Source organism: Polyodon spathula, chromosome 24 (genome assembly GCF_017654505.1).
Source record: "Polyodon spathula isolate WHYD16114869_AA chromosome 24, ASM1765450v1, whole genome shotgun sequence".
Lineage (NCBI taxonomy): Eukaryota > Metazoa > Chordata > Actinopteri > Acipenseriformes > Polyodontidae > Polyodon > Polyodon spathula.
In genome coordinates this window covers 23,900,605-23,972,693 of record NC_054557.1, presented here as the reverse complement: position 1 = coordinate 23,972,693, position 72,089 = coordinate 23,900,605, and the positions used below count along the sequence as shown (strand labels likewise).

At 40.3% G+C, this 72,089-nt stretch overlaps 1 protein-coding gene across 3 annotated transcripts; it reads right to left on the bottom strand.

The window, feature by feature from the left end:
* Window positions 1-15,832: 15,832 nt before the first annotated feature.
* On the bottom strand, window positions 15,833-58,197 carry LOC121298811 (C-type mannose receptor 2-like). 3 transcript variants are annotated; one of them, XM_041226039.1, is made up of 9 exons: window positions 58,152-58,197; window positions 34,125-34,172; window positions 32,087-32,431; window positions 28,157-28,498; window positions 27,026-27,349; window positions 19,285-19,626; window positions 18,909-18,950; window positions 18,778-18,819; window positions 15,833-17,192 (listed from the first exon to the last, which is right to left on the bottom strand). In XM_041226039.1, exons 2-9 carry the CDS (start codon window positions 34,159-34,161, stop codon window positions 16,810-16,812), a joined length of 1,857 nt encoding a protein of 618 aa, XP_041081973.1. In that variant the 5' UTR covers window positions 34,162-34,172; window positions 58,152-58,197; the 3' UTR covers window positions 15,833-16,809. The 3 variants fall into 3 exon arrangements, with proteins under 3 accessions (XP_041081973.1, XP_041081975.1, XP_041081974.1); XM_041226041.1 differs by having other exon boundaries at window positions 19,339-19,626; XM_041226040.1 differs by lacking the exon at window positions 18,909-18,950.
* Between the last annotated feature and the right edge of the window lie 13,892 nt (window positions 58,198-72,089).

The window sequence follows — 72,089 nt, the reverse complement described above, 5'->3', positions numbered from 1 at the left end:
GCTATAATAAATTATGTGTATATATGAGAGATGTTTTCAATATGAAACACCAGCTCTATTTGATTATATTAAGCTGGGTCAAAAAATATATGTCCCTCTAGCTGCATATTAGGTTACCTTTTCAGTGTGTTGTCAATGGGCCAGTTTAACTTCATATGTAAATGTGTGTTAAAGTATGGGACAAAGACTGCCTTTGAATACATAGAAAGTGGTCAGTTCAGTTAGTTTGTGCAGATCTGCAAAAAATATTTTCTAAAACAGATTCTGGTCTTTAACAGTGGAGATCTGCGCTGACTCCCCAGGCGCATTCATAGTGCTGCAGGAAGAGGGCAGCAGCCTTACAAAATTCGCCAGTCGGTCATGGCAGTGACACAGAACAGAGAGGTGGGAGAGAGGGTGTGTGGCTCTCCCTCTTTCTTAGTGGCTGAGAGACGGGCCTTGGGGGATTGCTGGCCCTATAAAGATTACGCTCTGTGTTCTTTGGTCCCCCCCCCCCCCCCCCCCCCTCCCCCAAAGACAAAATGAGCCAGCTAGTGGAAGTTGGGTTGCCAGACCAAGCACGGCTGGAGAAACAAAAACAAACAAACGAGCCTGAGAACCATTAATAGGTTAAAAAGAGAAAGAGTGTGGACACTGGGGAACTCCTGGGCAGACCCCGAACGTTTGTAGGTGGAGCAAACACAATAGTGTAAGACGGAGATAGCGACGGCTGGGGTGACTTTTGTTTGGTAGTTTTATTACTGTGTTTTATTTTCCCTTTTTCTTTCGCCTTTTGTTTTCATTATTATTTCGGCACTTGCATGTGCACTGGACCCTGTACCTGGATTGGTAAACCCGTGGTTCTGTTTATTGTTGGCAGGATCCAGGCCACCGACAACAGACCCCTCTCTGGGCTAAAATAAAGCATTACACCAAGAAAATAAAACCGGACACCTGTGCGGTGCTTCTAAATACAACCTTCTGTCTCCCGTGTCAGTGAATACCCCCATCCTTCCACACAGTCATTACAACATTTGTTGCAGTTTCACATTCTCATTCCATTGTCTGTGGGAGAACATATTTTAACTGAATCTGGGTCCATCATACAACCACACACCCTTGCAACCAAAGGCCTTCCATGCAAAAGGATCTAATGACTTATAGCACAAAAGGGACGTGCCAGAACCATCTGTGACACTGGTATAGGGGTAAAACGGCAGGTTTTCAGTCCCAAACACAAAGGTTTCACAAAATAATAACACAGTACTGTAATCCACAAGTGCTCCAGTTGTAGTAGTGGTGCTAGGTGGTGCTGAGCTGTGCTCTGCAGAGCCAGTCGTGCTGGCTCCATGGCTGCAGCTCCCAACTCGCTAATTCTCTGCTACACAAATAAACCAACAAAAACACAGCATTCCACCTAGGTGGAATATAGGTTAAGGAGGACAAATATTTTAACACTATCAAAACAGACACAAGGATATAGTAAGAATGGTGTGTACTCAAACAGGAACGTCAATATATTTGGCTACTCCCTAAAATCTCAGAGCACACTATATCCTCGCAGCTGTTTCCTAATTATTTATTTTCAACTAAATATTACCGTTTTCAAACATTAATTTAATAGATTAAATGGCACTTTAGTTTATCTACTATAATTGAAACCTATGTTTAGGAGATGTTTAAAGATGGTTCAGTTATTTATTTAAAATAGAGGGTTTTGTAAATATCTGTTGTATTATAATTAAGCAACATATTTTAGCTTAATAAATAGTTTTTTTTGTAGTTCTTTGTAAAATATTGTGCTTTTTGTTTTTTAATTTTGTAGAAACATTTGATTGATTTATTAATTGATTGATTGATTAATTGATTATTTTCCAAATATGTCATTTTTATCGTAACTCCAAAATTAAGTACAATTTTGAATTGCAATAGTTAGTGGTCCGGACCACTAGTTCTGATTTTACAGTTTTAACATTAATTTTCTTTTTGGCTAATTATTGTTGTATTGTCTCATACGCAATTTACAGTTTTACTAAATCACAGTGCTTATGTGTAATAATTATGTGCTTAAAACCATGCAAAAAACCCAGAAACCCGGATTGATGACGTTCTTTAGGAGCTGCGCACACAATCGTACGGTGAGGGTGATACAGTGGTGGAGGTACAGAAAAGGAGATCTCCGTTCTGCAGACATAACCTTCTCGACCTGGGATTCTTGCACTCTGCCACTCGAGCTCACCTACAATTTAAATATAACGGCTGCTTTTCAGACCGAACACATTTTAAAGATATAAAGCTAACAATATATGTATAAAGAAATGTTTTATGTATGCGCAGCTCAGCATTTAAAAAAAAAAAAAAAACCTTGCATATACACACACATTTATATCAATGAGCCTGACTATACACGATAGATTAAATTCCTGCTCTACGCAGATGACCTGGTCCTGCTGTCATCCACAGAGCAGGGGCTGCAACAGAGCCTGGCACTGCTAGAGCAGTACTGTCAGAAACGGCCACTGACGGCCAATCATAAGAACATAAGAAAGTTTACAAACGAGAGGAGGCCATTCGGGCCATCTTGCTCGTTTGGTTGTTAGTAGCTTATTGATCCCAAAATCTCATCAAGCAGCTTCTTGAAGGATCCCAGGGTGTCAGCTTCAACAACATTACTGGGGAGTTGATTCCAGACCCTCACAATTCTCTGTGTAAAAAAGTGTCTCCTATTTTCTGTTCTGAATGCCCCTTTTTCTAAACTCCATTTGTGACCCCTGGTCCTTGTTTCTTTTTTCAGGCTGAAAAAGTCCCTTGGGTCGACACTGTCAATACCTTTTAGAATTTTGAATGCTTGAATTAGGTCGCCACGTAGTCTTCTTTGTTCAAGACTGAACAGATTCAATTCTTTTAGCCTGCCTGCATATGACATGCCTTTTAAGCCCGGAATAATTCTGGTCGCTCTTCTTTGCACTCTTTCTAGAGCAGCAATATCTTTTTTATAGCGAGGTGACCAGAACTGCACACAATATTCAAGATGAGGTCTTACTAGTGCATTGTACAGTTTTAACATTACTTCCCTTGATTTAAATTCAACACTTTTCACAATGTATCCGAGCATCTTGTTAGCCTTTTTTTATAGCTTCCCCACATTGTCTAGATGAAGACATTTCTGAGTCAACAAAAACTCCTAGGTCTTTTTCATAGATTCCTTCTCCAATTTCAGTATCTCCCATATGATATTTATAATGTACATTTTTATTTCCTGCATGCAGTACCTTACACTTTTCTCTATTAAATGTCATTTGCCATGTGTCTGCCCAGTTCTGAATCTTGTCTAGATCATTTTGAATGACCTTTGCTGCTGCAACAGTCCTCCTACTTTTTTTGTGTCGTCTGCAAATTTAACAAGTTTGCTTACTATACCAGAATCTAAATCATTAATGTAGATTAGGAATAGCAGAGGACCTAATACTGATCCCTGTGGTACACCGCTGGTTACCACACTCCATTCTGAGGTTTTTCCTCTAATCAGTACTTTCTGTTTTCTACATGTTAACCACTCCCTAATCCATGTACATGTGTTTCCTTGAATCCCAACTGCATTCAGTTTGAGAATTAATCTTTTGTGCGGGACTTTGTCAAAAGCTTTCTGGAAATCTAAATAAACCATGTCATATGCTTTGCAATTATCCATTATCGATGTTGCATCCTCAAAAAAATCAAGCAAGTTAGTTAGGCACAATCTCCCTTTCCTAAAACCATGTTGACTGTCTCCCAGTACCCTGTTACCATATAGGTAATTTTCCATTTTGGATCTTATTATAGTTTCCATAAGTTTGCATATAATAGAAGTCAGGCTTACTGGTCTGTAGTTACCTGGTTCAGTTTTGTTTCCCTTTTTGTGGATCGGTATTACGTTTGCAATTTTCCAGTCTGTCGGTACCACCCCTGTGTCAAGAGACTGCTGCATGATCTTGGTTAGCGGTTTGTAAATTACTTCTTTCATTTCTTTGAGTACTACTGGGAGGATCTCATCCGGCCCAGGGGATTTGTTTATTTTAAGAGCTCCTAGTCCCTTTAACACTTCTGCCTCAGTTATGCTAAAGTTACTTGGCCAATCTGGACAAGAGCAGAGTTAAGGGATTCCAGAAGAAACCCAGATCTCAGGAAAGCAGGCACCGCTTCACTGAGGGCAACATTGTTTTAGATCACAGCACCAACTACAACTACCTGGGTCTGACCATCAGTGCTTCAGGGAGTTTCAACCTGGCTCGAAATGCATGAAAGAAAAGCACGTTAGGCTTTCTATACCATAAAGACTCGATTTGGCAAAACCAAAATACCAATAAAAATTTGTCTCAAAATGTTCAACTCCGTCATACAACCAATTGTGCTTTACGCCAGTGAAGTATGGGGACCCCTCATAAACCCCAAATACAAAAACTGGGACAAAAACCCAACAGAAATCCCACAATTGGAATTTTGCAAAAATATCCTGCAGGTTCATAGAAACCCACAATAACACCTGCAGGGCTGAGCTGGGAAATTTGAGAGCCACATAACAAACTTTAAACTCCTCTCAGACAGCATTAAAGTCCCCTTCCTACTGGGAGAGGAGGCACAGACTGCAAATCTAGCAGCCAAATATGTATCTGCCTGCCACAGTCTAAGAGACAGTGTGTAGACACCCTGCAGCAACACATGAGCTGTGTTACAGTCAATGGGGAGGGGGCTGTTCTGTCCATAAATGTTCAGTAACGTTGATTTTTTTGTATTATAACAGGGAGGGAGGATGGTTACTATTTAATATACAGGGAGGGAGGGGGGTACTGTTTAGTATTAAAATATATGTAATCTTTATCTTTAGATATTTTAGTTGGTTATGCCATGTATGTGCATCCCAATAAAGCCAATTTGAATTTGAAAGAGAGAGAGAGAACGCCTGTCATTTATCAATGTACACCCTATAGTATATCGGTAGTTTGCCTTCATCTCAAAAAAGAAACTCGGCCTCAAATGTTAGCAATAATATTAACCATTAAAAAAAAATCATTACGTTATTTCTGATTAATTTCCCCAGCACATTTTAATTTAATTCTTACATTTTATATTGAATCGCTCTTTTGCAAACAAAGGCCAGGTCTGCCGCACCCCTGCGTTCCAAACTAAAATTGAATTAATAAATAATAATGTAACTTAACTTTTTTTGTTATCGTCCACGCCTTACAAGCTGGTACGAATATAGCAAATTGATTTTTTTAAAAAAAAAACCTACCTGCCGAGTCAGTTAGAATACGACAAACTCTTTGCTGCGACAAACGAGGCTTTATCTCCGTCGTGTCCGTGTGCAGGCACTTCGCGAAAACTGGACTCAGGAGTCCCAACGGTGCCCAAGGATTTCCTGACATCACCAGGGTTGTCAGATTTCTGCAAAGTTTATAGCCAAAGTCAAAAAATAGCCCGATTATGTGTTTTAACTGAAAGCAAGCTTATTAACACACAGACCTGTGCATAAAAAATAATCAAAAGCTTTCGTAAGAAAAGATACCTAGTATAAATTTGATAAAAACTACAAGCCCCAGTACAGTACAACTCATCCACACGTCACTATCAACAAATTTGTACGGAAGCTCTGAAGGGACAAATCAACATTCATACCAGACCAGCAACCAAATTACAGCGTGATCCCTTTATTGAAATACTAATGCTGGTACTGTATCCCAAACAATATTGCAAACATGAAAACAGTTCAATCTTTTAAAGTTATACCACTAATCTAATTACATTATCAACCCGCGACTCCTTAATATTTCCCGCGGCTGTGTTTTTGAAGTCCGCGGGAAAACCGCGGACCTGGCAACACTGGAGTACGACCGCTCAGTCAGTCTCAGTCAGTTTTAGGATAATAATAATAATAATAATAATAATAATAATAATAATAATAATAAAATAATAACAAACAGCAGTTACACATTTCACTCATATGCACAATTACAGGGAGCTTTACAAAAATATAAAAAGCCTGTGTCCAATATATCACCCAGCTACAAATAAACAGACCCTAACAAATACATTTTCAAACAGGTTATAAAATATTCAATTGTGCTCGTATTCCTGATGTGAATCGGGAGCAAGTTCCATAGACGAGGGGCATTATAATTAAATGCTAGCCCTTTAACAAGAGAGTTGACAGAAAATAAATGTCAAAAACACATACTAATCAGCATTAATACTGAACTGAAATTTAAAATAAAGGCAGGACCCAAAATCTAGTTTCAGTAACTACACAGCAGCATTTATGATAAAGAAAAAAATACTTTTACACCGGCATTTATTTACTTTTCCCACAGTCAGAGCAGCAATATGGTTTCTCTCCTATATGAATTCGCTGGTTTAAAACAAGGTTGTTTGACTGATTGAAACTCTTCCCACAGTCACAGCAGCAATATGGTTTCTCTTCTGTGTGACTTTCTTGGTGTTTTTTCAGGTCTCCTGACTGACTGAAGCTCTTCTCACAGTCAGAGCAGCCATATGGTTTCTGTATGAATTCGCTGGTGTCTTCTTACGGTTGCTGAATCACTGAAACTCTTCCCACAGTCAGAGCAGCGAATCGGATTCTCTCCTGTGTGAAGAACAAAATATAAGGATGTAACCAAATCCTAACTGGAACATTTCTCACAAAATCTCAGGTGAACTAGGAAAAACTTCACGACGACAGACAGACAAACCCCGCCCCGGCCCCGCCCCCGCCTCCCCCCCCCCCTTGAGTCAGTTTTGAACAAAAAGACACTCAGTCTCTTTACAATGTGCTTTAAAGACAGGAGGTGCACTGATGAGGTCTGTTACCATTTGAACAATTAGTGACAGGTACATAGACCTTAAACCAGGTAAAGCCCATTGGTTTGAACTGCGAGTTTGCATCACGTGACGTTTCAAATACACGCAGGTGCCGATTTGAACCACTCATTCATGTGTTTGTTCTGAAGCCATTGGCTCTTGGACATTGCTATGTGATTGGAGAAGAAAGAAGGGAGGGTCTACTTTGAGTTTTGAAAAGGGATGGTTTGTGAAAGGAATCCCTCTCTCCACTCACTCATTGCTTCCTCTACACTCCAGCACACTCCGAGGGGAGCCAACTTTGAAAGCCGCAGCTTGTCCTTTGAGGAATCACAAGCAAAGGAAAACAATCTTTGCAATCTTTGGAAACAAATTCATTCGTAACTTTTCAAAATCTTCTCACCATGAGGAATCAACATATTTGTCTCAAAACTTTGTTTCAATACTTTGTTCCAACTTTCTACTAAAATCAAGTATGGTAACTATACAAGTTTATAGAAGTTCCAAGGTGCACAGAAATTACAGGATTAATTTGTTTAAATGGTGTATAAAGACATGTGAAATTAATCCATTGTTTTAACATGAATTCTTAATCTGATAGAGTATATTAATGCATTTTTTTAATGTTTCAGATATATTTAGAATTGATCAAATGTATGATTAATAATTTTCTGAACACAGAATTAAATTGTAAATCATATGCTAATAATTTTAACCTACCTAATTTTAATTCTACTTTTAAACTGAGTTGTCTGATTTTAATTTTGAATATCAATTAATATTAACATCTTTTTAAGTCAATGGGGAATATTGTTTAAAATATTAAACTAGTTTTATACCAGAACATAAAAAGGATATAATGAATTATTAAATTAATCTTGGTATTTTAATTGAATTTATTTACATTACCATAACTGTTATCTTTTGAGATACTATCATTAATTAAAAACAAAAAAATATATGTTTTTTCTTGATGGTAAGAGCTGACAATTCCGAAAAATTGTCAGGTAAGGCGGCCACTGCACCCATACCTGATTCATGTTCTGACAGGCTTTCCAGCACACACTGCTTCACTGCTACAGCAGGTGGATTCATTTCAGACAACATGTGCAGGTCAGGTCTAAAACCAGAACAACCATTGTTGTTTTCATGTTGTCATAGAATTATATGTGAATTGGAAAAGCGAATTAGAAAAGTTGGACTATTAACACATCTGGAATGAGACAAATTATTTATTGTGTTCAAATATTTACAACTGCCATATTTGAGCTTTTTTCTTTCTTTTTTGTAATTTTGGTTTTGTTTATGAAGGACACAAAAACATGTATTTGATATGCTGGAAAATAAATTTGATGAATGTGTAGCATAGTAATGTTCAGAACCACTAAAGGTACATGGTGTAAATTAAAATGGGAGGCTATTATCTTGTGCGCTCGAGATAGTAAGTCGTGTGCACGAGATAATAGCCTCCCTTTTTAATTCACACCATGTCCCTTGACTATAGATCTTTCATATCCATTTATGGTGACTCTTCTAAAATTCTAAAGGATATGTGTAAGGCAATGGCAGTGGGCTAAGGACTGTGAAAGGTCATTTAAGATGGTTAAGGAACAGTTAGTGTCAACAAAGGTTTTAACTCGCTAAGATGGAAACCTTCCAATTACCCTTGCTTGCGATGCCTCACCATATGGAGTGGGGACGGTTATTTCTCATGTTCTTCTTGGTGGAGAAGAAAGACCAGTAAGGCTGAGCAGAAGTATGCACAAATCGAGAAGGAGGCTCTTAGAATAGTACTCGGAAATTGTATGAATAATTGTATGAATGTATGGAAATTCCACCAATGCTTATGTGGCAGGAAGTTCACATTATTCACAGACCACTGACCCCTCATTTTTGGTCCAAAGAAGGGAATTCCATCATTACCGCAGCCAGACTGCAAAGTTGGGCTTTACTGTTCCCTGCCCATACTTACGACATTGAATACAGGAAAGGCTCTAATATTGGAAACGCTGATGGACTGTCAAGCTTACCATTGAAGATGACACATAAAGACAAAGCTGACACAGTCAAAGTGTTTTATTGCAACCAAATGTAACAGCTAACGGTGAAATGTGCTGAAGCGAGAAAAGAAACTAGAACAGATCCTACACTGTTTTAAATTCTAGATCAAGTCTTAAAAGGCAGGCTAGAAGCCAAACCTGCTGTAAAGACACCATTCTACGCAAGGCGCCCTGAACTGTCTGTGTACCAAGGGTGCTTAAAGTGTGCTATCTGTGTTGTCATACCTGCAAAGTTAAAAGCAGAGTATTGGATATGCTACATGAAGGATATTCTGGACTAGTCAGAAGGAAGGCCATAACAAGGAGTTACATCTGGTGACCTGGAATAGACTGGAGAAGACAAAATCTTGTACATCGTGTCAACGTGTACAAAATATGCCAAGTCGTGCACCTCTCCACCCATGGGTATGGCCAAGTAGACCATGGCAACGTATTCACATTGATTTGCAGGTCCTTTTAACCCTTTGAGTGGTACAAACGTACTGGTATGTCATTGAATTAATGGTCCCCAGGGAGTAAGAACGTACCGGTACGTTCTGCAAAGTTTGAGCTTTGAACTTGAACTTTGAACTTAAATTACTGAGTCTACAAAACTGCTGATAATCTGATATTGTAACACTAGGTGTCTGTAACACCCCTTGTAGTTGTCTCTTGTGCCATTTGCCAGATATTTACAGAATTACACACAATAAACCCAGTCACAAAATGTCAACAATGTCTGGAAAATGACGAGAAATGCTCTGTGGGATTGAAGTACTAGAAATTATAGTACTAGAAATTATTCTTCTACAGAATCAGGTGTTAGTGAAAATATCAGTGAAGAACGTGGGGGTTGTCAGGGTTCATTGTATTTTTTCTGTTTTTAAGGCTCTTGTATTATACTAGTTACGGTAATTTGTTAATTAAAGACAGCTGGTTCCAGGTGATATATAGAGAGTTGCAAGAAACGCGGGAGGGGTCTAAAGGTAGAGCTGAGCGGTGTTGGCAGGAAGCGGGATTACCATACAGAAGTTGTTATAGTTTAAAAAAAAAAAATGCTTATCTAGAAACGGTCAACATTTTCCGAGACAGTGCTGAGCTTCCTGTTACGAATACATCGCTGGAATATTGCTGAACAACGCGCTGATGATCATCAAACACAAGGAAGGAGAGGCGGGATGGTCGGTTAAACTTTCTTTTATGTTCGACATTTGTTGGATTACAATTGTTTTTTTTTTTTTGTTTGTTTGTTTTCATAGTGCTACGAGTATTTGTCTTGAGGCTATTTTTTTTGGAATATATAATTTTGCAAGTTTGTTTTTGTAAGAAGCACGACTCGCTTTGATTTTTGGTTTTTCTTTTTCAATAAGGAGCTTGGTAGTCGCATTTATTTACATGGACTTTTTTTTTCCTATGGTAATACTTTTTGGTTGCGTTTATAATTGGATGTTTTCTGCATCTTTTTATAAGAAATGCCCAGTGTTAAGGGGTATTTTTGGTTGTTCGCTGCTGTGATGTTTTTGCTGTTTCATTTGGTTTTAAAACACTTGTACAAATGTACATAATATATGCATTCTATTGAATTGTGTGTTGAGAATAGTGTATAGATTGATTTCGTAGCACCTTGATGTTGCGTATTGTATTGCTCTACAGTTTTTACCATTGCAGAAGTTGCTGAAGAAAACACTTACCCACGAACTATTGGTCCCATTTTGCTGTAATTAAGTCTTTAATTAACTTTTTTAAATCAGTTTATTTTGCCTTGTGCCTTAAGGGTGTTTGTTACAACGTGTTTACAAGGATATGATGTATACTTTCTTTCTCTCGTTTTTTTTCAGGCTGTTGATCCTGATCGTTGTTTGATTACCTGATATTTTTGTCAAAACCTATTGCTGTGACAATAACGATTAATATGTATTTAGGGTGAAATAGTTGTCAACATATTTTCATTGTTTAATAAATTAGTAGGCCTACTAACAAATGTGTTGATGTGAGTAGTGTAAATGACAAATCATGAAAATTAAAATAAACTTACTGCAGTGGGCCCATCAAAACATTCTAAAACTCACTTCAAAGGGTTAAAGGACAAATGTTTCTCATCGTGGTGGGTGCTTACTTGACATGGCCTGAAGTTTTCATTGCTGGAAACCACTACTGTTGTGAAGACCATTCAGGTTCTGAGAGGACTATGCTGTCACTACAGTATTCCAGAACAGCTTGTAAGTGACAATGGCCCACACTTCGTCTCTAGCAAATTTGAAGTATTCTTGAAAACCAGTGGTGTAAAACATATCAGGTCTGCCCCATACCATCCAGCAACTAATGGTTTGGCTGAATGCTTTGCTTTGTTCAAACCATGAAGCATACACTCAAGTCAAAGTGCTGCCGCTAGTAAAAAACTAGATTCTTTTATTTGTGTATAGAAACAATCCTCATGCAACAACAGGTGATTCGACCCAAGGGACTTTTTCAGCCTGAAAAAAGAAACAAGGACCAGGGGTCACAAATGGAGTTTAGAAAAAGGGGCATTCAGAACAGAAAATAGGAGACACTTTTTTACACAGAGAATTGTGAGGGTCTGGAATCAACTCCCCAGTAATGTTGTTGAAGCTGACACCCTGGGATCCTTCAAGAAGCTGCTTGATGAGATTTTGGGATCAATAAGCTACTAACAACCAAACGAGCAAGATGGGCCGAATGGCCTCCTCTCGTTTGTAAACTTTCTTATGTTCTTATGTTCTTATGTTCTTATGATTCTCCAGCAGTGAGTTTCAAAAACAACAAGCTGCACAAACTGCTAAAACCAGACATGTGTTTACATGTTGAAAAGAATCGGCAGTTGCAACCAGCACGACAATAAGAGTGCGAGGGACAGAAAACTTATTGTTGGACAGACAGTGCTTGTGTGGGAATATCATAAGGGTGACAAATGGATTCCAGGAGTTGTCAAAACTGGACCTGTCTCGTACACTGTGGAACTATGGTAACTGAAGTGTCTTGGAGACGTCCTGCTGACCAGCTACTGGATTGTGTTGATACCCATCAGAACGAAGATCCTGGAGCAGAAATATTACCAACCCTGACAGACACTATGAGGTTTACACGGTATGTTCTCCAACTACAAACACAACTTCCAGCGGGGATACAAAGGCTGAAACCAATGCTAAGGAACCTTTGTTTCCACCTTCAATGAACCAAGAATTACACATGGCAGAACAGTCACCAAATGCTGTTGAGAGACGTTACCCTTTTCGGATTAAGAAAGCTCCCAACTGTGACTTAATAATTAAAACAATGAAGACTTGCATATTTAACTAGTTAAGTAGTGTATAGAGATCAAGCCAGAAGAGGGCAGAATAATCCCCTGGCTAACTTGAGGCATGAGGCAGTCCACCTTCTACCTCTAGTTGTGTAAATGATTTAATTTGTGACAACATTTAACAGGAAGGAAATGTTATGTATTGGATTTAAGCATCATAGACATAAGTATCTACATTTAAATCCCATTCATGATTTTTATATAGTAGCTTGGTTGTGGGTGTCGCAATCTTTCTGTTGAGCAGCATACCAGCTCAGAGTTGGTGAATTCATTGAGTCAACGTTTAGCCAACACTGTGCGTCACTAGCTCACAACGGTGAGTTCAGGAGCTATTTTCAGATTATTGTTTATTAGGAACACAGTCTATATGAAATCTGTCTCCTTGCTTTAAATTTGCTGTAGACTGGAGGGAGCATGCATTCTTTATTAAAGGAGGGAGCAATTGTCTTAGTGCCTCAACTGGACTGGAGGAAGCATCCTTTGTCTTGGGGGGTGAGGCATAGAGGACACAGTTCAGTCCAAATGATACTGAATACGTTTGGTGTCTGCTAGAGTTGCTGCACATACCACAGCTCATTGATTTCCTGTCAGGGGAAATTCCTCTTTGTCCCTTTCATTATATTTCAATGAGGATTTTTTTTCCAGTTATTGACAAACCATACTCCACACTTAAGGGGAACATTTTATTGAAGAAATTATATAATAAAAATACAAAACTAAAAGATCATAACTGTAAGTCTCCACCCCCCTGAGTTAATACTTTGTGGAAGCACCTTTTGCAGCATTACAGCTGTGAATCTGTTGGTATAGGGCTCTACCAACTTTGCACACCTAGATCTGGCAGTATTTGACCATTCTTCATTACAAAACTGTTCAAGCTCTGCAAAGTTCCTTGGGGAGCGTTGATGGACAGCAATCTCCAAGTCATGCCACAGATTTGATTGGATTTAGGTCTGGACTCTGACTGGGCCACTCCAGGACATTTACCTTTTTGTTCCTTAGCCACACCGGTGTAGGTTTGGCTGTGTGCTTTGGGTTGTTATGCTGAAAGGTGAACTTCCATTCCAGTTTCAGCTTTCTTGCAGAGGGCAGCAGGTCTTTCTCAAGAATTTCTCTGTACTTTGCTCTATTAATTTTCCCTTCTGTCCTGACAAGTGCCCCAGTCCCTGCTGATGAGAAACATCCCCATAACATAATGCTGCCACCACCATGCTTCACAGTAGGGATGGTGTTCATTGGGTGATGCACTGTGTTGGGTTTGCGCCAGACATAACTCGTTGCATTTAGGCCAAGAAGTTCCATTTTAGTTTAGTCAGACCCCAAAACTTTTTGCCACATGGCTACAGAATCTCCTGAGTTTGTGTGGTGTGGTTTTTTTTTTGTTGCATACTTCAAACAGGATTCAGGGTGGGTTTTCTTGAGTAATGGCTTCCTTCTTGCCATCCTACCATACGGGCCAGATTTGTAGAGTGCTTGGGATATTGTTGTCGCATACACATTTTGATCAGTTTTGGCCATAAAAGCCTGCAGCTCTTGCAAAGTTGCCATTGGCCTCTTGGTAGCCTTTCTGATCAGTCTCCTTGCTCGGTAATCCAGTTTGGATGGACGGCCTGATCTAGGCAGGGTCTTGGTGGTGCCATACACCTTCCACTTATTATTAATAGTCTTGACCGTGCTCCAAGGGATATTCAGGGCTTTTTTTTTTTTTATACCCATTCCCTGCTCTGTGCCTTTCAACAACTTTGTCTCGGAGTTCTTTTGAAAGCGCTTTGGTACTCGTGGTTTGAGTGTTTGCTTTGAAATGCACTAACCAGCAGAAGGAACCTACAGGAACTGCTGAATTTATCCTGAAATCCCTGCAAATTACTACAATTTTCCACAGGTGGCACAGGTGGAGGCCATTGGTGTGTGATTTTGAAGGCGATATTGTTACACTTGAGCTAATCTAGGATTGCTATTACAGGGGGGTGGTGGACAATTGTCCAACCAAGCTATTTCGGTTTTTATATTTCATTTTCTACAAATTTCTAGAATATTTTTTGCACTTGGAAGTTGTGGGGTAGGATGTGTAGATAAATGAAGAAAAAAAAAAAAAATTAATGTGTGTTCAGGCAAAAAATTGGTCCCTGGGAGCCTTTTAGCCCCTTTATGCTTTGCATTCCAAAAGTCTTAGAGCCTGGCCTCTTCTGGTCCACAGCATTGTTATCTTGTTAGCTTGCAGTCAATGCTGGGCAAGAAGCTTGAGGACACAAGGTCTCTATCAATTGTTAGCAGTACATGCAATTTGAACCAAACAGTCTGCTATCTGCAATATTAGTCTCTTTTTTTCAGAAAAGAACACCAGTATAGCTCTGCTAGTCCACATGCATAGCAAACTGCTAATCAATTCTCAATCCATGTTTTCAACACCCTCATTTAAGACGCAGTCCAAATTTACCACTTGTTTTGAGGAAAAAATAAAACGTCAAATGTGCATTTACAAAGACACAACCTCAATTACATTTTTGTATCGTTCAAAACTGACACGAAACAGCGTTTGTAGATTAACAGAGCTTGTTTATTGTGCTGCGCACTATATAATACTTAAGATGGCATCTCTGTCGTACACACGCCACTCGCTTACGGCATCAGGCAACCTGTAACCCAGCAACCACAACAGCGCTGAACATTGCTTGGCATGTCGAAAAATACTGGGGTCTGATCAGCATTTCCAATCTGGTACTGTTTGAGAAATGCTGAAATTGTAAACGTTTCTCTTGGAATTCCTCAGAAAGCTTGGTTTGTTTTTTCTCAGCAGTGTTAAGTTTGTGCTGCTTGTGCATTCCGGCAGACGTCTTTGTCTTTTCTCAGCAGTCTGTCACGTTGCTGTTTGTTTACTCTGGTAGTCGCGTTTAATTTTTTTTTGGCTTTTTTTTTTTTAATACACACATTACTATACTGTACTCCAAGACGCAGGGTTTTTTTTTTTTTTTTTTTGAGAAGCAAAAATGGTTTAAAAAGCTCATCTTAAATTTGAAGGAATATGGTAGTTGCTATTTAGCTTCACTTCTCCTGCAATACCTCGTTGTGAACAGTAGGTGGCAGAATAACCAACTCTTGAACGACTCTTTATTCATTTTATAATGGCAAATACACTCAATGTAGAATATACACAGTGAGACAGGACTTGCTCACTCAATATATTACATATTCTGTTTGGTTAAAGTTGTAGCATCACATTAAAATAGAATTACAGTGTCTCTCTACTACAGTCCTCAACAGATTAGCATGAGGTGCAATCTGCTATTATCAGAAACCAGGCCCTGTTGGCTGTTTGTTTGCATTCCCAGAGGCAAGTAGCTTCAGCTGCAGGCAGGAATGCACGCAAGCTTCCTCCTCCTTGAAACTTTCTGACAACTCTCTGTGTCACTGTAATGTGGACTAAACAGGCACACTTCTGTGAGTACCTGCAGCAGCAGGGGGGTATGAATGCCCGCTCTGCTGTAGCTCAGGGAAGCAACACAGGAGTGTAAACAATGGAGAGATTTTCTTTTCTTTGCCAAGTGGAGTTTTTGTGGTACTAGTGCTGATGACATCATACAGGCCTGACTACAGACACTTTCTTAATTGCATAACAACTACTTGAATACTTAAAACCATTTTTATTTTTAAAAGTGGGGGGGGGGGGGGGGGGGGGGGGGGGGGGAAAGCAAGTAGGAATAATAAAAAATATCAAGTTACCCCATTTGTACTTCTCCCCTTAAGTGTATCCTGTATTAAAGGACTGCTAGCCAAGGTTTAAAATCAATTTTCTTACTAACCACAGCAATATTATTATAGTACACTTCAATCTATTTAAACCAAGCTGCTGCTGTGTCCTCAGTCAGACCATGTAACCTCCAGAAAAGGTACCAGGATGCAGCAGTTTATCTACACACTATTTTAAATAGCTGTGGATTATGAACTAAAAAACAATTGAAGCAGCTTCTGAAAAGAGTCCTCACGGCTGGCTGTGAGGTGGGGAAGCATATTAGCACTGAAGCCCTTAGGAGAAGCAGTGTGCACTGAAGACTGTGCAACATGATTATGCTTCCCCACCTCACTTCATTACAATCAGCCTTGAGGAGTCTTTTCAGGAGGCATTTTGCTGGAGTAGGTAGTAAGCACAACAGATAATGCTCTTAGTTGAAGCAATAGAGAATCACACAGAACACGCACAATATGATATTAAACAAATACAATGAAATATCAGAATAATGTGTATCATTAAAGATTGCTACAAAGGATTTTCTTCTATAGTATTTTGGTATATTATTCCTGTAGTAAAGCTCTGGGTTCTGTGGAGACAGTGGTTCTCAGACTGGAGGTTGGGGCCCCCTGGGGGTTCACAGGAAGGTTTCAAACGACCACATCACAAGCAGACCTACCATCCGTAAGGCTGCAGTGCATTGCAGCAGCTCTTTATAGAGAGCAGACATGGCATTGCAAACTCTCACATACAACACTTCTGTTTGCTTTATTATTCACACAATATAATTCAAATTAAATAGTTCTATCATTTATGAGGAAATGCTGTTTTTCAGACTAAAGTGACTTTAAAAGGAGTCCCAAATGGAAATAGTTTTACAACCACTGCTGTAAAATCTTTCAGAGATGTTGTTAATCTTTGAAACAGATAAAGGGGAGCTTTTCATAACAGCACAGATCATTCCACTCAGCTCCCCCATCCTCCCCCAGCACCATCTCCCCACAGTGCTCATAGTAAGGATTGTTGGGCTCTCCAGGGGCCCAGTTAGTGTAGTTTAGGGGCCCCTTCTTATCCTTGCCAGCAACCCAGTACCAGTTATCATACACAACGGTTCTGTGCAGGCCGATCCAGAATCGCGATGCAGTGCTGTTCCTGACGAGCTCCGACACTCTGTTCTGTGCAGCCAGGCTTGTGAGGCTCACTAGGTCAGTGTAGTGATCCCTGCAGTACTGCCAAGCCTCTGGCCAGACCATACTGTGAGAGATTGGGTGGAGCTCCTCAGGGACTGGAGTGCCTGGTGGTGGTAATAATAATAAACTTTAATATGCTTTTATACGTGTGCTGTTCATGTGCCGGGGAGGAAACAATAGTAAATTGGAAAAAGTGTTATTAAAGTGACCTTGCTTGTTAACTTGATGTTTAACTCCACCGGGTGCTAAGTACGGAAGGGCATGTTTGAAGTTGTTCCTGCTTTCGTTCTGCTTTTGCCACATTCTGCGGATTGGAGGTGCATCCTATGGTACTGCGTTTCCCCGCTATATATTTTTTTGTAGTAAGTATACACTAGGGCTGTCTGTTAAGGCTCAAAATAGCAATCAATTAATTGGGCACACAATAATTGTTCTAGTAAATATCGATGATTTTACTTTACATTTTCAGCACATTCCTCTCCCCGTGACGTTATTTTAATATCATTGCAGTTCAGTAAAAGCTTGTACACAACAGTTGAATGCGAGGGGTAATTGCGCCCTGGTAGTGTCAAGAGAAAGACGCAACATTTGCAACCAGCCTAGCAAGTTTAACATATTACAGGAGTATTGCTAAAATATTTATTCCAAACAGATTACGCTGTATAAAGTAGATGCTAGTTTCCGGAAAAAAAAAAAGTTTTTTTTAATTGTGACAGCTGAAGCATCATGCATTGCATCTTGTTAATACTGTACCACCTAGCCTTCACTATCTGTGAAACGCACAATGCGGAAATCCCTGCCTAAGACATCATCATAATACATTGCTTTACTTACCACAAATTGCATACCCGCTAGCTGATCCTTACTCCAAAATTGCGTTTAACATCACTGATCATTTACTTTCAACATTATTGAATATTGTTAAATATTCATTATATAAGTTTATATTGAAACTTCAAAGAAGGGCAAACTATATACAGGAAGTCCCCCAATTGATTGAAATTAGATTTATTTAATCATAGCAGCCATAGCACACAGATGATTTTACCCATATTTGGAGAGAAAACCAGCTTTTCTGCTTCCAGACGCGTTTTGTTAGTATGTGACTATCATTTTCTACGATTATCGAATAATTAAATGTTAACAATACGATTCACGACTATTCGTAATCGCGACATATCGTACTATTGAAAAATCATTTCATCCCTATGTGCCAGTCATGAGTGTTGTAGTTATTCTGCACTGAAGTTCTGATGACACTCATGTTGTTGGGAACATATAAAAGGGCTGAACTGCAATTTGTATACCCAGTAAAATACTGGACTTGCATCACACATGCAACAGTGTTACCTGTACATAATCTAGCATAACCTACTGGTGACATCATCTCAGTGCAGTGTGACATTGTCAGGCGGGAGATTTCGCTTAAAAAGACAACCTTGTGCTCTTCTAGTATTGTTGCTGAATAGTTGCACACAGCTCTCCCACAGCTTGTATAGGTTTAGTTGATCACATAGCACAGGAGGTGGGCTGTCAATCACACTGAACACACTGTACTCTACAAACTGCACAGATCTTGAGAGACTGGAGTGGAAGGGGGAGCTTGAGGATTCTGCATCTGTAAAAGTCTGTAAAAATCAGATTCCTGCTGTGAGTTATGAATCGCAATGAACTGATCACGTTCCATACCTTGAGCAACCATAGTAGAAGTTGGGCTTGAGAATTCTGCTTCTGTAAAAAGATAGAGAAAAAATAGTTTTATAACAAAGCCAGATTCCTGCAGTGGGTTATGAATCCCCTGAACTGATTACACTTTCTACCTTGAGAGACCGGAGTGGAAGGGGGGCTTGTGGTTTTGGGATCTGTAAGAAGATAAAAAAAGAAGTGTGGTATGCTGTGCCACTCATCCTGAAATAAATACACAATCAGAATGTATTTTTATAGCACATGACTCTCCTGTGTATAACAATGAGGGTAGCTGCTCCCTGCTCAGACACTTTTAATGATGGGGCAGGTTTCTGGTTCTTCAGCTCTCTAGGCTATACTATGCCCTGCTCTGTGGGTCAGATAGCTGCTTTAGGGTCATATGGACTGGGCCTCTGAGTCCCTGCTCACAGACTGGGGTAAAAACATTGAACAAGAACACACTGACCCCAGGATCCACATTTCTCATTATTTCTGAGCAGGGATCCTTACCATCATAGCAGAAGAAAGGTAACTGAGAGTTGCAGCCACAGTCATTCCATTTACCACTCTTGAGCAGCATCACGCAATTCTCATTGCCTCCCCAACTGTTTGGTTCCCTACTGTCCCAGTTTCGAAATGTGTAGCTATCCCCCTGGTGTGACCACTTCCAGGGCTCATTGAACAGGCCTATCCAGAAGGGTTTGCCCTGCGCTTTCTTCACTAGTTCTTCATTTTCACTGGCGTTCTTTACACTGACGAGGTCGGTGTGGTGTTCTCTACAGTACTGCTGAGCTTCAGTCCAGGTTTTCAGTTCTTGAATCGGGCTGTATCTCTCAGTGATGTTGCTGGTCTCTGTAAACACAAACAGCAGATCAAAATCAATGTCAGTTGTGGAGGTGCAGTGGCTCTTCTGTTGTACAGTGATTGAACCAGAGTCACATCCAGCTCTGCTGTCAAGGTCATGAAAAAAACAACATCTTTAATGGTACATGGGAGTCTGTTTTTAGTTTATTATTGTCTGAAATGTTTTGCAGCATGGTGGGGGTCTGCTTTTAATGATAGTAATTTCCCCTTTTTTAAAAACTGAACATCCCTATATTCTTTAAAGGGTACATAAGGTTTCTATTCTGGGTCCACTGCTATTTTCATTATATATGTTACCATTGGGTGATATTGTTAGGAAACATGGTGTGAACTTCCACTACTATGCGGAGGATACGCAGCTGTATTTGTTTTTAACCTGTTAAACCCCCAGCCTCCCACAGGTAATTTTTCCGCCTGGAGGGCTATGGCCTTAAATAAATCTCATTATCTTCAAGTATAAACAGCACAGGACTTGAATTCAAGGTAACCCCCTGGCCATTAGGACTAAAACCTCAGATTTGATATTAGTCTGACTCTGTACCTCACTGGAAGGAGATATCCAGAAAACAAACATTGTCATTTTTTCAACTTGTAGCACATGAAGAGCCAGATTTTTTCCAGTGCTTCTCCAACATGTCTACTCCACTGGATAAAAATTTGAAACTGATTGAATAAAGGTATCAAATTCTACGTGAGTTTTTACAAAGCTAGGCCCAAGGGTCCCCGAACCTCTCCAAAAATGAATATTGTGTAAATCTTTATGGCTAGTCATACACTAGTTTCTTGAGCAAGTTCTAAAAGGGAGGTTACCTTCTGGCACCTCACATGCTATACATTGCCACATACATAACAAATACTCTGTTCATATGCCACAACTGTCGAGCACATTTGCTCTCACATAACTGTGTTTGTGCAGGAGGCTGTTGCTACTGAGACTTTTTTTGTAGCTCTGAATTTTCAGTACCTATCTGTATTTTTACTCACTTGCTTGAAAGTATGTAAATGTCAAGAAGTAAAATGAGGAGATTTATTTTTTTTTCAAAATAAAATGGTTGTACTCATTCAAGCACTGCTGACAGGTGAACATATGTTGATTATTGGATAAAGGCTAAATGTGTGTTAATAATAAGATTGCATACACTTGCTGCTCTAAATCGGGGTGTTGGACTGAAAACACCTCGATTCCTTTCATCTATTTTGATTGACATGTGGCAAACAAAGGAACTGAGTGAGTGTTGGAGCAGGCTGACAGCTTATCTTATCTTATCTTGAATGGCAAAGAAACCTACACTGTCTCTAGGTGAGTAGCATCACTCCTTGTAATCATGGAAATAACGTTTGCTAAACACTCCCGTGCAATAGTCTAAAATCAGTGAACATCAATGACAAAATAACACCTGGGAAGCAACAATTACTACTTGCAACTTGTATGCAACGTAAAGATCAGGGACCGTATACAGCAGCACAGCACAGATGAGACATGGTGTTGCTCTTTTACTATGCAATAAAATTTGTTAAAAGAAATGTTATTTTTGTGCCCCTTGAGTCAAATGGTTGCATTTTCTAATAACATTTATAGTAGAAATGCTTATTGAAAATTACACAATAAATGTAGTGTGGATCCATTATACTTACAAATTCTGAAGAGGTTCCAATACATCTTCAAATGCTGCTTCTCAGGCGCTGAATCAGTGCGCTTCAACCCAGAAAGTTTATCATTTTCGCTGTCACTTTCACTATTATCCATCTCCTCAAACTTCAAAAAAACTGAATCAACTTCTTTTGGGATGCTTTGGAACACTGCTCACCATTTCGTTCGATTTTATAAATTAACAAATTGAAAAATGATCAGAAAACGTTAAACCTTGATCCTATGTGCGTAATACTACATTCTCACTTGCAAATATGTGTCTTGTTTACGTACGCACATTGATTACTCTTCATTGGATTAGGCTACATACACAGTCAAGGTATGAATGGACAGCTTGCGACTCCTCTACAACATGATCAGGGTGATTTCACCATCAACAGATACATGTAAGGCCAGAGCAGCGAAACGCACAGCTAGTCGATCGGAGTTGTTTTTGAACGGTGAGGTACTAGACACATTGCGAAGGGAATATCTCGGCTGTGAAATGGCGAATTCGAAAAATTCCTTTGCTGTTTGAAGGTAGGAAAACAACGTTTTTGATAGTCAGTTTTTTGCTGTTTTGCTTTTGTAATAATATTAGATGATTTTGGAAATGTGTAATTGCAGTACCATGTTCCGCCCGCGGAACAGGGAGGCGTAAGAGGTTAGTCTGGTGATACTTCTGTCTGTGTTATTTGCTGCTTGCCTTGCTGATATCAAGTGGATAACTGGATGTCTCAAAACCTCCTATTGTTGAATTCGGATAAAACGGAGGTTATGTTTGTAGGCTCCCATAACCAACTAAATGTAAGATTGCATGAGTTTGACTCTAGCAGTCTTATCAAATCCCCAAACTGTAATAAAGTTTGGGGTTCTCTTTTGATCCTGATTTATCATTATAGTCTTATTAGCGGAGTTTCTAAAGTATTCTTCTATCACTTGAGATACAGCCAAACTGAAACCTAGTATCCTTATCTGACACAGAGAGACTCCTTTGTGGCAGAGTGGTTGTGGTGATGTCATGGACCAGGAAGAAGCAACACAAAAACAAAAGGGCTGGCCAAAACTGAAGCACAACAGGCACTTGGCACATTTCATTAAATAAAACAAAAGACATAAACAAAAAGGCATGTTGGCCAAATAGTAAAACACCAAGTATCTAGCAATTGTTACTTCTGATTACCAAACTTAAAGACTTGCATCTCGCCGTTGACATCCTCCCCCTAATAAGCCTGGAGTGTGTCTTTTATAGTCTGTGGCTGGAGCCTCAATTACCTAATTTGATACAATAATTACCTTAACTCTCCAGCTACATTCCCATGAGGGTACTAGGGAAGGGGTTTTAACCCCATCCCCACCAGCTACATATTATAAGACCAGCTTTTTTGCCGGTCTCAAACAGCAAATCAGATGGCGTCGTCCACCTGCATAAAAATACAATATAGTAACAGAAAACACACAAATACAAAAGGCTGGGCACTTTGCCACACTATTTCTTCAAGAATGGATTACTGTAATCTCTTTGGCATCCCAAAACGTGCAGTGTCCTACCTACAGTTTAGTCAAAATTCTAGCAGCAGTATTCTGAACAATCACCCCTGTTTTAGCCTCCTTGCACTGGCTCTTGGATCACAGGAAGCGGGGCAGCTCATTGTTCCCAGGGTCAATAAAATCAATAGGGGAGGGAGGGCCTTTTCTTTTAGAGCCCCTAAACTATGGAATGCTCTACCTCCATGTGTTAGGGAAGCTGGGTCTCTGGGATTTAAGTCTAAACTTAATTTTATAAAATGGCATTTTTATGTTTGTGGTTTTAATTATTTTATTTGTATAATTTGTATTGTATCTTTCTGTATTTATGTACAGTGTCTTGTGATACTTGTTCCCATGTGTTGCTACAACTGTTTAAGTAAGGTGTGTGTTTTGTTTTTACATTTGACCACTTTTTCTAAACTTAAATTGCATTCCCTGCATCAAGATGGCTGCCCATTTACCTCCATGGACCTCTCAGAACTACATTGATGGGAAATGTTTTTCTAAATAAAAATTGAAATACATTACATTTGTGTATTTAGTTTTTTAATTTTGGCACTATCTTTTCACTCTAGTATTTCTCACTGAATGTCTTTCATACTGGAAAGAAATTGGAAAACAACTTTTTGGATTTAGCTCTGAGCAGAGATAACAAAAAACAGGAGTTTTCTGTTTTCACAGAATTAAATACAAACGCGATTTTTAGCTTGTTTCACGATCAGGTTTGTTTAGGGTGTTAATGTTGCATACATGTCATTCTTTGTTTTTTTGTTTTTTTTGTTGCCAAACCATATGCCCTGCATCCCATAGTGACCCACTAAAATAAACATATTTGTTTTTAAATACAGTAGTTGTAATTTGTTCACCCTAAAAACCTGGGGCTAGTTTTGTAGATCGTACAATGTTCTATATAGCATTTCTATCAGATTTGAACTTATGATCTCACAATATAGAAACAATCCAATTGGCTGTTTGTGCAAAAAAATCTCACTGAGCTCAAATGAGCTGTATGACGGAGTAGTATTGCTAGTGGTGTACATGGTTCCCATTCCAGGTAGTCTGTTGCTTTGCTATGCAGTTTTACAGTCCTTTTTAACTTTATTATTTTAAATCACCTATTTAGCAACCTTTTTTTTTTTTTGGGGGGGGGGGGGGGGGGGGGGATATAATGGTTTATTCAGCCATCATTTCTCGATGCTACACTGACTAACTAGCAGACCAGTTGGTTGTTGATCAAACCAGTGAGTGTCCCGCCCTTCCCGTGTGATTGACGCTCAATGAGAAATACTAAAATAAAAATATCGTGCCCAAAATGAGAAAACCTGAAAAAAAAGAGCGCTTTACTGAGCATCTGATTGGCCGAGACAGTGCAATGACTTTTGTAGGTCATATTGGATTATTTTAACAATAGACAGAATAACATTCAGAGTAATTACTTTAAGACTGCGAATTCTGAGACACTGACTGATTTTTCACAACAATGAATAAAGGTAATTTACTCAATCTAAAATAACATGGGGTGAGCAGTAACTGTTAACACCTCACAGGAAGACAAATCTGGTAATGCCTGGTTTTCAGAGGTCCAAGAAGGGCTGAAATAACTGTAGAAAATGGATTTAGGAAAGGAAAAGATTGAGCAAAATAGAGGTCCATAGAAATTAAGAAAACACTGACTAAATAGATACCCCAAATCAAACAGATCAGTAATAAAGACAACATTAAGAATGTAAAATGAACTCAATTGAAGCTCCGATGTGCCTGCATTGAACGGGTTTCATTCCAAAAGAAAAGGTACATTTTATAGGAATCCATACAGACACAGAGGAGACAGTGTTTCAAAAGGAAGGGTCAGCACTGATATGACCAGCCAACCAGAAACTGTCTGGCCTCCTTTGTTCCAAAATCTCATAAATCAAGAATTTGAGTAACTGAAATGTGTTCTGCCCAGTTGTTTAGTTGTACCACTCGGTGCCGGCATTAGAATTGGGCCCTGGTGCAAGACTGTGAATTAAAAGGCTGGGCCCGGGTGCAGTTGCAGCCCTTGCACCCCCCATGACTCGGGCTCTGGTACCACTGCCCCTTGTTTTCAAAAATGGCTTCCAAGATATTAATTCTGTACCATGTTCTTCAAATTGTGCTGCCTTTTTCACGCCTTGCTGCTTTATCCAAGAAGATTAGGAAGCTATGAAAGATCCTATTGTAGTTTTGGTCACTTTGTGGTATTCATTGTGAAAGGCACTTTAGAGGTTTTGTATGTAATACTATTGAAGTTACTCTATCACATACTAGTGTAAAATATCTTGGGTACAGAGGCCCATATGCATAAGTGGACGGCAATTTCTGGCCATTTAAAAAAAACTGGGCAGTATTTAAATACATGATTTATAAAACTACAGCCTGGCTATTTTACTGGGTAGTAATGGTTTTATGTGATTTTTACCATCAGATTCTTACAGATATTGTATCTAACAAATTGTCAGAGGTATGCAAATTAGCTGTGTCCCCTGCTTAAGATGTCAATGGCAAACACCGTCTGTTTACACCAAGTTATGGCAACGGGACATATCTGGAGACAAGTTGTCTTATCAAGATTTCAGGTAAAAAAAAAAAAAAGTTTAAATTGCACACATACATATAGTGCTTGACTTGTTTTAAATGTATAAATCATTGCGCTGAAATATCAATGTATTTTCTGTACACATTACATTATGTACAAATATAAATGTGTACATTAGGCATATACAGATATGGCCAATACAATTAACATTTTGCTTCATAAAGTCGAATGAAACCCGCTGTGTTTATTTTATTATTAGCTTAAATACATGTTTCCAAGTGCAGAAATTATGCTAGGAAATGATACAGTTAAGACTCATCTCTCAGCCTGGACTGAGGCATGTGTTAATTAGGATGCCGGTAAGGGTCAATTAATGGCAGAATACAAATATATGAATCAGACTAGTAATATGCTAATGAGAAAATTGGTCTGTAAATGCACTGTGACAGGGATGGCGGAGGTGGTGAATTCAGGCCAAAAAAAACCACACTGCTCGCAGAGTGGAATAAAAAGGTTAAAAACAAATCTTGAACACAAAATACAACAAAACCAGGTCAGGCTGGGCAATCGCCTTCACTGATCTGATACGGTTTTGTTTCTTTTTCTCCCCTCACTCCCATTCCTCCTCTCGAACACCCACACAACAGGGAGAGCTGCAGGCTTTTTATTAGTGACTGAGGGATTAACCAGCTTTCAATTATCTCATTATCCCTCTGTCATATTCTGCACACGTTTTTAAAATAAACAACCAAAATATAACACACAGCTTTTCGCCGTCATTTATACCTAGATAAATCATAACACAAATGCAAAACAATACATTTTATAGCCAGGCTTTGCCCTGTCCTTTCTATTTGTGTGCAGGGCTCTTTACTGCTGCCCTGCTCCAGGCACGTTATTCTAACGCCGCGATAAGTGATGGTTTTTGACATTAAATGGCATTGATGCATGTCTGGCCTTGTCGTTACCTGCTTTCCTAAGAGTCTTCCTGACTGACAAGAATACATTATTGCAGATTTTAAACTGTCAGCAGAGATGTTAAAACATGTATTTAGTTCAGCATTATAAAACCGGAGACTGAATACTGGTTCTCCGCTGAACTTCTTGCACTGGCATAAAATTCCCTTAATGGTTTTTTTTTTTTTTTTTTTTTTTTTTTTTTTTTTTTTACTTCCACTTCCATAAAATGAATGTCCGTATTTAAGTACATTAACCAGCCCATGTTGTAGTTTGTGGGTTTTTTTTTTATCGTGGTTTTCTTCTATTTCATTTAGCTGTTATGTGTCTACTCTTGCTAGTGCACTTATTTTATTTATACATTTCAGATGGACTGCTGTCTTTACTCAAAGTTGGTGTTGTACCAGTTGTGGAGTTTCATCCCCAAATATATTAAAGTATATAAAATAGATGTGGCAGTGGTTTTGTAACCAATAACAAATAAAATGGCAGTTTGTCATGGAATTTGGAATGTAGTGATTGATTCAGTGTGAAGCGGCTCCTTCGTATGCAAGCCGTGCTATACGCTATAGATACGCACAGTCATCTGATGCTGTTTAACTAATCGGAAGTGGTTATTTTCCCCAAGCTGTGTTTTTTATATATAAACCCCGAGTATAACCCCAGAGTCCAGTCAGCTGTTTCATTAACAAAGGAATTGAATCTCAACTCACCATTGTAGCACATGAAAGCTTTCTTCTCACTGCAGACTGAATCCTCCCACTCTCTATCAGAATTGATTGAAGCACAGAAGAGGTATGGTTCCCAGTTGGAGTAGATGAGATCATCTTCATTGGACCACTGCCAGGTCTCTTCGTCATGATACAGACCGATCCAGAAAAGGGTGTTATTAGTTGTAGGTATAAGACCTGTAAGCTCATTAACCCTGGCCTGGTCTTGTATGGTGGGCAGGTCTCTGCCTTGATTTCTGCAGTAGCTCTGAGCTTCCTCCCATGTCGTCTTGTTTCCTTCATAGAAACAATGACCAGAGGAGCCACCTGTGAAGAGGGCAAGAGCACAGTAAAGATGAGTCAAAAGTGTTCTGCACTGACAAGATCTGCACTGTAAATGTAACTAAAGGTCTCTGTTTATTGGTCTTCTAAGAATGTAGGCTGCTACTATAACGGTATGGTAAAATAATGCACTAACAATATGCTTGTGGTTTGTACTATAAAACGAGCAACATTCTGGCAAGAGTTCCGAAGGTTATGGCAACAGCAGGCAGCCATACAAATCAATGTGAAAAAACAATTCACTGTTCAGTCTGTGTTAATTTTAGTTGAGAATTTCTTGGTGTTTTGTGCATCCCTTTAACCCCATTTATACTCTCTGTGACTGATTGCTTAGTGGAAAAGGTTTTATTTTTTTACCACTAGTACCTATTGAAGTGATCTAATCTTGCTTCCTTTTTTTCAATCTGAAGGTTTTATCAGTTGTCATTTCTAAGGCTCTACAGGAAACTGCTGCCACACTCTAGATATCAGCACTGCTCCTTTAGCCTGTAAAATAGCTTGTCCTGTACAAATTCCAAACGCAAAATCTTTCCTATATAAACTGTAGTGTACATTTTGTGATTAATAAGCAGTGAAACCTTGTTTTACAGTGATCACACTGTTAGTTTTGAAAACTTGCAAGACTTATGGAATCCAGTTTTCAACAAGACATTGTTCTGAAGGAATTTCAATTACAGGGAGTGATGGGTCTACTCTCCTGCACCGATAAGCTGTCACCCCACTCCACACACACACAAAAACGGGTGAAACACTGAACTAAGTGATCATTACAGACTGATCAGGGATCCTTACCCTCACAGCAGAAGGAAGGGCGCAGAGTGTTGCAGGCAGTATCATACCATCCACCACTCTTACTCATCACCACACAGTTCTCATTTCCTCCCGAATTGTTTGGGTCCCCACTGACCCAGGTGTGAAATGTGTAGCTATCCCCCTGGTGTGACCACTTCCAGGGCTCATTGAACAGGCCTATCCAGAAGGGCTTGCCCTGCGCTTTCTTCACTAGTTCTTCATTTTCACTGGTGTTCTTTACACTGACGAGGTCGGTGTGGTGTTCTCTACAGTACTGCTGAGCTTCAGTCCAGGTTTTCAGTTCTTGAATCAGGGTGTATCTCTCAGTGATGTTGCTGGTCTCTGTAAACACAAACAGCAGATCAAAATCAATGTCAGTTGTGGAGGTGGAGTGGCTCTGAACTCAAACTATGTCTTGTCCTCAATCAGACATTTATCATAAACTTTTGTCCACAGTCAACACATTGTGTGTTGATTTAAAACCAAGGGGCAAAATTCTTAGTCGTTATTATCATTTTTTTATTATTTGTTTCAGACACCTTTATCCAAGGTGAGTTACAGGTGTTACAGGGCAGTACAGGGTTATAATGCAAGCTTAATATTGTGGCATAAAATACAATATGAACTAGGATGTAAGAGGTTAGGATTACAACAAGTTATATTTACAATTATATATGTAGAGTAAGGATAGTGCATGGTAGGAGGGGTAGATCAAGAGATCTACAAATGCAGTCTAAACAGGTGGGTCTTGAGGAGGTGGCAGAAGGCAGTGAGAGATGGAGCAGTCCTGAGGTTCTCCTGTAGCTGGTTCCACCACAGAGGGGCTAGGGAAGGGAAGGAGTGGCACGGGAGGATGGAGAGTAAAGGAAAGGCATAACCTGTCTGCCAGCAGAGGGCAAGAGGGACTGGAGGTAGGGTGGGGCAGTGTGGTGAAGAGAGCAGTAAGCAAGAACAAGGGTCTTGAATGCAAGCAGAGATGTAGGCAATGGAGAATGATGCAGAGGAGTAGCATGAGAGTACCTAGAGAGTGGGTGTAGAGCGAGAAGAGGAGGGGTCCTAGGACAGGTCCCTGAAGTACACTTGTAGAAACGGGGTGCAGAGAATAGAGGGAGCCATGCCAGGAAACCTGGATGGAATGGTTAGAGAGATAGAAGAACCAGGCAAGAGCAGTGTCTGAGTTCCTCAGGTCAGACAGAGGAGTGTCAAAGGTAGAGGAAAGGACAAGGATAATTAGAATAGAGGAGAAGGAGGCAGCACGAACAGAGAGGAGAGAGTCAGTTATGGAGAGAGGGGCAGTTTTCGTGAAGTGTGCAGGACGGAACCTGTATTGAAGAGGGTCAAGCAGAGAGGGCTTGGTGAGGAAGGAAGCCAGCTGGGAATGGGAGTGGAAGTGAGTAGGAAGGGGATCCAGGGTGTGAGTAGTTGACCTGGAATCCAGGAGTAAGGAGCAAAGGTCTGAGTCAGATAGAGGTGTGAAAGTTGAGAATGAAGGGGGGAGGGCAGGGAAGCTGGCTGTGTTCATGTGTGGAGGGGGAAGGAGAATGCAGACTGGAGAATAGCTTCTGAATGTCCTCTACTTTAGAGCAGAAGGGAAAGCCATCAAGTGTAAAGGACTAGGGGTGGGGATTTGAGGAGGGAGGAAAAGGTGGAGGAAGTCAGCAGAATGAGTTGAGCTGGAGAGATGAATGTTAAAATCGCCTAACAAAATGGTAGGAATAATGATGGAGATAGATGAGAAGATAGAAGTGAGGAAGGGATAATGCAGTTCAATGGCATGGAACTTAAAGTTGCTGACAGAAATGGAGGAGAGCAGAGAGGATTGAGAAGTTCCAGGTTGGAGAAAGTAGGAATCCAGTTCCCACAACTCGTCCAGAGGAGTGGGGAGAGTGAGAGAGGACATAAAAAATAGTATGGCGATTGACAGGCTCAAAGTTAAATCTAGTTCTGAAGTTAGGACTCTGGGTGTGGTTTTCGACCCTAGTTTAACCTTCTAGCCTCATATCCGCAATGTCACAAAGGTGTCCTTTTTTCATCTCCGGAACATAGCCCGTCTGTGCCCTATCTTGTCCCTGATGCAGAGAGGCCGGTGCATGGCTTTGTTTCTTCCCGGCTTAATTATTGTAACGCTCCGCTTACTGGTGCCTCCAAGGCTGTTATTGGCAGGCTGCATTACAGTCAAGACTCTGCCACTCACATTTTAACTGGTTCCAAATGGGGTGCTTTATTATTATTATTATTATTATTGTGTAATAATGCAGGCTTTTTCACCATCATAATTTTGTATTTTTTAGATACCATGCGTGACTGATTAGCTACAGATTATTTAACTAGCTGACGGTCACTAATCCTTATTAAACTCATGCGCACCATGCCCAAGGGGAAATAAGATAATTACTAGCTTGTTAACCCCTAGGCCAGAATATAAAAGACCTGCAGTTGGGCTGTACAATGTGGAGAGTGTTCAGGGAGTGAGGGAGAGGTAAAACAAAAAGTAAAAGAACTGCTATTCGTACCGGAACCGGCAGCACAATATTTGTTAGTATTATTGTTTGTTTGGCCAACATGCCCTTTTGTTTTGTGTTTTTGTTTAAATTGTTTGTTTCTATTTATTTAATAAAACACTGAGCTCCGTAGTGTCTGTTTTCCCCGCCATTCTTTGTTTTGCCTTCATTTCCCTTGTCTGACATCACCCTTGCAGCCATCCAGTTCACAGCCCCAAATTACATTTCTGAATTGTTAATGAGAGATCTTGCCACTCGTAACCTTTGCTCTGTGAATTCAGGTCAGTTAAGGATTCCAAAGGCTAAGCTTCTTTCTGTAGGTGACAGGGGTATTAGCTATTATGTGCCTAGGCTTTGGAATAATCTTCTGCAGGTGATCAAGGAGGCCAATAACGTTGTTGCTTTTAAAAAAACAATTAAAAACACATCTCTTTCATAATGGTTAGGCTTATGTTACTGTGCAGTGTTTTATTTTATAATCTCTTTCTTTTAACTGTATGCTGTGTTTGTTTGTACTTTGTTTTGTTGTTTATAGTGTTATTGTTCTAAACCGTATAGCACTTTGAGATGCTTGTATTTAGGCGCTATACAAAGTGATGATGATTATTATTATTATTATTATAATATGAAGAGGAGAAAGCAGCTGGGGTAGCAGTGTTCTCAGGGAAGATCTGTTTCTGTAAAGGCCAGAAAGTTGAGAGAGAGAGGTGGAGGTGTAGGCAGAGATTAAGTCAGCCTTGTTGCAGGCTGACTGGCAGTTCCAGAAGGAAACGAGAGAGCAGGATGAAGGAGTAGAGCATTGGGGCAGAGGTAGAGAGATCAGGTTGGAAGGGTTAGAGAAGTGTTGGCGAGAGATTTTGCAAGCACAGGAGGAGAGAAAGACTGGGATAGTGGATAGAGTGAACAAACTGACAGAGGAAGCAGCAGAGACAGAGCAGTGTAGACAGTACACAAAGAAGAAAGGGTAGAGAGTATAGGTAGGAAAGAGGCTGTGTTTTGGGACAAGTAAAACTGAAGGTGATTTAAATAGGGTCTTGGTCACAGTTGCAATCTAACAGAATCCAGTTCCACTTGAAGCAATTTAAGAATTATGCCAAGAGCAGTCCTATTTTTTAGTTTTCTAATTTACTCCTGATTCGGTATTCTCAGTTGGTTGTTATAAATATTCAGAAGGTAAGAATTGGTTCCATCTATCACTCATAACACACCAAACACATCCAACAACATTTGTTTTTGTAGCCATTCAAGGGTAACTTGGATCCAAGGTTTTGACTGAAATATTTCCCAGCTGAAATAGTTTGAGATATTAGCACCTGTAGGAGTGACGGTGGCAGATTTGCACACATTAAAGCTTCCATCGCAGGGATGCTTACAAATAACTATAGTAAACTAATAATGAAAGTGCAATGCAGCAACAGTTACGTCTTACCTTGGTAGCACATGAAAGCTTTCTGAAGGTGGCAGGGTAAATCAATCCACTTTCCCTCTGAATTGACAGAAGCACAGAAGAGGTCTGCCCTCCAGTTGGAGTAGATGACATCATCACTGTTAGACCACTGCCAGTTCTGTGTGTCATCACGATACAGCCCGATCCAGGCAGCAGCAATGAGAGAAGCTCCTGTAAGATTTAAGAGCTGCTTTGCTTCTTCCTGGCTGTGCACAGTGACCAGGTCTGTGTGATTCTCTCTACAGTAGCTCTGAGCTGCAGACCAGCTCTTCAGTGTTTCCACAAATACGTGTTTTCTGATCCGGTTGTCAGCAGGCACACAAAACCCTGATAAAGAAAAAACATCATTCTTAAAATACTGATAGCTAGCAGAATGAAAGAATAATAGACTGAAACAGGATAACGGAGGAAGTAAAGACATTTAAAACAAAATGCATTTTTATTTGTATTTAAATATATTCCAGAAACATGCTCACATGTATTTTAACAAACATAGATACTATACTCCACAGTAAATGAAGATATTTTGAAATATATTCTGGTTTATGTCTGCATTACCCTGTGACAGGGTAGCTGATAGTCAGACAGTAGAATAACCTACTGTAGAATAACCTTTGCAAAACTACACCTAGGAATGAAACCAGATTCTGATGCTCCTAATAGTTAAATAATAATAATGTGTGACATTCAGACAGAGCCCCCATCCTCCCACATTACTGATCAATGCCTTGTGCTGAACTGAGCAGAACAAGGTCTGCTCTGTAGAAGTGGAGCAGTGCAGTAAACGCACACACCAGGAATCGCACGTTAGTTTCACATTGAACATGCTCGAGGGGCTGTGACAGAAAGACAATGATTCTTGGTGGTAAATCTCCCCCCGACCTATGAGGGATATAAGCCCTAAAGGGAACAGAGTACTCTGGACTACTTCGCCTGACACGTCATTCGGAGGGTTAAAAGGAAGCTGGTCATGCAGAAAAGAGCTTCAATACACTAGCTCATTGATCTGCAAGGGAAATGATGTGGCAGCAGCAGATTACAGGAGAGGCTGCAATTGTTTACCAAGGTGTCATGAGTGATGGTATAAATAGGGGTTGAAGCGATGTATCTCTTCCTCCGTTTGGTAAGTAAGGACTGTGAGAGTCCCTGTGAGGAATAAAATCATTCAGGAGTGTTTTGTTTTGTTTGTCTGTAATTGTTTTTACAATTGGTCCGTGAGTTTTGGTGGGCGGCCCTCTCTTGCCAGGTTTGCTGTGGTGCCATATTCTTTCCATTTTTTAATAATGGCTTTAATGGTGCTCCGTGGGATGTTCAAAGTTTCTGATATTTTTTTATAACCCAACCCTAATCTGTACTTCTCTACAACTTTGTCCCTGACCTGTTTGGAGAGCTCCTTTGGTCTTCATGGTGCCGCTTGCTTGGTGGTGCCCCTTGCTTAGTGGTGTTGCAGACTCTGGGGCCTTTCAGAACAGGTGTATATATACTGAGATCATGTGACACTTAAATTGCACACAGGTGGACACTAATTATGTGACTTTTGAAGGTAATTGGTTGCACCAGATCTTATTTAGAGGCTTAATAGCAAAGGGGGTGAATATATATGCACGCACCACTTTTCCGTTATTTATTTTTTAGAATTTTTTTAAACAAGTTTTTTTTTTCATTTCACTTCACCAATTTGGACTATTTTGTGTGTGTCCATTACATGAAATCCAAATAAAAATCCATTTTAATTCCAGGTTGTAAGGCAACAAAATAGGAAAAATGCCAAGGGGGGTCAATACTTTCGCAAGCCACTGTATTTGGTCACCAGACCTGGATACAATAGAATGCCTTTCCAACTGGATTCTAACTCTCCTTGTTTGTTTATTGCACACTGCATCACTCCTGCACCTGTACACAATCAACCACTTTGCCACAGGGACACTGCAGCTTTAAGAACGACATGATCTTCTCTGAGAGGGAATGTGGACAATATCAAAGCAAATAGTGAGAAAACCAGAAATAAAGAAAAACCCACCTGCAAGCAGAAGGATGAGCAGCCCTGTCTCCCCCATCACAACAGACTCTGCATTGGAAAGAGAAGACTTTCTATTAATCACCTTGTGGCAGGAAATGGCGTTGCAGTGATGTCAGACCAGAAGAAGGACAAAGAACAACAAAGGTATCTGTAGTTTCAAAAAAGATGCAGTGTGCACCGTTTTTATTTTAAATACAAACATAAAATGTTTAAACAAAAATAAACACTCCTCACAGATCACAAAAATAAAGGGTTTAAACAAAAATAAATCAAACACAAAATACAAGTCAGGCTGGGCAAAAACTTCACTGTTCCTATATCTGCTGTTTTTAAATGAATCTCTCTCTCTCTCCTTCCGAACACCCACTCGAAGTGCCGAGAGCTGCAGGTATTTATGCAGGTGACCATCTCCCGATTTAGCAATAAATTAATCGCTTAATTTGGGAGATGGCCACCTTCTGCATGAGTTTTTAATGTGGACGAACAATAAACAAATACAAAAATCGCACAGGGGTGGAGGGGGAGACCCCGTTCTAAAAAGAAACCTGAACAGGGCTGCTCGCTCTATTACATATCCACCTTCCCCCTTGTGCAACGCACACATGGCCCCAATAACCACCTCCTCCCTCAGTCTCAATATCCTGGAATAGGGGGAGCAATGTAGAGAGGTTCTTCAGCCCCCTTTACTGAGGCGCCGGTGCTTCCTGCGGTCCTGCAGGACAAGTAGAGGCCCCAGGCGAAGCTGACCCTGCAGGGACCCTAGGAGAAGCAAAGGAGAGACAGACAACCACATGGGATGAGGGACCTTCAACAACCCCAGGCGAAGCGGGATCCTCGGCAACCCTAGGGGATAAAGAACAACATCCAGGACCCTAGTGACAGTGGTAACCAGACAGCAAAAAGAAGGGAGGTCATGATTGTTGGGGACTCCATATTGAGAAACACAGCAAGTTCAATTCGCAGTTTGGACCCCCTTACTACAACAGTGTGCTGCCTTCCGGGAGCCTCGGTCAAGCACATCACTGAGAACATGGACAGGCTCCTAGAACGAACAGGAGACGACCCGGTAGTAGTCGTCCACATCGGTACAAACAACATTGGAAGAGACAGACCAAAATCCCTGCAAAACAAATTCGGAGAGCTAGGAAGGAAATTAAAAGAGAAAACCAAAACTGTGGTATTTTCTGGTATACTACCGGCACCTTGCAAAGGACCATATGGACAGCTGGAAATAATTAATCAAAACACATGGCTGAAGACGCGGTGCACACAGGAAGGCTTCACCTATCTTGATCATTGGACCACATTCTACAACGAGGATCTGTATAGACGGGACGGACTGCACTTAAATAACAAGGGAACCAGTCTACTTGGAGAAAAGATCCTCAAGCAGGTTCAGAAACATTTAAACTAGAAAGGAAGGGGGGAGAAATCAACAAAAAAACAGAAGGGAGACCACATCAAAACAAGAACAACAACTCGGGTAAGACAACCATTAAATGTATTTATCTAAATGCTAGAAGTATCAGAAACAAAATTATAGAACTTGAAGCTACTGCACTAACAAGTAACTATGATGTGATAGGTGTTACTGAAACTTGGTTGTCTGAGAGTGATGGGGACAAATATAATATTTGTGGGTATACACTGTATAGGAAAGACAGGCAGGACAGAAGAGGAGGAGGGGTAGCGCTATACATAAGAAACAGTCTTGAAGCCCAGGTGTTAAACCTGGACAAAGAAAATAAAGCCGAATCAATATGGGTCAGAATAACGGACAAAAATTCAAAGGGCATAATAATAGGGGCATGCTATAGACCGCCAGATTCAGACGGTGAGCAAAATAATCTGTTATACAATGACATTAGAAATGTGTGTAGCAAAGGAGAAGCCATACTAATGGGGGATTTCAACTTCCCCCAGATAAAATGGGAAAACCCGGTGGGTAGCACGAAGGATGAAATAGAAATGGTGGAAATGACAAATGACTGCTTCCTAACACAATTTGTAACCCGCCGGTATATACTGTAATCTTTAGCACATCGTTTCCTCTTCGGTATGATTCCCCCTAAAGAGAATGGGGAAGCCATACTATAAGGGGGATTTATTTTATAAGGGTGCTGTAACTTGGTGGAAATGACAACTGTTCTGCCTCGAAGGAACACAATTGTGTTAAACACCGACCGTGCACCGCGCTGAGGCATAGGCGTCCGATGATTTAGTCTTTTCAAATAACGAAGACAGAATAACTAAAACAGAGGTCAGAGAACCACTGGCAAACTCAGACCACAACATGGTCTCATTTGAAGTGTTTTTTAAAACCCCAAAAGTAAAGACTAAAGCTAAGGTTTACAATTTTAGAAAAGCAAACTATGAAGGTATGAAACAGAGACTAACAGAAGTAGATTGGAGTAAAATAGAGAAAACACCCACAGAAGAAGGATGGTTGTTCTTCAAAAATGTAGTACTAGAGGCGCAAAACAATTACATCCCTAAAGTAGACAAATCTAAATGTAAAACTAAATTGCCAAAATGGTTTAATAGATCAATTAAAAAAAATATTCAGCGAAAAAAGGCACTTTACAGAGCGTTAAAAAAGGACCAAAAAGAAAGTACACGGAACTGCAAACGCAAGTCAAAAAGGAAGTTAGAAAGGCCAAGAGAGAAATAGAAATGAACATTGCTAAGGGAGCTAAAACCAATTCCAAAATGTTTTTCCAATATTACAACAGCAAGAGAACATTCAAAGAGGAGATTAAATGTTTAAGAGATACAAATGGCAAAATCGTAGATGAAGAAAAAAAATAGCAAATATATTAAATTATTACTTTTCACAAGTTTTTACAAAGGAAGATACTGACAACATGCCCCACATGTCATCCAGTTCCTATCCAGTTTTAAATAACTTTAGCATAACTGAGGCAGAAGTGTTAAAGGGACTAGGAGCTCTTAAAATAAACAAATCCCCTGGGCCGGATGAGATCCTCCCAGTAGTACTCAAAGAAATGAAAGAAGTAATTTACAAACCGCTAACCAAGATCATGCAACAGTCTCTTGACACAGGGGTGGTACCGACAGACTGGAAAATTGCAAACGTAATACCGATCCACAAAAAGGGAAACAAAACTGAACCAGGTAACTACAGACCAGTAAGCCTGACTTCTATTATATGCAAACTTATGGAAACTATAATAAGATCCAAAATGGAAAATTACCTATATGGTAACAGGGTCCTGGGAAACAGTCAACATGGTTTTAGGAAAGGGAGATTGTGTCTAACTAACTTGCTTGATTTTTTTGAGGATGCAACATCGATAATGGATAATTGCAAAGCATATGACATGGTTTATTTAGATTTCCAGAAAGCTTTTGACAAAGTCCCGCACAAAAGATTAATTCTCAAACTGAACGCAGTTGGGAATCAAGGAAATGCATGTACATGGATTAGGGAGTGGTTAACATGTAGAAAACAAAGTACTGATTAGAGGAAAAACCTCAGAATGGAGTGTGGTAACCAGCGGTGTACCACAGGGATCAGTATTAGGTCCTCTGCTATTCCTAATCTACATTAATGATTTAGATTCTGGTATAGTAAGCAAACTTGTTAAATTTGCAGATGACACAAAAGTAGGAGGAGTGGCAAACACTGTTGCAGCAGCAAAGGTCATTCAAAATGATCTAGACAAGATTCAAAACTGGGCAGACACATGGCAAATGACATTTAATAGAGAGAAGTGTAAGGTACTGCACGCAGGAAATAAAAATGTACATTATAAATATCATATGGGAGATACTGAAATTGGAGAAGGAATCTATGAAAAAGACCTAGGAGTTTTTGTTGACGGATACATTGTGAAAAGTGTTGAATTTAAATCAAGGGAAGTAATGTTAAAACTGTACAATGCACTAGTAAGACCTCATCTTGAATATTGTGTGCAGTTCTGGTCACCTCACTATAAAAAAGATATTGCTGCTCTAGAAAGAGTGCAAAGAAGAGCGACCAGAATTATTCTGGGCTTAAAAGGCATGTCATATGCAGACAGGCTAAAAGAATTGAATCTGTTCAGTCTTGAACAAAGACTACGTGGCGACCTAATTCAAGCATTCAAAATTCTAAAAGGTATTGACAGTGTCGACCCAAGGGACTTTTTCAGCCTGAAAAAAGAAACAAGGACCAGGGGTCACAAATGGAGATTAGACAAAGGGGCATTCAGAACAGAAAATAGGAGGCACTTTTTTACACAGAGAATTGTGAGGGTCTGGAATCAACTCCCCAGTAATGTTGTTGAAGCTGACACCCTGGGATCCTTCAAGAAGCTGCTTGATGAGATTCTGGGATCAATAAGTTAGTAACAACCAAACGAGCAAGATGGGCCGAATGGCCTCCCCTCGTTTGTAAACTTTCTTATGTTCTTATGATAAGAGACACGAGCAGCCCCAGGTGATGCGGACGTGACATCCTTGGGCAGTGCGAGGCAGGGCAGCAGCGGACCCACAGGAGGCGATAGAGGGAGGAGAGCCAGGCCTAGCTGTGGTGCGGGGGTTGGCTCTCTTCGCAGCCACTGTGGCCGGGCATTTTTCCCCCGTGCTCCCCTCAGCAACCTCTGCAGGGTCCCTCCAATGCTGAAGGGAGAGGCAGCTCCTGCTTCTCTCTCTCGCTAGCGGGATTGGAGACAGAGGCTGCTTCTGCTGTTCTGCTCCTGGTGGTGGAGACAGAGGTAGATCCTGCTGCTCTGCTCCTGGTGAAGGCGGCAGGGGCTCCTCCCCTTCTGGCTGCAGTGAGGAAACCAGCAGGCATGCTCCCTCTGCTGGTGGAGGTGGGAGTGGCACATAGTCCTCCCACGGTGGTGGAGGTGTCACCAGCAGGTACGCTCCCTCTGCTGGTGGAGGTGGGAGTGGCACGTAGTCCTCCCACGGTGGTGGAGGTGGAACCAGCAGGTATTCTCCCTCTGCTGGTGGGTACCTGGGTTGTGGACGGAATGTCTCCCCCCTCTTGGGCTGTGGACGTTCGGGCTCCTCCCACTCAGGCGCAGGATGTTCATGCTCCTCCCTCTTGGGCGCTGAAGATATTCGGGTCTGGTCCACTGCCCAGAACCACTCGGCAACACCCCCCATCAGACCCTGGTTCCACGCCTCTTCATATTGGGGTTTTCCATAAGGGCAGTCCTCCTGGACATGCCCAAACTCACCACGGGCACCGCACGTAGGCGCCCCTTCCATCCTCCACTGCTCCCGTTCAGCTGCCCAGTCCGGGGGTCCCCATGGTGTTGGAACCCTGCTGCTGTTGCCTCTGCTGCTGCTTTTTTCAGCTCCTCCTCTTTCTTCCCATCCTTCCTCCTCTTCCTCACTCCAAAAAAAAAAAATAATAATAATAAAAAAAAAAAAAAAAAACTGCAGTACCTCTGCTGGCCTCAGTCCAGGAGGTGCTAGTGATCCCACGCTGGACACCACGTGTGGCAGGAAATGGCTGAGCGGTGACGTCAGACCAGAAGGAGGACGAAGAACAACAAAGGTATCTGCAGTTTGAAAAAGATGCGGTGTGCGCAGTTTTTATTTTAAATACAAAAATAAAAGGTTTAAACAAAAATAAATCACGAACACAAAATACAAATAGGTCAGGCTGGGCGAAACCATCACTGTTCCTATATCTGCTGTTTTTAAATTAATCTCTCCTCTTGCTCTCCCGTTCTCCACTTCCGAACACCCACCGGGAGTGCTGAGAGCTACAGGTATTTATGCAGGTGACCATCTCCCGATTAGCAATAAATGAATCACTTAAATAATTCAGGAGATGACCACTTCTGCATGAGTTTTTAATGTCCACGCTGCAAAACATATACAAAACGCACGGCCATGCCGTCATATACATATATAAAATAATAAACAAAACACACAGCAAAATACACAAATAAATCACAATACAATAAACAAATACAAAAATAACATGGGTAGAGGGGGGAAACCCCGTTCTAAAAATAAACCTGAACAGGGCTGCTCGCCCTGTTGCACACCTCAATGCAGGTTAAGCTTCGAGTGGCTCCGTACTGGCTTTTCTTCACAATAGCTGGTGTAATATAACAAGCAACACGTGCACTTAATCACTAAACAGGACAGTTCAGACAGCTCACCGTCCCCATGTGTTCATGTGACTGTTCTGCTGTAGCTGTCATATTTGTGAATTGTTTACCCCTGTAGTACTTTTAAACATCCTTATAGGAGATGCAAAATAACAGTGGCGTGGTATCAGCAGTTTGTGGTTGGATTGTTTTTATAAAAATAATATTGTAGTTATTTTATTATATCTTTGTAGGAGTTGTACTGAATTTGTACAGTACTGTATACTCACTACAGTTCTTTCAACCATTTTCATAAGGACATTTAACTAAATAAACTTGCAAATACTGTAAACGTGCGAGTTCTGTTACTTATATGCATGTTAATGCCATGGCTCATGTGCACCCGTGGTTAACTCGACACCTTGGATAAGTCGACACTAAATGGCATCCCTGTGGGGTGTCGGGTTAACCAAGGTTGACTGTATGCACATATATATAATACATAAACACACACACAGTTGTAGTCAAAAGTTTACATACACCAGAGAAAATGTAGAATTTCTAGACATTTCTCAAACAAAGAACGTTTGGAAAAATCTTTTGTAGCGAAAGTTTTGCTTTTGTGGATGAGGAGAATATTTTTTTTTTTTTGCAATAGTCCAAAAATGCTAATTCAAAAGTATTCATATCTTAATAATGAAAATGAAATGAATAGCTAGTTGAGGCACCTTTAGTAATAATAATAATAATAATAATAATAATCATTAGGATATTTGTCAATGAGCTTGGCATGATTCTTTAGTGATCTGGGACCATTCTTCAATTCATAATTGTTCCAGTTAATTCAAATTCCAAGGGCTTCTCGTGTGCACAGCCTTCTTCAACTTATAACAAAGATTCTTAATCGGATTTAGACCGGGACTTTGACTGGGCCTTTCCAGAACCTTGATTTTACTCTTCTTGAACCATTCTGAAGTAGGTATTGATGTGTCCTTTGGATCGATGTTGTGCTGAAATGTCCAGTAACACTTTAAACCAAGTTATGTAGAGGAGGGTTTCAGATGATTGGCCAACATCTTTTGGCATTCAATGGAATCCATTTTACCATGTATTGGAACAAAATTTCCTGTGCCATTAGTGGAAAACAGCCCTATAGAAGGATATTACAACCGCCACGCTTGACAGTAGGTATGGTTTTCTTTTTTTGCACGCCTCAGCAGACCTTTTCCAAATGTAACGACTATCAGCATGACCAAATAACTTGATTTTTATTTCATCACTCCACAAAACCTTTGACTTGAACTCATATCCATCATTCAATGCTGTTTTGCAAACTTTAAGCGATTGTCCCTGTGATGTTTTCTAAGAGTGGCTTTTTCCTTGGCCTGCGACATTGAGACCTTCACCATGCAAAATACTTGACCAATTCACTTTAAATATATTTGGCAGTCAACCTTGGATTGTTGTTAACCTTAATCATAATTCTTCTACTCGTTCTTGGTGAAAGAAACTTCTTTCTTCTAGACAAAGGGGGGGAGGGGGTTGTGACAGTAGCATGAGTTGAAATTGGGATACTCAAATGTTTGGAAATCTTCTTCTTCTATCCTTCTCCAGCTTTATGACAATAAATAATGTTAAATAGAAAGAAGATAAGAGTTGAACTGACAACAGAACTGGCAGAAGACACGAGTGTCACTGCCCATCCATCAACAGTCCAAAGCACCATTGTTCCATAGGCCAACTTCTGTATCCTTGTGCATATTTTAGCCTTTTAGTTTTGTTCCCCTTTCTTAGAGGTATTCTTACTGCAACACATCTTTTAAGTCCTGATTTCAAGAGTGACCTTCATACTGTTGATTTGATGGACAATGACTACTATAACATATTAAATGATTATAGTAAAATTAAATGTCCTTGCTTAAACTATCAACTATTACATTCTTACATTTTGCTGAGAGAGATGGTACAGCTATAACCACAACTTTGTATCACATTATTTTGGTTGGATTTAGACAAATAAAAAATTTGATTAAAATAATTTAAATATTTTATTTAACACTATGAAATCAAAGAAACTACAGAACAATATTGCAAAAGTCTACCAGAAGCCACAATAGTAGTACATTAGTATTTAAGGCATGTCAAATTTCTATGTGTCAAAGTTTTTTGTTAAGTATGGAAAACTGCAAAGCGGTGTGTAATTCAGTATGTTAATGTAGCATTATTCCCTAGGCTTCATTCAACTCTATGAAGAAAAAATGATTGAATTGTGTAGGGAGATACAAAACTTTTGACCATTGCTGTACTGCTAATTCACTGTATTCTAATAGATAAATTACAAATGCACATGCAATACTGGCAAAATACAATAAACGCAGCCTCAATTGGCAATGTTCTGTACTGTATTGCGAGATGTGCTTATATATTTGACCCATAATATTCATGTTATTGTTTATTACATATGATGTAACTACTGCTTGGAACTTTTTGTCTAAACAGAATCTCCACAATGCACAAACAGCCTCCCCAAATCGCTGTCAGCCAAAAGGTTAAAATCTGTTCCTGTTCCACATCAAACAAGCTGAACGTGTCTTCCTGCCTCACAGAATTCCAACAACTTTGAATATTACTAACAGATGGTCAAAATTCAGTATTTAAAAAAAAAAAACAACTCAAAAAACAAAACAATAAAACATGCTTTTGGGATATTAATTTGTTAAATTTGTTCATAGAATGATATTTTTGCTCATGAGTTATAACGAATGCATTTGTACTGTGGGCTGGTATTAAGATGAACATGTGTTTTTTTTAGGTAACTTTATTTTAAGCACTACATATTAAGCATTTATTATGTACTTATTTGTGACTAATTGGCACATAATACATGTATAGCCTCCTAATAAGTGTTTGTTAGGTACTTATTGTGCTTATTCTCAAACATGCCATACTAACAGGTTACTGGACTTTAATAAAGTATTTGCATGCCTAATACTGAGGTGAAGACTGTTCTTGGCCATATTAGGTCCTACTAGCTGCTTGTATATTGTTCATTTTCATTAACTAAGATCTTATTAGCAGCATATCAGTCATCAATACAGTTTTAATCTAACAAATAATGCACAAAAAGCAATTATCACCAGGGCATCTTTAATCAGCTGTGCAACCTGAATACTGACGTGAAGACTCCAGGCACCCGATGAAGCTCTTACTCACATTAATTAACCTGACAAAATAATAAGTGAAGTAAAAAAGAAACAGAGAAACTCTTTTTAATTAGGAATGTTTTTTTCTGTTAAAACTTGTAACAAATTGCTATATAATTTTCTTAGTAAAACATAACATTTTAAATTGGAATTTTTTTCCAAAAAAGGTCAGATACATTCTGCATTCCCAAACAGATAGCGCACCAACTGTTGCAATGTACAATGAATCATTGTTTTTCTGAGGCCATCAGCAATCTCTTATGAAAGAATAACATTTGTATTCAGTTTTGTTAGCATCACAGAAAGGGGATTTTGAACATGACTTCTAACAATTTTCAGCTTTAACATCACAAATTATCATTAACAGTTTAGGGCTATGAAAATCATTGTATTTTCTGATTTCAGTTTTTACCTTTTTTAAAAGTATTTAATTGAACTTATGTACAATGCAGGTGCAGCAAACAACATAAAACGTTAGGTTACTTACCGTAACCCTGGTTCCCTGAAAGAGAATATGGCCACCAAAACATTGTTTATGAGATAGAAGCCTGCCTATTGTTCGGTGTCACTAACCTCTTACTGTCAAAGCTGCCAATAGGCCCCCTGCCCCCGGTAACAACCTCAGTCCTGCCTACCGAGGAGATAAAACCATCACGCAGGGAAGCATCCGACCTCTTTTCGCGTCAAAACCGTGATGACGACCAACACAACCTCAGTTGGTGGCCATCCTCTCTTTCAGGGAACCAGGGTTACAATAAGTAACCTAACATTCCCTTTCAATTCGAAGATGGCCACCAAAACATTGTTTATGGGAAAACGAATACCAAAGCCGTCGTGAGGGAGGGAAGAACGGCAGCACATGAGGGACGCCTCAGCCCTGTGACCAAAGGTCAGTGTTGTGAGCGAGCAACCTCAAGGACCCTTGTGCTTATTGAAGGCAATGAGGGATCTATCACATTAAGGTGATAGAACCTGGAAAAAGTATGCGGCAGAGCCCAGTATTACAAATCTCAGCTATCCTCTCAGGCGGGTGTAAGCCAGCACTATCATACGCAGTCAAGACTGTGTCCGCAATCCAATGCGACAGTTGTTGCTTCGAGAGGGAATGTCCTGGGGTCTGTGTCTCGTGGCAGACAAAGAGCTGGTCAGAATGATGTAATGCTCTCGTCCTATCCATGTAGCATCTCAATTCCAAAACCTAGGAGGGCACAACCGCTGAGTGCCTCGGAGAGACCGGGTAGCCAGAAAATGTGTGCCAGGAGACATTGATTCAACAGGGGCATGGCAAGCAGAAATAGCCACTAGGTATAATTTCAATGTGAAAGGTGTTCTACCAGCCTCAAGCAGATTCTGCAGAAACTGCAAGATGACAGGCACGGGGCAAAAGATTGGATCATGACTATTTGCCCAGCACCAATTCTGGAAATATTTCCACTTATAGGCGTACAACGACCTACTGGAATGCACCTAGCATTCTGCAAGGTACCCACAACCGTGCCCGACAGCCCTAAGGCTGATCAGCGGTCCCTTTTCAGGGGCCAGACCCACAGCTGGAGCTAGATTCCAGGTCTGACTGAGGAGATCCAGGCCAAGTGGGATAGTTCAATAGCTGGCACAAGGTCAAGAACCAGATTCTCCTAGGCGACCTGGGGGCCACTAGGAGAACTCAAGCCTTCTCTGACCGGACCTTTTCAAGAAAGGCCGGGAGTAATGGCAGAGGTGGCAACACAAAGCAGCCCTCTTGGCCATACGTGGGCTAGGGCGTCGATGCCGAGCAAACCGTTTAAGCGGTGGAGGGAGTACCACAGGGGCCAAACTCCAACTGGTGTGGACCCTCCCTCGAGAGGAGGTCCATCGCCCAATACGCCACCACTGATGTGTTGTCCATGTGGATTAACACATGTTTGTTGCGCACCACTTGAGAGCAAGGACAACCGCCTGCATCTCCAGCATATTGATATCCCGGGACATCCAGAGGCCTGACCAGGACCCGTTGACTCCTCTGCCTTCGCATACCGCACCCCAACCCAAGTTGAAGGGATCTGTCGTCACTCCCTGGCAGTTGGAAACCACTCCCATTCGGACCCACTGGTGCAGGTGAGAGGTTGTCCTCCACCAGCGCAGGGCTGCTGAGCACACAAGACAAACTGTCAGCCGATGGTGTCTGTCACTCTTGGATGCTCCATCACAAACGACGTGTGGGCCACCGCTCCCTCTCGTGACTGGGAACAGATCAACCAGTCATCGAGGTAGTTCATCACTCTGACCCCTTGCAGCTGCAAGGGGGCCAGGATTGCATCTACACACTTTCAGAACATACAGGGAGCCAGGGAGAGGCCAAACTGCAGCACGGAAATCACTGCCTTGAATGGCAAAGATGAGGTATTTCCTGTGCTCTGGACGAATGGGGACGTGAAAATATGTGTCCCGTAAGTCCACCGTGGTAAACCAGTCGCTCGACCAGACTGGAGTATGTGACAATGAGTCAGCATTTGGAACCTCCTCTGTTTCAAAAACTGGTTGAGGAACTGCAGGCCCCGGATGGGGCAAAACCCACCGTCCCACAGTATGAGAAAATATCTTGAGTAGAACCCCTCCCAGTGAGAAGTGGGGTCCACGAGACGAATGGCGCGCTTACTCAGCAAGGCTGCCACTTCAGTCTGGAGCACAGAGGCCTGAAGCGGGTCCGTCACGAACGTAGTTGTGATGCCGCGAAAAGGAGGTCCCAAACAAAACTGAAGCACGTAACCGTCTTGTATGGTGGCAAGCACCCAAGTGTCTGAGGTGCAAGCACTCCAGAAGTTCAGCTGTTGTCCCGTGAACTGGGTCCGAGGTCGCAGGCCTTCAGGGACCCTGCTAGGGATGCTGAGGCTAAGGCAGGGCTGACCAAGGGAGCTGCCTAGGGCGATTGCCCTGGAACCGCCTTCTAGGGTGCTGCTGCGTGGACTGGCCACTGCCTGCATGCCCTCTGTGTTGTGGGAGAGCCCTATCTCTCGCTTGTGGTGTGGCCTGTAGGCGGCGCCTAAGGTCACCCAGTGGGGATGTGGGGATGGGCACCGTCCTGGTGACTGTCCACGCCGGAGGTGCATGCCAGCGTCTCGACCTACCCCGCCCTGGAGTGGGGGGAGGTAGCAACGCGGCTACCAGCCGAGATGCCTCGCGTTTGCGGTGAGATTACTGCAGGATCTTCTCCATTGCTGGACCTGGCGATATAGGTGCATCCCAAACGTAGCCTTATCAGCATCAGGCACCCACACCTGTCTGCGCGTGACCACCAGTCTAGCCAGGTTCTGCGCAGGGGACCTGCAGGCATGTTGCCATGCGCCCTGTGAGTGCGGACAATGACCCTGGCAGGGGTGGCGCACTAGTGACCGAGGGACTAGGGACCACTTTTGTCAGGAACTCCAGCTCTGCCTCGACATCCATTTCAGCCGGGAAGACAGACTCCCCCCACAAGGTCGCGATGGAAAGTAGGTCCTCGTCGGAGCACAACACCTGTTCTTTGTTGCCCTGTTCTTCCACAGCAATACAGTTAATATACAGTACAATACAGTACGGATTGGGGAGATCACACTGTCTGTTTGATTGTAAGGACCAACTCACGTGGTGGTGTGCCAACGCAATTATTTTTTTTATTTTTTCAACTCAGCAACGGTGAAGAAATACACGGCTGGTTCAGGCTGTAAGCAGCCGCGCTGCAGCTAATCCTCTGCGAGGATGCGCAGCAACAATGAAAACAACAAGGCCCAGACCGGCGGCACAGACAGTGGCTGATGGGCTGACTCGACAACGGGGACAAGACATGCCTAGCCCCGGTGGAGTAACAGCGCTCTCCCAAGTAAAAATTGTGAAAACGCACACACACTCGCTCCTTTAAAATCAATACTGCACAGGCAGTCGACTCACAGACGACAGACAGTAAAGGCAAAACTGCCTGCAATGCACGCGAGCAAGTGCTGAAAAGACAGTTTAATAGAAAAAGAAAAAAGGCTACGACTTCGGAGCTACTAATTCCGTGAAAGCAGCAAGCCAAACGCAGCACTTTTTAAGTAATAAAAAGAGGGTTCAGTGCAGCACAGACGGTCTTACCGTACCAACTACAGAAGCGAAAAGAGGTCAGAGCCCTCCCTGCGTGACGGTTTTATCCCCTCGGTAGGCGGGACTGAGGAGGTCATCGGGGGAAGGGGCCTATCGGCAGCTTTGATAGTAAGACCTCAGTGACACCTACCAATAGGCAGGCGTATATCCCATAAACAATGTTTTGGTGGCCATCTTTGAATTGAAAGGGAACCGTAAATCTACAGGCTTATATATATATTTTCCATTCGGTGTGTGCATTTGGAGTAAGAGTCATGTTTTGTTGAATTGTGTTGAAAAATGTTATTGTTCACGCTTTCCACTCAAAGCCGAAAAAAATAAAAGTTTCTCTCTATTAGTCATCCTCAGTTGTTAGAGTACACCAATATGGAATATGCAGTTAACAGATTACCACATCAAGCCACTATACAAAGATGAATATATATATATATATATATATATATATATATATATATATATATATATATATATATATATATATAATATAAAAAAAAAATATTTTTAAAGTTTGCCACCCTCTCCACACTCTCTTCCTCAGATCTCTGCCATTCTTCTTTGCTGTCAGCTGACAAGGGGTCTGCTGATATCCCAGCATGCCTTTCTTCTTAAAGCAGGCCGCCTCTATAACTCCCCAATATCTCATAACAAAAGGAATACGCTTTTTTTTTCCTTCTTCATTTTTTGGTGACCTGTTTAATCAATCAAGTTTACAAATAGACTATTTTAATTTATATTTTTGTGCTCTATAATAGAATATAGAGGCTTTCTAGTAATAAATATATTTTGATGCTGTATTAGCAATAAAAGGTATGTCTCTGTGAACATTCAGTATGAGAAAAAAAATATTATCGATATCAAACAATATTAATAGCATATAACAATATTGATATTGGTGTTCATCACTGTTAAAATTATTAAATAAAGCCAAGCCCTGCCCTTACTGTAGTAATTATTGTATTGTAGTGACTATACAGAAGTTTTCAGTGATGAAAACACACAGAAAAAATAAACACAAACACAAAACAGCACATATTCATTCCAGCAACTGAAACTGCTGTTAATTATAATTAGATAGAAGTGTTTACTTTAAATAACAAACTCTAACACATCAAAAACACACCTTTCAAACAACACCCGTGACACAGATAACTGATATTCCAGTGAAACAATCTTGAGTATTTGCTGCATAGGGAACAAAAACAATAGTTGACGTTATTCATTTAAAAAACAGAAGGCAAAAAATATTATTATTATTATTATTATTATTATTATTATTATTATTAATGCTTTTTTAATTGGATTTAAATGGTTTTTGTTGAACTTTTTCCATTAAATAAGCACTATTACATTTATACCCCTTTAACACTTTTTTTAACTCACAGCATTCAATACCAGATAGATCTCTCATTCTTCCACACGCACCTTAGTTTGGTTCACTTAAAGCTATTTATCAAGGAGGTGAAATGGACCCCAGTTTTAATCAGTTGGTCCATCTTGACATAAATTAATTCTGCTATGGTTCTGTATACAGCTAGAGGGCGCTAATGTACTACAGCTATAATACATGTATGCGTGCTCTGTGACGTTACAGCCAGACAGGGATGGGTGGCGTGTTTTGTTGCTAGGTAAGAATCGAAGAGGCGAGAGAGGGAGAATTGAAACCAGCAGTGGTGCATACAGTATATAATAATAATGAATAAGAAATAAATACAACAGTAGCTTAATTAAAAAATACGATAAATCTGTCACTATACAGATGTGACTGAAAATGATTACAGTCACGCCGTGTCCTTGTTGCAGTGATTTATTGATTGCAGTTTTATTGGCGCGGCTGTCGTGGACACGCTGCTTGCACCCCAGTGGACCGACCTCGGAAACTTTTAAATACCGGTAAAGAAATATCTGGTCTTAGGAAACCCGAGTTGAGTTCAGAGTACAGCTATGGCTAAAAGTTTTGCATCACCCGATAGAATTAACTCATTTTGAGTAATACCTGCTGAACAATGTTACTTTAACATATTAAATTAAAAATTGTGGCATTTAAACATCTAACACGAAATACTGTACAACTATTATGGATTCCGGTACACTTTTGTGATATAAAAATAAATAAATAAATAAATTACATTGTTAAATAAAATATGTTCATGTATCTTTTTTTTAATTTTTTTAAATTTTTTTTATTATTATGTCTCCATTCTAAAATTCTAGGTGATGCGAAACTAGTGGCTGTAATTCATTCATTCATTCATTATGGCTGTGTGGCTGTTTCAGCCGGGCCAGCCATATACTCCTCACCAAGGCTTCCCTCGTTGTTGGGTTGAGACGGAAGCGGGCTGTGCGGGCCTTCACCTCTGGTGTAGGCCACTCAATCTACAGACAGAGTGCTCTCCCCCATCTGTCCTGTAATATATAACTGTTTTTTGTATTTTAAAAACAGTTTTTATTACTGTGTTTGTAAGTCAATCACCCGCCGTGGCTTCGGCCCTGTCCCCCTGTTGCGCGCTATGCACTGCTCGGATGTGTGACCACGCAGTCAGGGTAGGCACCGTGCCTAGATGCCTTGGTGTTTTTTAATACCGCAGTGCGTAAGACTCTACCCGTGCTACTTTCGTACCACGGTGCGCACGGTGCCCATTGTCGCTGTATCGTTATAGGCTAGCGTGCCGGTGCAGTACGGTACTCGGTGCGCGCGGTGCTTGGTGCTGCACGGTACTCGGTGCATCTCTACATGCAGTACTCGGTGCACACGGTGCATATTATACCGGTGCTGCACGGTACACGCGGTGCTCGGTGCACACGATGCCCAGTGCTAGCGGTGCGCACAGTGCTAGCGGTGCGCACAGTGCTGAGCGCATGCGGTGCATGCAGTGTTTATTCTTGCACGGTACTCTGTGCATGTGGCGCACACAGGGTTTAGAGCGCACAGTGGTTTTCAACCCGGCGCGATGACAGGCAGGGCTGGCTTCCATGCTTTCATGGACATGAAAGCCCAGATTGGTCAGATCATTGAGCTTTTAGAGTGCAGGGCAAGCGGATCGACCTGGCAATCTGCTCGGACGAGGATGCGCTTTCTATTGCCGCCTCATGGGGGGAATTCCGCTTTCCCTCCGGATATGGAGGTTTAGGTGGAGCCCAAATTCCAGGCTGATATGGCCCCTAGTTCCGAGGCTGCCTCGGTTAATAGAGCGCCATCACTCGACAGGGTCCGTGCCCACGCTTATTGGGTGCGTGGCGGCATACCTGTAGGTCCCCTGGACAGCACAGATAGAGCCACGCCGTTCTGTCTTTCGACTGCATGATGTGACTCCCTGAGCTCAACCTTTCCCAGCTTTCTCCTATTTCATGGAACCACCCAGCTTGGAACCACCCAGCTACAGTGCCTGCACAATTGAGACATGGTTCTCCTCTGGCTTCGCTGGAAGGGGCAGAGTAGCTGTGCCTGGCCGGGTTTCCCCCTGTAGACTATACCATTGCAGCCTTGGTTAAGGCTCCGCCGGTGGGAGGTATGCCCAAAGACCCTGTGTGCCTGAACCTGCAGTGCAGGATCATGGAGACGCATGTCCAAAGAGTCTATGTAGCGGTAGCCCAAAGTACCCACCTAGCAAACACATCCAGCATGCTCAATGCATACCTGAACAGAATTTTGCATGACGCCCCGCTACCAGATCCAGTGGCCATGGAGCTGCAATTACTGTTGCACACGTTGCTCCAGATCTCTCGGCCTGCAGGGTCGGACCATGGGCCGGAGCCTGGCGGGTCTAGTTGTTGTGCGCAGACAGCTGTGGCTGTCGCAGGCGCAGGTGCCTGATGCTGATAAGGCCACGCTGTTGGACTCGCCCATATCATCAGGCCATACCTTTGTCCCAGTAGTGGAGGAGATCCTACAGCAAAGCCTTCAGGAACGCGAGGCGTAGAGTCAGGTAGCTGCGTTACTCCTTCCCCCAGCTCCGGCGCAGGTCAGATCGAGCTGCTGACGAGTGCAGACGTGTATAGTCACCCGAACGGTGCCAGTTCCCAAAGCCCCGCCAGGTGACCTTAGGCACCGCCTACAGGCCTCATCTCAGGTGAGAGGCAGGACCCTCCCTCAGTGTGGTGGATGTGGCTGTAGCCAGCCCACGCAGCAACAACCCAGAAGGCGGTTCCAGGGTTTCCGCCCTACACAACCGCTACCACTAGCCCCACCCCAGCCTCAGCCACCCCAACAGGGCCCCTGAAGGGTGGCAGCCTCAGACCCAATTCATGGCACAACAGCTGCAATACTGGCGCGCTTGCACCTCCAACGTGTGGGTGCTCGCAACCATACAATACGGTTACGCGCTTCAGTTTCATTTGGGACACCCACCTTTTCATGGCGTCATGACTACGTTTGTGACGGACCCGCTTTAGGCTTTGGTGCTACAGACTGAAGTGGCAGCCTTGCTAGGCAAGCGCACCATTCGTCTTGTAAATCCTACCTCTTTCGAAGAGGGGTTCTACTCGAGATACTTTCTGGTACTGAAATGGGACGGTGGCTTTCGCTCCATCCTGGACTTGCAGTTTCTAAACCAGTTTCTAAAGCAGAAGGGGTTCCACATGCTGACTCATGGTCACATACTCCAGTCTGTCCAGCCGGGCGACTGGCTCACCACGGTGGACTTATGGGACACGTATTTTCATGTTCCCATTCGTCCACAGGACAGGAAATACCTCCGCTTCGCCTTTCAGGGCAACGCGTATGAGTTTTCCGTGCTGTCGTTCAGCCTCTCCCTAGCTCCCCATACGTTTTCAAAGTACGCAGACGCTATCTTCACCCCCTTGTGGCTGCAAGGAGTCAGAGTGATGAATTACCTCGACGACTGGTTGATCTGTTCCTAGTCGTAGGAGGGAGCGGTTGCCCACACGACGCTATTTATTTATTAGTGGAGGATTGGTTAGGAAAAGAACAAAATGTGAACGGAGAATGTAAACTAACTGGATGGCAAACACAGAAATTAAATAATGTAATGTGCTTGAGGTTAAAACTAAAGATGGGTTAATTGATAAACTGGTACATGATAATGGTGTGATAAATGAGGGTAATTACATCTGGTTTAAAATAAATATGTCTTATTTAGTGGAGACCATACATAGTGGGCATAAGGACCCAGTAGAGGTTATTGAACAAACTCCAGGTTAATTCAATTAACTCATCAATTATGTTTAAAAGGGTGCAAGTGTGTATTTCGTGTAGATGACAATAGGAGTTTGGTTGATAGTGTTGGAGAGTAAGTGAAGTATTGAGAAACTAGAAAACGAACTATTGGAAAAGATATTTTGGATTACGATTTGGATTTGGTTTTGGTGATGAGGTAACAGGCTTATTAGATAGGGCCCGAGATCGAGTTTTTGTTTTGTTTTAGTTGTAAATAATAAACGTTCTACGGGGTTTCCTGGCATCCTGTGTCTAAAGGGGTTATTTGGAGAAGAAAAACGTGTGACCAGAGGGCAATCCGTCACTAATATATATGGAAAGGTCGGGTAAAACGGGATACTTAAGGTTGGGACATTTCTGTAGGTCAACCTAGAACACCAATCGCTTACAAGGGTATTGTAATACCATAAGAATTGCAAAATTATAAAAAAAATAAAGTATTAATTGGGCAAAACACTTATTTTTCAAACGCTTGCAATTTCCCATTTTACCCACACTATGTTGATAAAATGAGATACAAACATGTGAATGACCAACAATCCATAACCTTTAATTGTAGTTATAGCTACACGAAACAAATTTAAAAAAATGAAAACAAAAGTATGCTGACGGCTTAAGGCCATTCTAGGCTTAGTCTACAAGCACAGTTCAAAGTGAATTGGCAAGCATTGGCAGCTGCAGTGAATCAGATGTATAACATCTGCACATATAAATGTGGAGGATATTACACCCCCCCCCCCCCCCCCCCCCCCCAAAAAAAACAAAAACAAAACAAAAACAAAGATTAGTGCAAATCATGTGTGATTCTTGGGGAATTCAGCATCAGTTTCTTTAACTACACGTTTATGTTTCATGATTTCAACACTTAGCTCTTTGGTACAAAAGTCAGGCCAAGGTGCCTGACTGGGTACCGGGTTTACAATACTTGATTCAGTACCTTGTTTTTGCTGCTGTTGTTTTTCGATAATGGACTTTGAAAAAAAAAAAAACGGTATGGGCAAAGATAATCTATAATATCTTTGCTATGGGCCCTGCATCTCTCGCGTTCCCTCGAGGGATGTGGCCCTGTTAGCGCGTGGGCCCCTGTGCAGTTGCGTCGGCTATTGCTCCAGCACGGTATGCCTATACACCTTATAACCAGTTCCTGTGCCTCCGTAGTCCCAACTGTGTGAACCTAAGCCCAAACAACACCCTAGTGCTGTTTATTAACTTGTTTGTATCATATTCACTCGCTATTTATAGCCACAGACACTACATTTGTAGACCCATCTTTTTATAGTAAACCCTGCAAAAATCAAACAAGCTCACCTCGTTTACACAACGTTTCAGAAGCAGACCACCATGAGCGAATGATCACGTGGGGTGCCTGTTTCATTTCCACTCACTGCCAGCAGATGGCTGCAGTTTGCAGGGGTGAAAAACATTGGTGTCCCGTTTTTCCTGCATACCCCATTTTAGGCAACCTTCCCTTATAATACATACAGTTTAGGGCTGCCACCTGGCCCCATAATTCCGGAACAGTTTTGGTTTTTTGGTTTTGTAAAATTAGTATTTCAGTTCTCAATATTTAAAAGTTGCTGTTTATATTATGTTAATTATTAATCTATAGCCCTAATTTTTACACTGAGTCTCCCAATTAAATAATAACACTGATCCAGTGTTCACGCTGTCTGGTGTCAGGAATAGTGAACAGCTGCTCAGTAGTAATGATCTGAGCGGGAAAAGGCGATATACTGTTAGAAACTTAAAATAGATATTTATAAACTTAATAAAATAAACAAATATTGATGATGGTATTTATTTATTTACTTTGTTAAAAGCTATTGTATTGTGATGCTGTTTCGAGATAATTAATCAACAGAATCAATTAAGCAAAGTTTAGTGATCAGTTCACGTTCTGATTTCCTTCAATTTTAAAGGCAACTTCAAAATCCTGTTCTGTCTCGCAGTGTTCCGGAATTATGGGATATATGGCAACCCTAATATATATGCATATTTTTTTCTAAAATAAATAATTGGAAAAATCTTTTTTAGCGAAAAAGTTTTGCTTTTGTGGATGAGGAAAAAAGTTATTAGAAATAGATCTACAATTATTTATTTCAGCAATTTTTTTTCAAAACTTAAATTCTAATTCAAAAGTATTCATATCCTGACCAGGAAAATGAAATTAATATCTAGTTGAGACACCTTTAGCAATAATAACCTAATTTTGACAATTTGGATATTTGTTACTGAGCTTTTGGCATGATTCTTTAATGATTCTTGACCATTCTTCAGTGCAAAATGGTTCCAGTTCATTCAAATTCCAAGGACTATGTGCACAGCCGCCTTCAACTCAAACCAAAGATTCTCAATCGGATTTAGATCGGGACTTTGACTAGGCCATTCCAGAACCTTGATTTTATTCTTCTTTAGCCATTCTGAAGTAGATTTTGATGTGTGCTTTGGATCGTTGTCGTGTTGGAATGTCCAGTTGTGCTTTAAATCAAATTTTGCAGCGGAGGGTTTCAGATGACTGGCCAATATCTTTTGGTATGTTATGGAATCCATTTTACCATGTATGGGAACTAAATTTCCTATGCCATTAGAGGAAAAACAACCCCATAGAAGGATATTACCACGTACATGCTTGACAGTAGGTATGGTGTTCTCTTTGTACACCTCACTAGACTATCAGCGTGACCAAATAGCTCAATTTGTGTTTCATCACTCCACAAAACCTTTGACCAGAACTCATACCCATCATTCAAATGCTGTTATGCAAACTTTAAGCGATTGTCCTTGTGATGTTTTCCTAAGAGTGGCCTTTTCCTTGGCCTGCAACCATTGAGACCTTCCCCATGCAATACTCGCCCTGTGATTGAAATGGAAACCCCAGTCCCACTTGCAGCCAGTTCACTTTGAATATCTTTGGCAGTAAATCTCGGATTGTTATTAACCTTCCTCAGAATTATTCTACTTGTTCTTGGTGAGAGAACCTTCTTTCTTCCAGACCGAGGGGGGTTGTGACAGCACCATGAGTCTTATACTTCTTGATAATAGAAACAATAGTTGAAACTGGAATACTCAAATGCTTGGAAATCTTCTTGTATCCTTTTCCAGTTTTATGACAATAAATAATTTTCTTGTAACTTTTTTCCTCATCCACAAAAGCTAAATGTTTGCTGTAAAAGATTTTTCCTGAAATTCTTTGTTTTCGTAAAATTTCTAGAAATTATAAATTTCCATTGAGATATGTAAACTTTCATCCCTGTCTCGTGAGAAAAAACATTAACAGATTAACATTTCTGGGGCAAAGAACTTTACGTGGGTAACATTTTCACTTTCAACCTCAATGCTTCACAGCAGCTTTTGTCGAAATTCTCTTTTTTATATTTGTTTTCTGTAAACATTAGTTCATGGTTAATCTTGTTTACTTTTAAACCAATTAAATTGTTACAAAATAATTACTATCATTTAGTCAATTTGTTTTAATTCCATACATGGTCTTGTTGTACTAGTGCTAAAACATACACTGCCTTTTCTCTTTATATATTTACCCGAAACGTCGCTTAATATAATTTTAGGAAATGACGTGTCAGCACTGTACTTGCATCCAGAGCGCGTCTGCCGATGAAAATAAAAATACGGCTAAAAACAAAACAGTATTCAGATGAACAGAGACAGTCAGTAGTTCAAAAAACAAATAAGCTAAATGCTCCATTGTGGCAGAGCAAAGCTCTGCCCTTTTAAATTGGCAGGGATGGGGTTAACTTCCCCTGCCTGCCTGGGTTTATTATGTTCAGGTGGCTGGGGTTGATTAGTTGATTAGGTTGATTAACGATCAATCAGCGCCCAGCCACCTGATATAAAAGGAGGCCTCAGCTTCTCATTTGGGAGAAGGGAGCTGAGGAAGCAGGTTGGTGTTTGTTTTGTGGTTTTTGAATTTTCTAAATCCAGTGAAGGCATTGCCCAGCCTGGAAACTTTATTTTTGTGAATTTTGTTTTTGCTTTATTTGTGTTTGAGTATTTGTTATTTTGCCCGTGTGCACTTTATTTTTTGTTTATTTATAATAAAATTGTTATTTTTTTGAACTGCAGACTGTCTCTGGGCCTCTATCCACTCGCCAGCCTGCCACATCCATGTATATCTGTGTAGTTTGAAATTTGAATGTGACACCCCTGCTTGCTCTGCGGCGCTCAGCCAATACAGGCAGCGACGGGACGTTGAAAAGAATCGAGTCGTAGAAGCAAAGGTATATTTCAAGGTTTTAAAATGACATTTCCTACAATTCTTTTCACACTAAAATAAATCATATAATAAAAAGAAAATTGGAGCTCACTCAGGCAAAACATGGTTTTGTAGACCCGGACGACATTTTCTGCACAAACTTGCCCAATCTTAGAAGAATGGGAGAATTGAATCCTTTCCTTTTTGCTATTGCAAACCACAACCTTGTCCTAGTCTCATACAGTGTTCAATCCTGTTTGCTAGAAATGGCTAATTTATATAATTGTAATAAATTGCCAAAAATGAAACAATCGTTGGTCAGTTTGGTGGAAGGAGTAAAAGGATTCCCTGGGTCCTGCTAGCCTGCTGCTGTTGCACCTGTAACACACACTTCCTGTATTTGCATAAAGACCCAGCAATGAAGTGCTTACCCAGACTCGCGTGGTGCAGTGTTGAAAACATCTCATTTGTTTGGTGGGGGTATTAAAGCTGTGTGAATGTTTCCTTAGCTAGACCGAGCAGGGCTTGTAGCAGGAGTCTATGCAAAGTAGGGTGGTTCCCCTGCATTCAAACTAAAGCCTTTTGTGCTTTTAAATTGAACAGAGTTGTATAGATGTATTTTAGTTGAACAGAGTTGTATAGATGTATTTTAGTTGAACAGAGTTGTATAGATGTATTTCAGTTGGACAGAGTTGTATATGTATTTCCTGTACAAAGTGTGTATCGATGAGAAAATAATAAATACATGAACATCAAATTGCATTTAACCCCAAAACAAGTTTTGAAAAGGTCTTAAAGTTAAACTCGAGAATAAGACAGCGTGTGATACATACATTAGCAATATCAGAATAACCAACAACAATAACAGTAGAAAAACAAAATAAGAATAATAAACCAATACATCTTAGTAGCAATACTAATAATAATTGTAAATGTAATAATCATGAATCAAGGGTATAATGAATATATGTATTTCATATACAGCAATGTCAGAAAAAATTTAGGAATTTGGAATTTAGACATGTAGATTTTATTTATCTTTTCAATTTTTTTTAACATGGGTTTATGAAGAAACAGCCTTCTCTAAACTCTCTCTCCCTCTCTCTCTCTCTCTCTCTCTCTCTCTCTCTCTCTCTCTCTCTCTCTATATATATATATATATATATATATATATATATATATATATATATATATATATATATATATATATAACATAATGATATTAGTATTTACTTTGGTATTAGATATCTACCATAATGTACATATAGAAAATAGGTAGCATCTTACCTTATCACTCAAAGCAGTGCCAAAGTGTTCTCCTCTCCAGTTGGAAATGCACTGACAATATGACAGCTCAGTTTAGACATGATATGATATACTGAGTATGATGGGTGGAGACAAAGAGCACAGCCAGTGACTTCATACTTTACACAGTGACTGTCACTCCATTTAAAAATAATCTTTATATGATATTATATAGAGATATGTGCCCTGTGTTTCAGTATTCACAGTTTATTGAATTACACCGTGACACAAAACATGATTTAGACAGTTTATATGTAAAGTATTGCTGGTTTGGGGTGCTTGGGGGTGTCACTGTTTCCTTTGCTTTTTGCCATGGTGACTGTCAAGACAGGAATCACACTGAATGCTGTACCAGTCCTGGCAGGCTCGTTTAACTACTCAGGGACCCCAAGATATTTAGTGAAGGGGTCGGAGCATTGGGCTTTCTTTGTACCCCACTTCAATAGTGATTATTCTGGAGGTACCAACACGCACAGCCGATGACCTGCCACTGGAAACCTGTTGCCATGGAAACATTCAAATCTTTGTGCTTTTTATCTACAATAACAGGTGTGTGCTGTAGCCCTGGCAAGCAAATCAGATGTTTGAACTACTGCAATGTGAGCAGCAGGTAAAAAAAAAAAAAAAAAAAATCAACGCAGTGTATTTCAGGCTTGGTTATACAAACATAGCATGGTTGGTGCAGTTAATTTGTTTTCTTTACTTTGAATCCCCTTTGAAGGTACAACTCAATCCAGCACCCCTCTCCACCCATGCTGGTCTGCAGGTATGAGAGTCACTCAGTGTTCTCTGTGCTGGGTATGGTCTTTCTTTCTTTCTTTTTCAAAACATTGAACCCACCCTTGCAAAACATTTTCATGAAGGCGTTTTCAAGTTACTTATACAGTGCCTATAGATAGTCTACACCCCCTTGAATTTTTTTCACATTTTCTTGTGTCAGTGCCTTAGAGTTTCATGCATTTAAATGAGGATTTTTTTTCAACTTATCTACACACCATACTCCACACTGTTAAAGGGAAAAAAATGATATATTAAAAATACAATACTGAAAGATCATAATTGGAAAAGTCTGTTGGGATAGGTCTCTACCAACTTTGCACACCTAGATTTGACAATATTTGACCATTCTTCTTTACAAAACTTTTCAAGCTTCCTTGGGGAGCGTTGATAGATAGCAATCTTCAAGTCATGCTAGAAATTTTTGATTGGATTTAGGTCGGGGCTCTGACTGGGCCACTCAAACACTTTTACCTTTTTGTTCCTTAGCCACTCCAGTGTAGCTTTCACTGTGTGCTTTGGGTCGTTGTCATGCTGAAAGGTGAACTTCCGACCCAGTTTCAGCTTTCTTGCAGAGGGCAGCAGGTTTTCCTCAAGGACTTTTCTCTACTTTGCTCCATTCATTTTCCCTTCTATCCTGACAAGTGCCCCAGTTCCTGCCAGTGACAAACATCCCCATAACATGATGCTGCCACCACTATGCTTCACAGTAGGGATGGTGTTCTCTGGGTGATGCGCTGAGTTGGGTTTGCGCCAAATATAGTGCTTTGCATTTAGGCCAAAAAGTTCCATTTTAGTTTCGTCAGACCACAAAACTTTTTTCCCCATGACTACAGAATCTTCTGAGTGTTTTTTTTTCTTTTTTGCATACTTCAAACAGGATTCAAGGTGGGCTTTCTTGAGTAATGGCTTCCTTTTGCCACACTATACAGGCCAGATTTGTAGACTGCTTGGAATATTGTTGTCACATGTATAGTGACTTTGGTATACAATTTATTAATATATAAATTAGTCTCTAGGCGCACTGTTTAAGAACATCCAAATGTTAGTAACTGAGACATACCATAATAGTTTGGTGATTAAGGCAGCTAGAATGGTCTGGAAGTTGCCTTCAGCAAAATACTACTGGGGCCAAGATGATAGGTAGAGCTAAAACACTTGTCCAGCAGTTAGTTTACAACTCTTTCTAAAAACATTCTTTGTCAGTGGGGGAGTTTGTGACCAGACCAAGAAGACACAGAGAATGGTTTAAGATTCCCTTTGTATATTCCAATTCTGTTACTTTCATGCACAAAATGATATGATGGCTCCACTCTGACGCTACACATGCACACTTTGACCAGTCTTGGCCATAAAAGCCTGTAGCTCTTGTAAAGTTGCCATTGGCCTCTTGATAGCCTCTCTGATCAGGCTCCTTCTTGCTCAGTCATCCAGTTTGGAGGGACGGCCTGATCTAGGTGCCATACACCTTTCACTTCTTAATAATAGTCTTGACCGTGCTCCAAGGGATATTCGAGGCCTTTGATATTTTTTTTTTATACCCATCCCCTGATCTGTGCCTTTCAACAACTTTGTCCCGGAGTTCTTTTGAAAGCGCCTTGGTGCTCATGGTTGAGTCTTTGCTTTGAAATGCCCTACCCAGCAGAGGGAACCTACAGGAACTGCTGAATTTATCCTGAAATCATGTGAATCGCTACAATTTAACACATGTGGAGGCCACTTAACTTGATGTGTGATTTTGAAGGCGATTGGTTACACCTGAGCTAATTCAGGATTGCTATTACAAGGGGGGTGGGCAGTTTTTATTTTTTAAATTAATTTTCTACACATTTCTAGAAGAATATTTTTTTTCACTTGGAAGTTGTGGGGTAGGATGTGTAGATAAATGAAAAATAAGAACAGCACTGATAACGACTCAGGCAGAGCGCTCGACACAACACAACAAGCTTTAAAAAATAAGTGTTGCTCATTTCAATACAATTTAGACATTTGTGTTGTTTCTAGCATTGCTTAGCATTTTGTTGTATAATTAATCAACCATTAATCAGCACACACCAGGTTTAATTCTACAGTCAAATCTCATTAGAACTCACATCACACATTTTGATGTTGAAATCTAGATTGGATTATTGGTTAATTTCCAGTCAGTTACAGTTTGATAACTTCTCACTTGACATACATGTTATTTTACATTTTTCTCAGAATGACCCATCTGATGTTAAATACATAAACTACTGTAAATTCAACTGTAAACTTCTGGAAAATGAGAAATTCCAATTATCTACCCAAGAAGAATCAGATGTTTATTAAATAATTCTCCTGATAATAGTTTATTTTCAAATTGGGAATGACTTAAATTTAAAGTAAAGTGTATTTCAATTGAAATAGGTACTGGAAGAGTTAGTTCAATTGGTGTCAAAATCTAATCTTTCAGATTTGGAAAAAAAAATATGTCTTTGGAGCTGTAATCTTGACCAATACTGCATGCAGTTGGCTGAGGCTGCATTTGTCAGATCCAGGGCCAGGTGAATTGAAAAGGGTGAAACAAATTCAAATATATATGTAAGTTTTTTTTTGTTTTTTTTTTTAACACTAGAACAACCATGACAGTTTTTTAAAACCATTTTAGCAATTAAAATTAAAATTTCTCGCATGTACATTCTTAAGTGTTACTAAATATTTGAATTAAATGCCAATGCGGTTTTTCAGCTGCAGAATCCTAAAAATGAATAACTTATAAACACTTACTCCTTAAATCGCCAGAGCAGCTTTTTAAACCGCATATTGAAATCAATAAAATATAGCTAACAATTTAGTCTGGCCTTTGTAATACAATCAAAATTATTGTGAAGTAACACGGTTATTATTATTATTATTATTATTATTATTATTATTATTATTAACATTACATTTCTCAGGCAGAACGACTGTGCCACCCTGAGTGTGTACAGGTGCAAAAAAAATGTGCTTATTCTAAGCTCTCTGCACAGATCAGTGACCATCGGGACTGAGGCTGAACAAAAGCCAGAGACTCTTGCATTTTACAAGGCAACGAAATACGGTGTGGATATACTGGATGAAATGGCACGGCTGTATTCTGTCAAAGGTGGTACTCACCGGTGGCCTGTGGCTGTTTTTTATAATGTTTTGGACCTGGCTTTTCTTTTGTACAAAGAGTGCACCGTCAACACACTCTCCTGCAGGGATTTCATTTTGCAGCTAGCCCTGGAGCTACGGCACAAACATTTTGATCAGAAAAGCACAATCCGGCTGGCAAACACCCCTCAACCTTCAGCCAGCTCTGTGCCCACTGGCACATGGAAGAAAAGACAATGCCAGTTTGCTAAATGCAACAGAAACAAAACTTTGGATATCTGCACTCGTGAAAATTTTAGTTTTATGCTATTTTTATAACTATTTATTTACTTTTTTATAATTTGTACTTTTTTATACAATCTGTGGTATGTGCATACAGCTTTCTACACCTGTATATGGTGTTTTTGCTGTGCACATGTTATGTATGCTGTTCATAAATAAAACTAGCCAGAAATTTCGGCGGTTCTAGTGCTAATTTAGAGGAGCGAAACATTCGAAAGAATAATCTCACAAGTTTAATGGTTAATGGGGAAAAAAACGAGATTACATCGAGATCTCGGAACATGTCACTGAATTCTATAAAAGCTTTATACTTCCAATTTATCAACAGAAAAGGCAGATTTATTTTTCCTGGCTTACAAAATGTTACTCTCCCTGTTGTGGTTGGTTGGGATAAAGCATATTGTGATAAGGAGGTTGGGATGGAGGAGGCCTCTGTAGAAATAAAAACACTTGTGGTATGTGGTAAGTCACCTGGCCCAGATGGCCTTTCATTTCAATTGTTTTCAGAATGAACTGGTCCCATTTTATATAGATTATGTAATTGAAAGGTTAGCAGAGATTCATTACGGGATGGACTGCACAAATAAAAAGGGAACCAATCTACTTGGAGAAAAGATCCTAGAGCAGGTTCAGAAGCATTTAAACTAGAAAGGAAGGGGGGAGAAATCAACAAAAAAACAGAAGTGAGACTGCATCAAAACAAGGACAACAACTCAGGTAAGACAACCATTAAATGTATTTATCTAAATGCTAGAAGTATCAGAAACAAAATTTTAGAACTTGAAGCTACTGCACTAACAAGTAACTATGATGTGATAGGTGTTACAGAAACTTGGTTGTCTGAGAGATGGGGACGAATAAAATATTTGTGGGTATACACTGTATAGAAAAGACAGGCAGGACAGTAGAGGTAGAGGGGTAGCGCTATACATAAGAAACAATCTTGAAGCCCAGGTGTTAAACCTGGACAAAGAAAATAAAGCCGAATCAATATGGGTCAGAATAATAGAAAAAAATTCAAAGGGCATAATAATAGAAGCGTGCTATAGACCGCCAGATTCAGACGGTGAGCAAAATAATCTTATATAATGACATTAGAAATGCGTGTAGCAAAGGAGAAGCCATACTAAAGGGGGATTTCAACTTACCCCATATAAAATATTCCACGACATTGAAATGGTGGAAATGACAAATGACTGCTTCCTAATACAATTTGTCAAGGCACCGACTAAAGGGGAGGCATGCCTTGATTTAGTCTTTTCAAATAACGAAGACAGAATAACTAAAACAGAGGTCAGAGAACCACTGGCAAACTCAGACCACAACATGGTCTCATTTGAAGTGCTTTATAAAATCCCAGAAGTAATGACTAAAGCTAAGGTTTGCAATTTTAGAAAAGCAAACTATGAAGGTATGAAACAGAGACTAACAGAAGTAGATTGGAGTAAAATAGAGAAAACACCCACAGAAGAAGGATGGTTGTTCTTCAAAAATGTAGTACTAGAGGTGCAAAACAATTACATCCCTAAAGTAGACAAATCTAAATGTAAAATTAAATTGCCAAAATTGTTTAATAGATCAATTAAAAAAAAATTCAGCTAGAAAAGTCACTTTACAGAGCGTTAAAAAGGACCAAAAACAAAATACACAGAAAGAGTACACAGAACTGCAAACGCAAGTCAAAAAGGAAGTTAGAAAGGCCAAGAGAGAAATAGAAATGAACATTGCTAAGGGGGCTAAAACCAATTCCAAAATGTTTTTCCAATATTACAACAGCAAGAGAACATTCAAAGAGGAGGTTAAATGTTTAAGAGATACAAATGGCAAAATCGTAGATGAAGAAAAAAAATAGCAAATATATTAAATGATTACTTTTCACAAGTTTTTACAAAGGCGGATACGGACAACATGCCCCACATGTCATCCAGTTCCTATCCAGTTTTAAATAACTTTAGCATAACCGAGGCAGAAGTGTTAAAGGGACTAGGAGCTCTTAAAATAAACAAATCCCCTGGGCCGGATGAGATCCTCCCAGTAGTACTCAAGGAAATGAAAGAAGTTATTTACAAACCGCTAACCAAGATCATGCAGCAGTCTCTTGACACAGGGGTGCTACCGACAGACTGGAAAATTGCAACCATAATATCGATCCACAAAAAGGGAAACAAAACTGAACCAGGTAACTACAGACCAATAAGCCTGACTTCTATTATATGCAAACTTATGGAAACTATAATAAGATCCAAAATGGAAAATTACCTATATGTTAACAATATCCTGGTAGACAGTCAACATGGTTTTAGGAAAGGGAGATCGTGTATAACTAACCTGCTTGATTTTTTTGAGGATGCACCATCGATAATGGATAATTGCAAAAAGCATATGGCATGGTTTATTTAGATTTCCAGAAAGCTTTTGACAAAGTCCCGCATAAAAGATTAATTCTCAAACTGAACATAGTAGGGATTCAAGGAAAGTGGTTAACATGTAGAAAACAGAAAGTATTAATTGGAGGAGAAACCTCAGAATGGAGTGAGATAACCAGTGGAGTACCACAGGGATCAGTATTAGGTCTTCTGCTATTCCTAATCTACATTAATGATTTAGATTCTGGTATAGTAAACAAACTTGTTAAATTCGCAGACGACACAAAAATAGGAGGAGTGGCAAACACTGTTGCAGCAGCAAAGGTCATTCAAAATGATCTAGACAAGATTCAGAACTGGGCAGACACATGGCAAATGACATTTAATAGAGAAAAGTGTAAGGTACTGCACGCAGGAAATAAAAATGTGCATTATAACTATCATATGGGAGATACTGAAATTAAAGAAGGAATCTATGAAAAAGACCTAGGAGTTTTTGTTGACTCAGAAATGTCTTCATCTAGACAATGTGGGGAAGCTATGAAAAAAGGCCAACAAGGTGCTCGGATACATTGTGAAAAGTGTTGAATTTAAATCAAGGGAAGTAATGTTAAAACTGTACAATGCATTAGTAAGACCTCATCTTGAATATTGTGTTCAGTTCTGGTCACCTCACTACAAAAAGGATATTGCTGCTCTAGAAAGAGTGCAAAGAAGAGCGACCAGAATTATTCCTGGTTTAAAAGGCATGTCATATACAGACAGGCTAAAAGAATTGAATCTATTCAGTCTTGAAGAAAGAAGACTATGCAGCGACCTAATTCAAGCATTCAAAATTCTAAAAGGTATTGACAATGTCGACCTAAGGGACTTTTTCGACCTGAAAAAAGAAACAAGGACCAGGGGTCACAAATGGAGATTAGACAAAGGGGTATTCTAAACAGAAAAGAGGAGGCACTTTTTTACACAGAGAATCGTGACCTACTAACAACCAAACGAGCAAGATGGGCTGAATGGCCTCCTCTCGTTTGTAAACTTTCTTATGTTTCTTATGTAACTTACATGGACATTTTCAAATCTTATTCTTATTTCATGAAGCGATACAAAATTTAATTAATTGGGTGACTAATAAATGTGATTGATATAAACGGGATTGTGACAATAACCAGTGTGATGTTATTATAGTAGACAGTTCTCATCGACTCTGTTATATTTTGCAGTGTGATGTTATTATGGGGGCTGGTCCTCATTGACTCTGTTATATTCTGCAGTGTATGTTATTATAGGAGCCGGTTCTCATTGACTCTGTTATATTCTGCAATATGATGTTATTATAGGAGCCGGTTCTCATTGACTCTGTCGTAATGTGCAGTGTATATTATTATAGGAGCCATTTCTCATTGACTCTGTTATATTTTGCAGTGTATATTATTATAGGAGCCGGTTCTCATTGACTCTGTTATATTCTGCAGTGTATATTATTATAGGAGCCGGTTCTCATTGACTCTGTTATATTCTGCAGTGTATATTATTATAGGAGCCATTTCTCATTGACTCTGTTATATTTAGCAGTGTATATTATTATAGGAGCCGGTTCTCATTGACTCTGTTATATTCTGCAGTGTATATTATTATAGGAGCCATTTCTCATTGACTCTGTTATATTTAGCAGTGTATATTATTATAGGAGCCATTTCTCATTGACTCTGTTATATTCTGCAGTGTATATTATTATAGGAGCCATTTCTCATTGACTCTGTTATATTTAGCAGTGTATATTATTATAGGAGCCATTTCTCATTGACTCTGTTATATTCTGCAGTGTATATTATTATAGGAGCCGGTGACTCATTGACTCTGTTATATTGGAGCAGTCTGTTATATTCTGCATATTATTATAGGAGCCATTTCTCATTGACTCTGTTATATTTAGTAGTGTATATTATTATAGGAGCCATTTCTCATTGACTCTGTTATATTGTGCAGTATGATGTTATTATAGGAGCCGGTTCTCATTGACTCTGTTATATTCTGCAGTGTATATTATTATAGGAGCCGGTTCTCATTGACTCTGTTATATTCTGCAGTGTATGTTATTATAGGAGCCGGTTCTCATTGACTCTGTTATATTCTGCAGTGTATGTTATTATAGGAGCCGGTTCTCATTGACTCTGTTATATTCTGCAGTGTATGTTATTATAGGAGCCGGTTCTCATTGACTCTGTTATATTCAGTGTATATTATTATAGGAGCCATTTCTCATTGACTCTGTTATATTTAGTAGTGTATATTATTATAGGAGCCGGTTCTCATTGACTCTGTTATATTGTGCAGTGTGATGTTATTATAGGAGCCATTTCTCATTGACTCTGTTATATTCTGCAGTGTATATTATTATAGGAGCCATTTCTCATTGACTCTGTTATATTGTGCAGTGTGATATTATTATAGGAGCCATTTCTCATTGACTCTGTTATATTTAGCAGTGTATATTATTATAGGAGCCATTTCTCATTGACTCTGTTATATTGTGCAGTGTATATTATTATAGGAGCCGGTTCTCATTGACTCTGTTATATTGTGCAGTGTGATGTTATTATAGGAGCCATTTCTCATTGACTCTGTTATATTCTGCAGTGTATATTATTATAGGAGCCATTTCTCATTGACTCTGTTATATTGCGCAGTATGATGTTATTATAGGAACTGGTCCTCACTGACTCTGTTATATTCTGCAGTGTATATTATTATAGGAGCCGGTTCTCATTGACTCTGTTATATTCTGCAGTGTATATTATTATAGGAGCCGGTTCTCATTGACTCTGTTATATTCTGCAGTGTATATTATTATAGGAGCCGGTTCTCATTGACTCTGTTATATTCTGCAGTGTATGTTATTATAGGAGCCGGTTCTCATTGACTCTGTTATATTCTGCAGTATGATGTTATTATAGGAGCCGGTTCTCATTGACTCTGTTATATTCTGCAGTGTATATTATTATAGGAGCCGGTTCTCATTGACTCTGTTATATTCTGCAGTGTATATTATTATAGGAGCCGGTTCTCATTGACTCTGTTATATTGTGCAGTGTGATGTTATTATAGGAGCCGGTTCTCATTGACTCTGTTATATTCTGCAGTGTATGTTATTATAGGAGCCGGTCCTCATTGACTCTGTTATATTCTGCAGTGTATATTATTATAGGAGCCGGTTCTCATTGACTCTGTTATATTCTGCAGTGTATATTATTATAGGAGCCATTTCTCATTGACTCTGTTATATTTAGTAGTGTATATTATTATAGGAGCCATTTCTCATTGACTCTGTTATATTGTGCAGTGTGATGTTATTATAGGAGCCGGTTCTCATTGACTCTGTTATATTGTGCAGTGTGATGTTATTATAGGAGCCGGTTCTCATTGACTCTGTTATATTCTGCAGTGTATATTATTATAGGAGCCGGTTCTCATTGACTCTGTTATATTCTGCAGTGTATATTATTATAGGAGCTGGTTCTCATTGACTCTGTTATATTGTGCAGTATGATGTTATTATAGGAGCCGGTCCTCATTGACTCTGTTATATTCTGCAGTGTATATTATTATAGGAGCCATTTCTCATTGACTCTGTTATATTGTGCAGTGTGATGTTATTATAGGAGCCGGTTCTCATTGACTCTGTTATATTCTGCAGTGTATATTATTATAGGAGCCATTTCTCATTGACTCTGTTATATTTAGTAGTGTGATATTATTATAGGAGCCATTTCTCATTGACTCTGTTATATTTAGTAGTGTATATTATTATAGGAGCCATTTCTCATTGACTCTGTTATATTGTGCAGTGTGATGTTATTATAGGAGGCGGTTCTCATTGACTCTGTTATATTCTGCAGTGTATATTATTATAGGAGCCGGTTCTCATTGACTCTGTTATATTGTGCAGTATGATGTTATTATAGGAGCCGGTTCTCATTGACTCTGTTATATTCTGCAGTGTATATTATTATAGGAGCCGGTTCTCATTGACTCTGTTATATTGTGCAGTATGATGTTATTATAGGAGCCGGTTCTCATTGACTCTGTTATATTCTGCAGTGTATATTATTATAGGAGCCATTTCTCATTGACTCTGTTATATTTAGTAGTGTATATTATTATAGGAGCCGGTTCTCATTGACTCTGTTATATTGTGCAGTGTGATGTTATTATAGGAGCCGGTTCTCATTGACTCTGTTATATTTTGCAGTATGATGTTATTATAGGAACTGGTCCTCACTGACTCTGTTATATTCTGCAGTGTATATTATTATAGGAGCCGGTCCTCATTGACTCTGTTATATTCTGCAGTGTATATTATTATAGGAGCCGGTTCTCATTGACTCTGTTATATTCTGCAGTGTATATTATTATAGGAGCCGGTTCTCATTGACTCTGTTATATTCTGCAGTGTATATTATTATAGGAGCCGGTTCTCATTGACTCTGTTATATTGTGCAGTGTGATGTTATTATAGGAGCCAGTCTTCCTATATTCTGCAGGGCTCATTTCACAGTGGTGATATCAACAACAAGAACAACAACATCCTTTATTTTTATATAGCGCCTTTCATAGTGGATCACACTCACAAAGCGCTTTACAAGTTATAAGACTAGGGTGTGTGAACTATGCATCAGTTGCAAAAGCATCTCCTAAAGACAGAGCACAAGGACTTGCATAAGACTTGCATAAGCATAAGTGACTTGCTCAGGGTCACACACAGTGAGTCAGTGGCTGAGCTGGGATTTGAACCGGGGATCAGCTGGTTATAAGCCTGCTTCTTTAACCACTGGACCACACAGTGCAGTGTGATGTTAACTATTTATTAATCAAGAGTCGTTCATTGCAATCTAGCATTTCCTTTGAAAAGAATGTTTCCCAGCTGCATCTCTTCTTTGTGAATGTAAAGTTAACCTGCATCATTCCAATACATCTTCAGATGAGCGTGTTAAACAGACAGACCCATATAGAACTATTTATTATTTTCTTAAATGTATCTACCATAGATGTTCTTGGTGCAAATCAGTGTATTCACATATACTTTCTGAAACACAGAATTTCTACTCTTAAAAAATTTCAGAATACAAGTCGCACCAAAATAAAAGTTCAAATTTGGGAGGAGCGACTTCAGTTCATAGTTTGTCAGCAAATGATTGTGGCGTGCTTGAACCAGAGCAATGTACACTGTAATGCCCATGACAGAATAGCTATTACTCTTGATACAGAACCGGTGTAGTGTTAGAAAGAGGTTCCTTGTCAGAATGTGGTATGTGTACCAAAACCTGACCTGTGTTATGCTGGTAGATTTTGGTAGAGGTGCAATCAATTGTGATCTGTTGTGTGTTTTGTTATTGTCAACAAGAGACACATTTACCATTCTTCCTTTTTTCTTTTTGCAAACTTAAACTGTAGACAGACTACCAATTTCTCTTAAAAGGAGAAAAAAAAACAATTCACGATGCAAAATGAGAAGTCCATGTGGTGTGGTACCCCGTCCTTGTGCGTATGATGTATTTTGTTAAATGTACTGTTTTCTGTTAATTTAAAAACACGCTAGTTTATTGTTTTACAGCCTGGATGGGGTTAGAATGCTCCATCTAGATAAAACTGTGAGAATGCGTGGTCAACAGCCAGTGATTATTGACAAACTGGCTGTTTACCACGCATATGAGAAACCCAGTACTGAATGTGATCAAGGATAAACTAGGTAATTCCCAGCCAGTTAATCCCTTGGCCACAATGTTCAGAGTGGAGAGAGATGAGAGAAAGAAATATAAAACGAATATAACAATTGATATCAGTGGTGAAACCTCGCAGCACGATACTTGCTGTGGGGTAGTGTTTGTTTGTTTTGGCCATCGTGCCATTTTGTTTGTTCAATCTTTTTATTTATTATTAAATGTGCGCACCAGCACTTCCTACCCCTCCTGTTGTGTTCCTGGTCTGACGTCACCCACAGGCCATCCGGATCACAGACTTGAACAAATAATAATGAAGCGATACGATAGTGCCCATTGATGAAGGCTCTGGACTGCGACTGGAGTTCCCGAGTTAAAGAGAGCGCTAACGAAAGTCAAGGTCAAATACCACATGGTAGAACCTTCATTGGGAGGGCACTGTCGCTATAAGAAAACAATTTTTTTCATTATTTTCCTTAAAAAGAAAAACACTATAAAACCTACATTTTCCTTGATTTTCTTATGATTCATAGGGGACCCTTCCGCTGAGAAAATTTTTAGGAACATAGGTAGGGGGGGGGGTATGGTGGCAGGAACTCCCAGCCTGAGAACCGGAGCAGGGTGGAGATACCCACAGGAGTCTTGCGCGACCATCCAACTGTCAAGCCCCTTTGATGGCTTTTGATGTCTTTCGACCCTTTGCTGAAACCAACAGGTTTTGTTATTTCTGTGACAGTGGATGGTACACAAACCCAGGCTGTCTTGGATTCAGGGTGTGGTCAGTCCCTAATACAGATTTATCTCACTGGGGCATAAGCAAATATTGGGGTGAGTGCATATTAAATGTGCTCATGGGGATTTGCACATTTATCCCAAGATTAGTGTAAATTAAAAAATTGGCCAGCGGATGACGCAAGTGCAAGTGGGTTTGTGTTCGCAGTTGCCACTGCTGGTAGTTCTGGAGCAGGACTGTGAGCAGTTTAAAGGTTGGTTAGCTGTTGTGACGGTCCTGTCCTCCCTATTGGCTAAGAAAGAGGAAGCAATTGGAGAGATCTTCCCCTTTCACGATCCAAAGTGGTATTGCCATTGATTTAAACCCCAAAAAACTAAACAGGAACACTGGGCCACTAAAAATGAGAGCTGGCAATGGAGGGAGTTCGAGAAGTTTCAGGTGCGGGCAATTGGTGAAGAATCCGGTGGGGGAGACCATGGGACCAGCGCAGGGGTGTGGCTCGACTGCCTTCTCTCAGGACCGACCCGATCCTGAGATGGAAGCCATGGGAACTAATTTTTTAGCTCGCTCCCATGACTTCCGACTCGAGTAAGGATGTGACGACGTGCTGGGCAGGCTCTTTGACCAAGCAGCTGTGATTAATGGTTGGGTGGTCGAGCCCAGACGTGCCGCCACGTACACTCACTTTGAAATTGCTCGAGATCGCTTGTACCAAGTTGAAAAGTTACCCCACACGGGGGAAGTGCATCACTAGTTGTTCATTCCGCAGCTCTTTAAAGAGGATTTGTTGCAATTGGCTCACGCTATTCCCCTATCTGGTCATTTGGGAAGGGACAAGACCAAAGCTAGGCTTGTGACACAGTTCTATTGGTTGGGGCTGGATGGTGATATCCGGCGTTTTTCCAAATGCTGTGGGGAGTGCCAGAAGGTCAGCCCTAGAGCCTTCCCA

What these genes read in the sequence shown, in the direction of transcription:
- LOC121298811 (XM_041226039.1), bottom strand. Translation starts at nt 34,161, where the DNA reads ATGGGGGAGACAGGGCTGCTCATCCTTCTGCTTGCAG. An exon ending in TTCCACTCCGGTCTCTCAAG is followed by an intron (nt 18,820 to 18,908) that starts GTAGAAAGTGTA and finishes ATCTTTTTACAG; the next exon opens with AAGCAGAATTCTCAAGCCCA. An exon ending in TTCTACTATGGTTGCTCAAG is followed by an intron (nt 17,193 to 18,777) that starts GTATGGAACGTG and finishes TACCACCACCAG; the next exon opens with GCACTCCAGTCCCTGAGGAG.